General features: G+C 34.9%; 9 protein-coding genes and 1 non-coding gene across 17 annotated transcripts in view; 4 read left to right on the forward strand and 6 right to left on the reverse strand.

Annotated features, from left to right (window-relative positions):
* Positions 1-390, forward strand: part of LOC9316586 (reticulon-like protein B13) — a 1542-nt gene extending 1152 nt beyond the window's left edge. The window contains exon 4 of the mRNA XM_002878646.2: positions 122-390. Coding sequence (XP_002878692.1) covers positions 122-303 — 182 coding nt within the window. The 3' untranslated portion in view covers positions 304-390. The remainder of the gene's footprint in view (positions 1-121) is intronic.
* Positions 391-567: 177 nt separating this feature from the next.
* TRNAM-CAU lies at positions 568-639 on the reverse strand. Its single transcript has one exon. It is a non-coding gene; the product is annotated as a tRNA-Met (tRNA).
* Positions 640-1499: 860 nt separating this feature from the next.
* On the reverse strand, positions 1500-3300 carry LOC9314760 (LOB domain-containing protein 10). Of its 2 annotated transcripts, none has more exons than XM_002880473.2 (3): positions 3113-3300; positions 2908-2960; positions 1500-2569 (listed from the first exon to the last, which is right to left on the reverse strand). In XM_002880473.2, exon 3 carries the CDS (start codon positions 2548-2550, stop codon positions 1615-1617), a length of 936 nt encoding a protein of 311 aa, XP_002880519.1. In that variant the 5' UTR covers positions 2551-2569; positions 2908-2960; positions 3113-3300; the 3' UTR covers positions 1500-1614. The 2 variants fall into 2 exon arrangements, with proteins under 2 accessions (XP_002880519.1, XP_020883060.1); XM_021027401.1 differs by having other exon boundaries at positions 3045-3300.
* Positions 3301-16145: 12845 nt separating this feature from the next.
* On the reverse strand, positions 16146-16963 carry LOC9314761. The gene has a single exon (XM_021029291.1). The coding sequence runs from the start codon at positions 16787-16789 to the stop codon at positions 16286-16288; it is 504 nt and encodes a 167-aa protein (XP_020884950.1). The 5' UTR covers positions 16790-16963; the 3' UTR covers positions 16146-16285.
* A 718-nt stretch (positions 16964-17681) lies between these two features.
* LOC9316588 (cold-regulated 413 plasma membrane protein 3) lies at positions 17682-19266 on the forward strand. The gene is made up of 4 exons (XM_002878648.2): positions 17682-17917; positions 18017-18130; positions 18223-18293; positions 18888-19266. Exons 1-4 carry the CDS (start codon positions 17799-17801, stop codon positions 19151-19153), a joined length of 570 nt encoding a protein of 189 aa, XP_002878694.1. The 5' UTR covers positions 17682-17798; the 3' UTR covers positions 19154-19266.
* A 5162-nt stretch (positions 19267-24428) lies between these two features.
* LOC110229345 lies at positions 24429-26464 on the reverse strand. 5 transcript variants are annotated; one of them, XR_002332745.1, is made up of 6 exons: positions 25849-26464; positions 25521-25751; positions 25334-25405; positions 25044-25121; positions 24737-24856; positions 24429-24664 (listed from the first exon to the last, which is right to left on the reverse strand). XR_002332745.1 is itself a non-coding variant. In XM_021029258.1 (6 exons), the coding sequence occupies exons 3-6, from the start codon at positions 25426-25428 to the stop codon at positions 24514-24516; spliced, it is 408 nt and encodes a 135-aa protein (XP_020884917.1). In that variant the 5' UTR covers positions 25429-25585; positions 25739-25751; positions 25849-26463; the 3' UTR covers positions 24429-24513. The 5 variants fall into 5 exon arrangements, 4 of the variants coding, with proteins under 4 accessions (XP_020884917.1, XP_020884914.1, XP_020884918.1 ...); XM_021029258.1 differs by having other exon boundaries at positions 24429-24628; positions 25334-25585; positions 25739-25751; positions 25849-26463; XM_021029255.1 differs by having other exon boundaries at positions 24429-24628; positions 25334-25751; positions 25849-26463.
* Positions 26465-32488: 6024 nt separating this feature from the next.
* On the forward strand, positions 32489-33611 carry LOC9314762. Its single transcript, XM_002878649.2, has one exon. It carries the CDS (start codon positions 32906-32908, stop codon positions 33395-33397), a length of 492 nt encoding a protein of 163 aa, XP_002878695.1. The 5' UTR covers positions 32489-32905; the 3' UTR covers positions 33398-33611.
* Positions 33612-36600: 2989 nt separating this feature from the next.
* Positions 36601-40488, reverse strand: LOC9314763. Its single transcript, XM_021029741.1, has 11 exons — positions 40012-40488; positions 39627-39708; positions 39455-39541; positions 39262-39375; positions 38439-39182; positions 37982-38352; positions 37791-37890; positions 37641-37700; positions 37459-37545; positions 37254-37379; positions 36601-37176 (listed from the first exon to the last, which is right to left on the reverse strand). The coding sequence occupies exons 1-11, from the start codon at positions 40062-40064 to the stop codon at positions 36871-36873; spliced, it is 2130 nt and encodes a 709-aa protein (XP_020885400.1). The 5' UTR covers positions 40065-40488; the 3' UTR covers positions 36601-36870.
* Positions 40489-57274: 16786 nt separating this feature from the next.
* On the forward strand, positions 57275-63475 carry LOC9314766 (histone-lysine N-methyltransferase SUVR5). 3 transcript variants are annotated; one of them, XM_021027604.1, is made up of 12 exons: positions 57275-57522; positions 58204-58493; positions 58594-58896; positions 58972-59082; positions 59172-59282; positions 59366-62041; positions 62134-62295; positions 62432-62548; positions 62626-62729; positions 62801-62938; positions 63013-63100; positions 63189-63474. In XM_021027604.1, the coding sequence occupies exons 2-12, from the start codon at positions 58266-58268 to the stop codon at positions 63303-63305; spliced, it is 4155 nt and encodes a 1384-aa protein (XP_020883263.1). In that variant the 5' UTR covers positions 57275-57522; positions 58204-58265; the 3' UTR covers positions 63306-63474. The 3 variants fall into 3 exon arrangements, with proteins under 3 accessions (XP_020883263.1, XP_020883262.1, XP_020883261.1); XM_021027603.1 differs by having other exon boundaries at positions 57275-57485; XM_021027602.1 differs by having other exon boundaries at positions 57499-57837; positions 63189-63475.
* On the reverse strand, positions 62865-64287 carry LOC9314767. The gene is made up of 3 exons (XM_002880476.2): positions 63978-64287; positions 63615-63902; positions 62865-63535 (listed from the first exon to the last, which is right to left on the reverse strand). Exons 1-3 carry the CDS (start codon positions 64066-64068, stop codon positions 63456-63458), a joined length of 459 nt encoding a protein of 152 aa, XP_002880522.1. The 5' UTR covers positions 64069-64287; the 3' UTR covers positions 62865-63455.
* Positions 64288-70575: the final 6288 nt, after the last annotated feature.

Here is a 70575-nt window from a genome sequence, read left to right on the forward strand (position 1 = left end):
TCATACTGTATAAGTCTAAAATCTTTGAAAAAGTACATTAAGACAACACTAAACTAGGTTTTTGTCAAGATGGTATCAAATAGATATGATTCATGTTTCGTGATTATCTGATCTAGTACAGGTTTGGTGATGGGCTTGACAGTTCCAAAGTTGTGGGACAAGTACGGAGATCAAATACAGAAGCAATTGGGTAGTCTTAAAGATAAATCGAAGGGAGCGTATAATACAACTCATGAGAAGATTTTACTGATGAAGAACAAGTTACAACATGGTAGAGAAGAGAAAGAGAAAAAATCAGAGTAGATTTACCTGTTTTTTTTAATGTAAAATATATGTGTGCTACAACATGTGTAGATACGAAAACAAAATTTAGTCGGATTTTACCTGTCTTTTGCTGTTTCCACCAAAAAAACAAATAATATGAGACACGGAAAATTGCATAAAAGATTACATGCAGCGTAGAGACATTAAATAGGGTCTGTCTCCTAATTAAAGACCCAGTATATTAACTTACTGGGCCGTGTCTGGCCCAAAATTTAAAAATCCCAAAAATTTCGAAAGCAACTCTATCAGAGCCAGGTTTCGATCCTGGGACCTGTGGGTTATGGGCCCACCACGCTTCCGCTGCGCCACTCTGATTTTTTACTAATAGTGATACCAAAACTCTATATATACGAAAATAACTGTTATTCTTGGTTTCATCCTTATAAACCCTATATTTACTATGCGCTTCCGTTCGTAACTTCACAAAACCGTTTCTTTCGATTCGAAGATTTATAAACGTTTTCGAGAGACAGAATTATAAGTGGTGGAAGAAAATGGAAAATTTGATGAGGGTGGAAGGACAAAAGATAAAGAAGACATGGATAATCTCTCTGCTCAGCTAATGGATCTCGAGTTCAATCGGTAATTCATGATCATTAACTCTTTTGATCTTAATATTGTTGGAAACTTGGAAATATTTTGGAACAAGAAGAATAATTAACAAGTAGAAGTTTGCTCGTGGCAACTATGATGGGACTCCAGCTCCTTAGAGTTGTCAAAATCACGCATCTTTGTGAGTTTGGTTTCTCAGAATTAGTGTTTCTTCTTTCGTTTCCGCTCTGAACATACGTTATCCTCTTTTGTTGTTCTGTTATTGTCTGTTTTTCTGTAGAATTTTTTTTTTTTTTCTGCTTCTTTGTAATTTCTAATGGAAAAATAGTATAAATATTTCACATTTTACCAAAAAAAAAAAAGAGAATAATTAACAAGTATAAGAAGAAGAGTAAAATATGAGAGGCATTACTGTCATTACATATCCCTCATGACTACAAGTAAAACCTCTATCACAATCAGGTTTCATGTTGAGATTGTATGATCACTTTCTTGCTTTGGTTGGCTTCATAAATTATCTGAAAAAGCTGGACAGCTCGAAATCCGAGTCATCCGCGGATCAAATTCTATGTCGATGTTGAGAAGGGATGCATATTCAGAATGCTGAATTTGTAAGTGCAAAAGGTGATAAATGAATAATGCCATTTGATTAAAAAAAGAAATTAGATCCTCAAGAGTAAGTACGTAAACTATCCAAGAAAAGGAAAATGTATGTTGTCTTCTTATTGCATTTAGGTCTTAATAACTAGCTTCCTTGCTCTCAGACTTCCTCCATTTAATCGGTGGCTCAAGCTCTTCCTCTTCCTCTTCTTCATGGAGATTCTCTTGTCCCATTGGTTGCATCAGAAACTGTCCTTCCTCTGTTTGCTCTTGACCTTCTTGTAGTGGAGGCTGAAGCATAAGCTGTGTCTGAAGCTGATCATGGTTGATATGACCATGTTCTGTCTCTTGACCCATTTGAAAAGCATCACCAAAGCTTCCTAAAGCAAGAGATGGTCCAGACAACCACCCACTAGCGCCATGATCATTCACATCCATTTGGTTGAAACCCGTGGCTGTAACCGAACCATTGTTGTCTATTCCGTAACCATTGAACATCCCTTGTTGATCTCCTCTATCCAACATCATTGCAGCCATTCTCTGTGCATCAGAAGCTATGAATTGCAACTGCTCGTCTTGCGGTTGATGTTGATGATGTTGCTGAGACAAGTTTGGTTCACGTATCATCAACGGTTCTCCTTGAGGGATCACTCCAGGTGGCATTCCTTCCATAGACATCATGAAATTTGGTGGAGGATTGTTACCAAGAGCAGGAAGATAAGGCGGCGGAATCACAGCATCAGGTCCCATGTAACCGGCGAGCTCTTCTTTAGCAGTGACAAGATCTTGTTGGATTTTCTTGAGGTATTGTTGTAAAAAAGAGATGAGACCAACACATCCATAGATTGGGTCACGGATACGCGCTTCGGCTTCATAAAAGAGGGAATTAACAGTGTCTTCGCGTTGATCAGGTGGGAGATCGTTAAGGATCTTGGTTACATTGCTTGCTCCAAAGACTCGGTGAACAAAGATAAACTTTTGAGGATTAGTTGGTGGAAAATACGGCGCAAACACACATTCTTGAGTGCATTTACGCCTCAAGAGCTTGCATGCTGCACAAGGCGTTGAAGCCATTCTTTTTCAAGACAGAACACTATAAAAAAATGAATAATGGTAATTAAGACATAGAGAACAAGGAAAAGGACATGTAAGATATATCTTGAAGCACAAGAAACACACAATCATATACGTTTTAGCTTTAAACAAAAGAAACCAAGAACAAGGCAAATGACCATTTAGATCATCCTTTGAATCAACCAGATTATATCAACTTTCTCAACAACAAAAAAGAAACATAATGAACATTTAATTATTTTGATGAGAAAAAAGAAAACATAATTAGGAAATTATATCAGTTTTGAGCCAAATCAATCTACACATATGAGAGAATTAAGAAATGTTCAAATTAAATTAAAAATCAAGAAATCGCACCCGATCGTTCGAGAACACCAATCCTGTTCTCATATGACCTTGGATGATGATACCTGAAATTACATTACTATTTAGAAAAATCCAACCAAAAAAATTGAAATCAAAATTAAAGATAACCTAAAATAATATAGAAGTACTGGATTTTTGGGAGAGAGTGAGAGAAAATGAAGGAGAAAAAATGACAGAGATTTGCCAAGTACAGTGCCTGAGGAATCGTGAAGATTGATTACAAAACTAAGGAACAAATGACGGAGATGTTTCTGAGAAAATTTTAAGGAGACACAAAAAATGAGATTTAGAAACCTTAAACACATCAACAAAGAAGAGAGAGATAGAGAGACATCGTGTTACAAAGTTATATACACGTGTGGTCAAATTTAAATCTTAACCGCTCATGCAATTTTTTTTATTTTCTTGTGATTGATAAAAAAAATTGAAGTGTTATTTGATAAGTTAGCTCTGATATTTTAATTTGCATAATTAGTAGAAGACTAATTCAATCTTGAGAGGAGAAGAAAATCAAATTCATTTGCATTGGAGTAAAAGTTGGTTATTTTTAGATATTGCTTTTCTGTTTTTAACTGATTACTCTTGAAAGTCTTGAATTTAACTTTCATATTTAGAATATAAAAAATAATATACTACATTCTTTAGCATTTTACATTAACTGTTCAAATAAATAGTGAGAAACTAGATCATGACCGTACTACAACACATATTGAATTTTATTTAATACAAAATTTATAGATTATATATTTTAGAATAAAGTTTTGATATATAATAGTAGTAAGTGAAAAAATAATAATTTTTTTGGTCAATTCTTATATATAATATTTGAATGAATGTATTTTATTTTTTATATAATACTCAATTATGGATAATTTTTTTAAGATATGAAAATGGAAAGTAATATTATTTTTAAAACAATTAATATTGTTTGAACAATGAGTTAATTTATGTTAAAAACAGCAAAATGAGATTGCATATAATTCAGTTAGATCAAAAATTAAAATATCATAAATGATTCGCATCTAAAAAGTAGATTATTTTGAGTTAATTAAGGAAGTTAGCTATTATTTTAAATTAATTTAGAAATTTCATTTTTCAATTTTTAATTCATTGGTTATTGAAATAAAGATTTGTTTGAGGTAATTACAGAATTTAACAATTATTCGCATAACTTAATTCAATCCGTCCATGAAGTCTATATTTTTATTTTAGAATCGCAATAAAAATATTGCCAGCAAAATCTATCATTCATTATTTTTAAAATTGCTTGCAGAATCAAATTTTCAATATTTAGATGTGTCAAATCTTACTTAATATATCTCATCATATAATCTTAACATGCATTATGTTGTTAAGATCATAACTCTTCCTATCATATAATATAATATATTTCACCTGCCATCTGCTAAAATATTTTAAATATATCTGTTTTAAGAAATAAAATTAGAGGGGGATGTGCTTTTAGTCAAGTGGTTAAGTCCATTTGACTCCGCCTTCCCCACCGGAGTTCGACTCCACTAAATCGCGTTACCCCGCGTAGTAGGGATTAGCTATGGATCGGGCCTTGTCGATCCAAAGATGTCAAAATAAAAAGAAAAAAAGAAATCAAATTAGAGTGGGGATGTGCCTTTAGTCAAGTGGTTAAGTACACTTGACTCCGCCTTCTCCACCGGAGTTCGACTCCACTAAGTCACGTTACTCCGCGTAGTAGGGATTGGCTATGGATCGGGCTTTGTCGATCCAAAGATGTCAAAAAAAAAAAAGAAATCAAATTAGAGTATTTATAATTTTTATCTTTTTAATATATTAAATATTTATGATATTATTTAAAACATTATATAAAACTAATTTTAAATGTTCCAAACTAAAATATTTAAATTTTTACTGTAGTATATAGAATTATGAATTTTAAAAAAAGAATACTAAATAAAATATTCAAATAGTTCTAAGGATCATAACTCATTACATCATATAATTCATTATATTTAACCACAACGTATTATAAATATTTTAAATATATTTGTTTTAAGAAAATCAATTTAAAGTATTTATAATTTTTAACTTTTTCATCTATTAAGTATTAATGATATTTGTTGGGGTCGGATTTCACCCATCCTTTGAGACCGAGCCAAACTTCAACACCTCGGGTTATCCTGCTAATCAGCTCGGAGTACCCTGCCAGTCAACTCGGGTACCCTGCCAGTCAATCTGCCAGTCAGCTCGGGTACCCTGCCAGTCAGCTCGGATACCCTGCCAGTCAGTCTGCCAGTCAGCTCGGAAACCCTGCCAGTCAGTCTGCCAGTCAGCTCGGGTACCCTGCCAGTCAGTCTGCCAGTCAGCTCGGGTACCCTGCCAGTCAATCTGCCAGTCAGCTCGGGTACCCTGCCAGTCAATCTGCCAATCAGCTCGGGTACCCTGCCAGTCAATCTGCCAGTCAGCTCGGGTACCCTGCCAGTCAGTCTACCAGTCAGCTCGGGTACCCTGCCAGTCAGTCTGCCAGTCAGCTCGGGTACCCTGCCAGTCAGTCTGCCAGCCAGCTCGGGTACCCTGCCAGTCAGTCTGCCAGTCAGCTCGGGTATCCTGCCAGTCAGTCTGCCAGTCAGCTCGGATACCCTGTCAGTCAGCTCGGATACCCTGTCAGTCAGCTCGGATACCCTGCCAGTCAGCTCGGGTACCGTGCCAGTCAGTCTGCCAGTCAGCTCGGGTACCGTGCCAGTCAGTCTACTAGTCAGCTCGGGTACCCTGCCAGTCAGTCTGCCAGTCAGCTCGGGTAACCTGCCAGTCAGTCTGCCAGTCAGCTCGGGTAACCTGCCAGTCAGTCTGCCAGTCAGCTCGGGTAACCTGCCAGTCAGTCTGCCAGTCAGCTCGGGGTACACAGTCAGCTCGGGGTACACTGCCGAGCCTTATACTGCAGTTACCCCGAGGCAAAGTCTCAGTGCTACCCGAGGCTCAGTGCTACCCGAGGTAAAGTCTCAGTGCTACCCGAGGTGAAATGTGTATTGTTCCCGAGGCGAAGTCTGCAAAGTCACCCGAGGCGAAGTCTTTAGTTTCACCCGAGGCAAAGTCTTCAGAGTGACCCGAGGCGAAATCTGCAAAGTCACCCGAGGCGAAGTCTTCAGTTTCACCCGAGGTGAAGTCATCAGAGTCACCTGAGGTGAAGTCTTCAGAGTCACCCGAGGCAAAGACTTGGTTAAAAATTCACTTCCATAGTATCACATCCGAAAAGAACGGCATTATTTTCGAAAAAGAGGGATCATTTCTGAAATGCCCGGAAATGATAAGGGAGAATCTCGAAGGATCAACTCAAATCAGGAAAACTTCCGGAAACCCCGAAGAATTAGGAAACTATCCTAATCCGCGATATTCTAAGCGGACTTCAAGATAAATGGAAATCTTCCGAGAATATCGCTGGAGAGGCGGTTTACCATTCCTATATAAGACTCAAGGCTCTCACAGAAGGGGACAAGCAATATCGCTCTAGAATTTACACTACGCAAAGCTCTCATAGCACAAACATCTTTTCTTTTACGATCAAACTCTTGTACGATCAAAACTACTTTTTCATCAATAAGATCAAGAAAACCATCTTTGGTTACAATTGTTTCTGTTGTTCTTTGAGAATTCACATTTATCGTATCCCTAAATTAAAACCCTAGACAAATCTCGATTGTGTTAGTTTCGACTTCCACAGTTTGGCGCCGTCTGTGGGGATACTTTAGAATTCTCTTACCCTAAGACGCAAAACTCGATTACCGAAAAGGACGATGAACGAAGATGGTCGTCAGACACCACCAGCTGGAGGAGGGAACCCGAACCCTCCGAACCCTCAGAATCCTCAAGCCGATCCGACGATCATAGCGACTCTAGCCGAACTGAAAGACCTGATGGTTAAATTCCAGAAGAAAGCTGACGACCAAGAGAAAGCTAACAAAACCTTGGCGCAGCGAGTCGACGAAATCGCAACACGTGGGCAACAAAAAACCACGCGTTTCCAGACTCGGCCGCCACGAGCTCGGAGGGACTTGCCTGGCATCAACCCAACAAGACTCACGTTCGCGACACCAACCGACAACACCTGAGTCGCAACCCGACCCGACCCTGCCAGACGCGAGAACCAAGATGATCCCACCGAGCCAGACGCAGCGGACGTGACGGACGAGCCAGATGATTTGCAAGACGAGCGCACCCGAGCCGGAGCTAACTCCGCCGAGCGAACGGACCTTACTGATGACGAAGAAACTGAGGAAAACATAAGGTGGGCCAAAGAATCCGAAAGAGAAGACGAGCTAAGCAAGATCCGAGCCTCCCTAGCAAAGGCGGAAGCTGATATGAAGCTCGTCAAAACCCAGATACATAGCGTTTCATCCTCCGCACCGAACATCGACCGAATTTTGGAAGAATCTCGGAATACGCCTTTCACCAAAAGAATTTCCGAAACGACGATGTCCAATCTGGGAAAGTTCAAAATCGACTCTTACAACGGATCAACCGACCCGAAGTGCCACATTAAATCGTTCGTGATATATGTGGCCCGAGCCAGGTTCAAGCCCGGGGAAAAGGATGCAGGTCTATGCTTACTGTTCGTGGAACACCTCAAAGGACCCGCATTAGAGTGGTTTTCAAGATTGGAACGAAACTCGATTGACACTTTCGACGAGCTGTCGACACTTTTCCTCAAGCAATACTCCGTGCTCATCGACCCCGGAACCTCCGACGCAGATCTGTGGTCTCTGTCTCAACAACCCACCGAGCCGTTAAGAGATTTCCTCACAACTTTCAAATCGACGCTAGCCAAGGTCGAAGGAATCACAGATGTAGCCGCCCTTTCGGCTTTGAAGAAAGCTCTCTGGTACAAGTCAGAATTTAGAAAAGAGTTGAACCTGTCTAAACCGACAACAATTCGCGACGCGCTGCATCGAGCCTCGGATTTCGTCGCCCACGAAGAAGAGATGGAGCTACTAACGAAGAGACACGAGCCGACAAAGCAAGCAGCCCAAACAGGACCGCTGAGCCAGAAGAAGCCGGATCAGAGTGAAACGTACACGCACCACGAGGGGCACGTTTTCTCAGGAGCCCACAACTATCAAGTCGACGTAGGCCGTGGGCGAGGAAGAGATTCATTCACTTGGACAAGATGTCAACCCCCAGGTGACGAAAAAGAATACTGCGAGCATCACAAGACCATCGGGCATCACACTTCCAGATGCAGGAGCCTCGGAGCAATATTAGCGGCCAAATTTCTAGCCGGAGAGCTTGGGACGAACATAACCCTCAAAGACCTACAGCCATAACAAGTTCAGCCCGAACAGGTGGACACAACAAGGGGTCCCGAGCCAAGGGAGCCAGAGGCTCCGAAGAGAATCCGGGGAACACCCGACGAGGAGCGTGACGGAACACGACAAAGAATCCACACGATAATGGAAGGATCAGCGTTTTGCCCCGACACCGTAGCCGCGATCAAAGCCTATCAGAGCCAAGCCAAAGCACCCAGCAACTGGTTAAGGCCATTCGACCAACCTAACGATGTAATCATGTTCGAAGAAAGTGAGACAAATGGGCTCGACATGCCTCATAACGACCCTCTGGTCATCACGCTTGCCATCGGAGATCACGACGTATCAAGGGTGTTGATCGACACCAGCAGCACTATTGACGTAATTTTCCGCGAGACGCTTCGGCAAATGAACATCAGCATGTCGCAAGTAAACCAAACTCCGAGGCCAGTACTTGGATTCTCTGGAGAAACCCTAATGACACTCGGAACTATTCAGATGCCAGTCCAGGCCAGTGGAATAACGAAGATAGTTGATTTCTCTGTCACAGATCAGCCGACCATCTACAACGACATTATGGGCACCCCATGGTTAAACCTAATGCGAGCTGTCTCCTCGACATACCAGCTCTGCTTGAAATTCCCGACGCCTAACGGTGTGAAAACGATATGGGGAAGCCAAAAGAATTCCAGGATGTGCTTCATGGCAGCACATAAACTTCGAAACATCGTCGCCGAATCTAAAGTCGAGGTCAATCATAAAAAGGCGAAGATTGGCCGAAGCAAGGAGAAGTACCTTGCAGAAAAGAAGGCAGCCGTAGAGAAGAAAGCTCTGGAGGCCGTTCTCGGAACTCTTGCTCCTCCCAAAGCGACCGATGAGCCTGAGGTGGAGATGATGAATCCTAACCCCATTGCCGTCACAACTGGTCCCGAGGAGGCCGAGACTATCCCAGTTGTGGAAACACCTCAGGAAATACTACCGCTAAAAACCTAAGGTACGCATAAACTTGAACTACGGGGTGGCTTGATCCCCGAAAAGGGTACGTAGGCAGCTCGTCCTCGGACGAGTTCAGCTACCTCCCCTTATCAAAAAGGGGGGGGAGAGTGGGGTCCGTATATCCATACTCCCACTCAAACTCTATCAATTATACGTTTCCTATACTCCTATTCAAATTTTATCAAACTATATTTCTAAGTATACACTTCGGGTTTTTATCCGATCAAATCCACCTCGGTCTTTACCCCGAAACTCGCCTCGGGAAATCAACACGGTCTAAACTCCGTTCGGTTCGTTTGGGCGATGGCCACGCCCGCGAACTAAATTCATCTACACCTCCACGGTTACAGCGCGCTATATAAGCATTCGAGACAATCTGGTCGAAGATATCCGACCAAAGATGAAATTGTCTTCAGAAACCCCAGTAAAATCTTAACACTGGTGCCCCAGTTTGCTTCTAAGCACTAGTTATCGATTGAATCGAATCGGGTCGCGACCGTGAACGTTCAAATCTTTCTGCCAAAACCCAGTTTATCTTAACACTGGTACCTATCTTTCGCTCCGGCTGCTAAAACCCAGTTTATCTTAACACTGGTACCTATCTTTCGCTCCGGCTACTAAACCTAGTTTATCTTAACACTGATATCTATCTTTCGCTCCGGCTACATAATTCTTTTTTACTAAAGACAAAAAGATGTTTCGATACGGAAACTATTCAAAATCATTGTATTCTCTTCGAAGACAAGGATCTTTGAAAATAGCGTTTGTATTTACTTTGCAAAAATACAACGACAAAGTCATCCATGCACAATCTTACACTACAACCAAAAAAGAAGAAAAAGGACGGTTCTAAGAGTGCCGCCTCAGGTTCACTGGCGACTCGAAGTAGAAGCTAACAGCTCGGTCTGCTCGTTCATGAAGCTCGTTACACTTGATCCCTAAGTCGGTGACACCTACTTCAACTGCGTTTTCTTTAATCGATCTATTTCCGAGGTTTTCGTGGACAGAGTCCGGAGACCCTGGGAAAACCTTCAGATCCTCCTGCAACTCAAGAACCAAGTCTGATGTATTCAGCCTCAGCATCGGCGTACTCCGCTTTTCCACTTCAGCACTTCTTCTTCCCATTCTCAATCTTCTTGCTGTTCTCCAGCTCGGCGATCAACTCACCATTGGCTTTCTCCTGCATAAAGTACATGTATCGGTCGCACACTTGGTCGAATAGAGCGACTTTCGCCATGGACGCCATGACTTCCTCGGTAAATTCGGCGGCGACCTCCCTCTTGGCGGCCTTCTTCGCATGAGCCACCTCATTATCCCGAAGAGATGTGAACCGTCAGGGATGAAGCACCGGGAATGGTAAACGGCTCGGTCAGCCTGTTCATGAAGCTCGTCACACTTGCTCCCCAAGTCAACGAGCTGGGGGGCTAACTGTTGGGGTCGGATTTCACCCATCCTTTGAGACCGAGCCAAACTTCAACACCTCGGGTTATCCTGCTAATCAGCTCGGGGTACCCTGCCAGTCAACTCGGGTACCCTGCCAGTCAATCTGCTAGTCAGCTCGGATACCCTGCCAGTCAGCTCGGATACCCTGCCAGTCAGTCTGCCAGTCAGCTCGGGTACCCTGCCAGTCAGTCTGCCAGTGAGCTCGGGTACCCTGCCAGTCAATCTGCCAGTCAGCTCGGGTACCCTGCCAGTCAATCTGCCAGTCAGCTCGGGTACCCTGCCAGTCAGTCTACCAGTCAGCTCGGATACCCTGCCAGTCAGTCTGCCAGTCAGCTCGGGTACCCTGCCAGTCAGTCTGCCAGCCAGCTCGGGTACCCTGCCAGTCAGTCTGCCAGTCAGCTCGTATCCTGCCAGTCAGTCTGCCAGTCAGCTCGGATACCCTGTCAGTCAGCTCGGATACCCTGCCAGTCAGCTCGGGTACCGTGCCAGTCAGTCTGCCAGTCAGCTCGGGTACCGTGCCAGTCAGTCTGCCAGTCAGCTCGGGTACCCTGCCTGTCAGTCTGCCAGTCAGCTCGGGTAACCTGCCAGTCAGTCTGCCAGTCAGCTCGGGGTACACAGTCAGCTCGGGGTACACTGCCGAGCCTTATACTGCAGTTACCCCGAGGCAAAGTCTCAGTGCTACCCGAGGCTCAGTGCTACCCGAGGCTCAGTGCTACCTGAGGCAAAGTCTCAGTGCTACCCGAGGTGAAATGTGTATTGTTCCCGAGGCGAAGTCTGCAAAGTCACCCGAGGCGAAGTCTTTAGTGTCACCCGAGGCAAAGTCTTCAGAGTGACCCGAGGCGAAATCTGCAAAGTCACCCGAGGCGAAGTCTTCAGTTTCACCCGAGGTGAAGTCATCAGAGTCACCTGAGGTGAAGTCTTCAGAGTCACCCGAGGCAAAGACTTGGTTAAAAAATCACTTCCATAGTATCACTTCCGAAAAGAACGGCATCATTTCCGAAAAAGAGGGATCATTTCTGAAATGCCCGGAAATGATAAGGGAGAATCTCGAAGGATCAACTCAAATCAGGAAAACTTCCGAAAACCCCGAAGAATAAGGAAACTATCCTAATCCGCGATATTCTAAGCGGACTTCAAGATAAATGGAAATCTTCCGAGAATATCGCTGGAGAGGCGGTTTACCATCCCTATATAAGAAGACTCAAGGCTCTCACAGAAGGGGACAAGCAATATCGCTCTAGAATTTACACTACGCAAAGCTCTCATAGCACAAACATCTTTTCTTTTACGATCAAACTCTTGTACGATCAAAACTACTTTTTCATCAATAAGATCAAGAACACCATCTTTGGTTACAATTGTTTCTGTTGTTCTTTGAGAATTCACATTTATCGTATCCCTAAATTAAAACCCTAGACAAATCTCGATTGTGTTAGTTTCGACTTCCACAATATTCTTTAAAAAATCAAGTAAAACTATTTTTAAAGGTTACATATTAAAATATTTAAAATGTCTATTGTAGTATATAAAATTATACATTTTTAAAAAATGTATGATATTGAAATTTTTTTTTTGTCATCTGAAATTAAATAGAGCTCAGAAGAGTCATTTCTGGGAAATGTTGTTTACATAAGTGGCATGAAGCGGTTCTGTACAAACAGACGAACAAGATATCCCAAAAATGTAGCCGAAAAAAAAAACGAAGTCCCAACAAAACGGGAAAATTAGTTTAGATCAACTATAAGAAAACAAACAAAGAAACAAAAAAACTAAAGAGGATAAACACGAAGAAAAAATGAAACCTAAGCTCTATAATTGAACAAAGGAATGAAAATCAAATTTGAAGTGTTATCTGATAAGTTAGCTCTGATATTTTAATTTGCATAATTAGTAGAAGACTAATTCAATTTTGAGAGGAGAAGAAAATCAAATTCATTTGCATTGGAGTAAAAGTTAGTTATTTTTAGATATTGATTTTCTGTATTTAACTGATTATTCTTGATCATTTACTAGGTCTTGAATTTAACTTTCATATTCAGAATCAAAATAATATACTATATTCTTTAGCATTATACATTAACTGTTCAAATAAATAATGAAAAACTAGATCATGACCCGTACTATAGCACGGGTTGAATTTTATCTATTACAAATTTTAGAATAAAGTTTTGATATATTACAGTAGTAAGTGTAAAAAATATTTTTTTTTTGTCTGTTCCTATATATAATATTAGAATGAATATATTTTCCTTTTTTATATAATAATTAATTATGGATAATTTTTCTTAAGATATAAGAAAATGGAAAGTACTATTACTTTTAAAAAATTAATATTGTTTGAACAATGAGTTAGAAAATTAAAATTTGAATAAATTATAATTCAATTAGATCAAAAATTAAAATATCATAAATGAGTTGCATCTAAAAACGTAGATTATTTTAAGTCAATTAAGGAAGTTAGCTATTATTTTAAATTAATTTAGGACGTTCCTTTTTCAATTTGTAATTTTTTGGTTATTGAAATAGAGATTTGTTTGAGCTATTTACTGAATTTAGCAATTATTCGCATAACTAAATATGTTATGAACATATTTTTGGTATATAATAATACTAAATTCAACTCGTGCATGGAGTCTATGTTTTCATTTTAGAATCTCAATGAACACATTACGTACACAATCCATCATTTATTATTTAAAGTTGCTTCCATAATCAAATTATCAAATTATGTCAAACCTTATTTTACCCATCTCAACATATAATCTTAACATGTTTGTTATAAAGATCATAACTATTTTTATAATATAATACATTACATTTAACATGTCGCTTGCTGTAAATATTCTAAATATATCTATATATACGCTTCAAGAGCTTGCATGCTGTACAAGGTGTTGAAGCCATTCTCTTTCAAAACACAACACTATTTAAAAAAAATGGAATTCAGACATAGAGGCCAAGGAAAAGGACATGTAAGATATATCTTGAAGCACAAAAAACACACAATCATATACGTTTTAGCTTTAAACACAAGAAACCAAGAACAAGAAAAGGACATTTTGATCATCCTTCGAATGTTTTGATCAATTTTCTCAAACAAAAAAAAACACAATTATGAACATTTAATTAATTATTTTTATAAAAAAGACATGATTATGTTACATCAATTTTCAGCCAAATTAATCTATATATACGAGAGATAAGCTAGCTCTGATATTTTAATTTGCATAATTAGTAGAAGACTAATTCAATTTTGAGAGGAGAAGAAAATCAAATTCATTTGCATTGGAGTAAAAGTTAGTTATTTTTAAATATTGCTTTTCTGTTTTTAACTGATTATTCTTGAAATTTACTAGGCCTTGAATTTAACTTTCAAATTCAGAATCTAAAAAATAATATACTACATTCTTTAGCATTTTACATTAACTGTTCAAATAAATAATGAGAAACTAGATTAGGGCTGGGCAAAAAAAACTAGAATCGAGTAACAAAACCGGAACCAACCCAAAAAATTCGACCCGAATCAGAATCAAAAATTTTAGAATTACCCTATTGAGTCCTAAACTCATATATCCAAAAACCCGAACCTAAATCTGACCCGAATCCGAACTCGAAAATACCCGAATTTTTTTTTGAAAACCCAAAATTTGAATTTTTGTCCGAAAACCCAAATATTTACCCGAAAACCCGGGTATTTACCCCAAAACCCGGGTATTTACCTGAAAACCCGAACATTTATATAGCGGATATTTAGCGGTTCTGAAAATCTATACCCGAACCCGAAAGGACCCGAACCGAAACCGAACCGATTTTTTTCATTTACCCAATTGGGTCCTAAGCTCCTCTACCCGAAACACCCGTACCCGATCAGGTTTTACCCGAATCCGACCCGTATATCAAGATGAGAAGTGAAGTATAATGATTAATAACAAATTAATTTGCTAAGTTATATATCAAATCTTATATGTTCATTTTGATTTGTCATTTTTTTAATTAATAATGTAGTTTTGTTTTTATAATTTGATTAAATTACATAAATTAGTATTTGACTTGTTTATTATTAATGAGATAAATTAGTTTACTCTTTTAAATTTTATCTCCAATGCTATTCTTATGTAATATCTTGCAAAGGGCATTTTTCTTTAATGTACTTCCATAACAATAGTATAGGATTTTAGATATATTATAGTAGTAAGTTAAAAAATATTAATTTTTTTCAGTCTCTATATATAATAAAATAAGTTTGGTACCGTCCAACTGCGGTACATGTAGAAAAATATTTTTTTTCATCTGAATTGTATTAAAAATCTAATAAAAGATACAAGTTGAAATTATCTTAGCCGACAGACGAACAAGATATCTCCAAAAATTTAGCAAAAAAAAAAAGAAACAAAGTCCCAACAAAACGGGAAAATTGGTTTAGATTAACTATAAAAAAATAAAGAAAGAAACAAAAATCTAAAGAAGATAAACACACACAAAAAAAATGAAACCTAAAGTCTATAATTGAACAAAGGAACTAGACTCTCACCAAGCTTTCTCATAGAATTTGTGAACACCGGAAGCACCAGTAAAACCGAAAAAAAAACCTCACACCGAAATCAAACCATGAGCAAAACATGCAGTTTTGGTGGGGAAGAAAATGGGAAGAAAATTTTCTCTCTCTCGAAAGTTCTTCTTTTTTTCCCAGATCTAGGTTCTTGTTAGGCATTGATCTTCAGTAAAGGACCTGAGAAGTTCAAATGCTTAGTAGGAGTGAGGCAGACACTTCTATCCGTTAGCGGCATGGGTGGAGGTCCATTAGACGATGCAGCGGTGGTTCTTTCCCGGTGGAGGAGAGAGTTCCTGATCTGATTCCTCGGTTTGAGGACGCCAGAAGGAATTGCGGTAGAGCCTCTCACGGCTCAACCGATGGGATGGATGTTATTGCCGCGGCGGAAGTCGTTTTGTGGACAGGTGGGGTTTTGTTGCTTATTTCGATGGTTAACAGCAGGTTCTTCTTGGATCTGAAAAGGCTTTCGTGGATTCCGGCTGTTGCGAGGTTGACTGAGCCATCACCTCTGTATAGCTGCCGTGGGTTGCTTCCATCGTTCCGGGTTTGAAATTGTTGTGTCTCGGAGAAGGATCTCGGTTCTCGGCACCGGAGGTTGGGGGCTTAGATCTGTGTGTCGTTTTGCTTGGTGAGGACTCGACAAATTGGGTGGCGGAGTGTCAGAAAGTTAATCTATGTCGTAAGGATTGTTGCGGGTTCGTCTTGAAGTCGGTTTTGAATCGGAGCAGGGATTCGAAAACTCCAAGCAATAGTTCGATCTGACGACAATGTCTCAAAGCAGTGGCCCTTGTTTTCGACAACGCTAGTAGATCGGATTCTTCGCCTTTGTCCACCGCCCAGATTTAAACTCGATCTCTGTGTCGATCTTATGTGGTCAATTTTTTTTTTTCTCCATTAACAGCCTAAAGCTATACTAAGAGCCACACAGTTTAGTTACTTCCGACAAAAATAAAACTAAAAAAAACTGAAACAAAATAGACCACATAATTCTGATCTTTTTCATGTATAGAGTTTATGATATTACAAAACTTAATTAACACAAAAATTTAGACAGCTTTTTCTTTAATTCCAACATAAAAAGTACACATATAGCATTAGATTTATCCTAAGATTTCTGGGCTTCTGGTCCTAAAATCCCATTCACCACTGACGTAGCGACAAGAACCCCGACGAACTCAGCCGCCACAACGGCTCCGGCTTGTGTCAATCCATTAAAGCTAACCGCCGTCACGATTTCCTTCTCCGCCGACTCTACACCTCTCTCCGCCGCTTCTAATCCTCTCTCCGCCGCATCAACACCTTTCTCCGCCGTCTCAAAGCCTTCCTTCACGATCTCCACCGCTTCTTCTTCTGCCTTATTCAGCTTCTTTCTTATACCAAAAAAAGGAATATTCTCCGCCATTGATGCCGACTGAAGTCCTGTCATCACCGTCGCTGCCGTCAGGGAAAAGAGGAGATTCCTGCGAGATGCGCCGGTTAGTGAGAACGATGGAGGCGCGGGTTTGTTAGAATGCGCCGCTCGTGGGCTAACATGCACATTTCTTGTGCAACGCGCCTGAAGAGCTCCACCACCGCCGCTGAGTAAAGAAAGCGAAACAGTGGAAGCCATTTTTTAGATAACACAAGAAAAAAAGACTCTCAGATGTGAAATAGAAAATTCGAAAAAATTTGATAATATACAAGATAACAAAATAATTTCATTGTCAAATGACGTGACACGTCATCTCCATTGAGATTCTTTGATAAAAATGGGTAACAAAAAAGATTTTAATTAAAGAATAATGGAACGTAACGTACGTCAAATCCACTTTCAGCCTCAAAATTTTCTATTTCAAATCTATTTCACAAAAAGACCCAAGATTCCACTAAAAAATATCTCTCAGGAAACAATGAAAACGCAGATCATAGCGAAGGAAGCTCCAGACAGAGCCTATGGACCAGGTAGGATAACCAGGCCCATTTAGATTCAAATTACAAAGATTACCCGTAATCATACAACAACAAAATAAATATCGAAACTAAAAAAATATAACAAAAGACAATACCAAAATAAACAAAATCATATATTTAAAATTAAAGTGAATAACAAAATTCACATTTTAAAATTATAACAATGATTTTTTAGTTTTTAAACCACAACATTTCTTTGGCAAGACAACAACCATTTATATCACTCCAAGTCTCCATGGGCAGAAAACCCCAAACCAGTAAAAAAAGTTATCACTACATGTGGAAGACCAAATTTTACACCGAAATGTAGAAATTTCAGAAATTTATCACTTATTTTTAAGATATTTAAATATCTTAGCATTTTTATTTTGCTAAAGAATATCTTAGCATTTTGCAATGTAGTTTTGGAAATATCTTCTCAAGACTTTTTCAACTACGGATGGCTTAAAAATAATTATAGCAGTCCGTGACAAATGACAATGACATAATCATATGCACAAGGTCATCTTTGAATATTAAGAAAGTAGCCACAAAGACGAAGACTTCAGTTTTGGGTCTTCTTTGTTAAAGTTTTGGGTCTTCTTAGCTTGTTCCTTTTTATAACTTGAGTTCTGCTCTGCTTCTGTTTTTTTTTTTGTATTTTGGTTTCTTTTATTTTATATTGAAAAATGGAAAAGATTGAGTTTCTGAATGAGGTCCAAGCCGCTGCAGGGAAGCTAATCCACAGCTATGGAGTCCCAGATATGGTCATGTTGTTCCTAAGATGGGTCACGTCCTTCGTTGCAGTGTCAGTCATATCTTTCATGTTTAAAACATTTGGATTTATGTTTTCTCCTTTTTTTTTTTGTGGTTTGTGTTTATTACTTTAATTATTTTTTGGGTGAAGTTTTCTGATGATATTGGATCGAACCAAATGGAAGTACTCAAACAACATAATGACTTCACTATTAGCTCCTTACCTCTTCTCTAGCCTTCCTATTGTTATTTTCCAGTTCTTGAGGTAACAATCAATACACACAAAGTAACCTTTAATTTGTTGTTGTTGTTGTTGTTGAGCATGTAACGGATTGAATATTCAATGTGTGTTCGCAGGACCGGGTTTGGGAAATGGATCGCTCTGCTCACCGTTGTTCTCAGGCTTTTTTTACCAAACAATTTTCCTGGTACGCAATCTTATAACGTTGAGAACAATATTAATTACGACGTTATTAATCTTCAAATGAAGTTTCTAATATATATATATAGTAAAGCAAGAGAACAGTTTGGGATATCCTATAAATAATCATTCGATCAAACTGTAGAGGTGGACAATCCAGTATACGGTTTGGTTCGGGATTTGGTTTTTTGTTCTGACATAAAGTGAACCATATAAAACCATTTGTAATTCACTATGGTTTGATGTAGTTACCGTTCAATTTTGTTTAAAAGTAACTTTAAAATTGCAAGAAATAATAAGTTGTTTTAGAAAATTATTAATTTGATTGTATCTATTTTTGGTAAAATTTTCATTTTAAAGTGTTAAAGGTTTAATAATTTTGGTTTCTTTACATTTGTTTGGTTTGGGTCAGTTATACAAAACGATGGTTTCAGTTCGGTTTCTGTTGTCCAGATCTTACAATAATGAAACAGAACGATTTATAAACAGCTTGGTTCAGTTTCGGTTTGGTGCTTACGCTAATGGTGTTTTTTCTCAACCCTAAGAATTGGTTCAAGTCTTTTTGTGTATTGTTTAACTATAAGTTAATAACAACTTGCAGAATCGCTAGATATCCCAAGTGCAGCGATTCTTCTTATTGTGGCTACACCAAATGAACTTGTGGAAGCATTCAGAGACGACCTGAGATATACCGGAGGTAGTGTGTGCCTTCTCACGAGCTTTTACCTTCTCGATAAACACACTAAAGCTTGTGGTGGTTTCAAAAAGTCATTCACTGAAAAGGACAAAATCACTTACACCATTTGTCTTTTTATTCTCTCTGTCTACCCTATTTTGTCCGCATTTGATTTCCTCTTCTACTTATAAGAACCCAACGATCTTGCTGATATTGTGATTGGTGGTAAGGTGGCGAGACCGATCTTGTGTCTTGTTTTTGTTCGGTCGTGAATAAAATATCAAATTTTTGAATCTTTTCTTAAGATTATTGTTTAATTAGATTAAGACTCGCGTGATACTCAGGTTAACAGTTAAATGCTTATTTAAAAAAAAAAAATTTTTTGCAATTTTGTGTAAATATTATATTTACTTTCAGTTGAATTAACTATGAATCTGATTATCTGTTTGACTTTAATATATTTTAAAAGATTAATTTATAATAAGAGTGTTTTACTTTAACACTTAAAATTATACAAGTTAGTATTAAAGCTTTCAGAATCGAAAATTCAAATTTTTATTTAGTTTCATAAATTAATTAAAGAAAATTTGAAATATATTTTTGAGGCTAATTTAATAACAAAAATATATTGCTACTAAGTGTTAAAAAAATATATTGCTACTAATATCACATACAACTTATTTATCTTAAAATATCCATGAAATTTAGTTACAATTTTGCTAAAATGATTACCATGGTTTCACAGTTCTTTTAGATATCAAGCTTAGAATAATAAAAATTAAAAATAATGAAATTATATTTTAATTAATATATGAGAAAGATTGAACTTGAATACAACCACCACCACCATTTAATTTGTTTAATGTTATAACCCTTATCTTAATTTATATAATCCATTTATCTTAAAATGGAATATTTCTATATAAATCATAATACAATTTTCATATTAAAGTTATATAATCGTAATATAAGTTACAACTTACAACAACAAAATCAATATCAAAACTAAATAAAATAAAATAACAAAAGATAATACCAAAATACACAAAATCATATATTTAAACTTAAAGTGAATAACAAAGTTCACATTTTAGTTGGTTTGGTTAATTTGGTTAAAATACCTTCCCCCAATGTTTCGGTCAATATATTTTCTTCCTTAAAATATCCGTCAAAATAAAAAATTTAATACGTTTCTATTTAAAAAAAATAATTGGTCAACTTTTTTACCACAAACATGTATAGTCAATAAAAAAACATATTACGTTAATAATAATACCAAATAAGTTGGTAGGACTCAGATGGCAGATCCATGAATAATTTTTATCGAGGACATAAATTATTATTATATATATATATATATATATATATATATGTATGTATTTATTCGTTCAATTCCAAGTATTACCCTCAAATGGGTAAATGAAAAGGTTGGGAATGAAATAGGGAATCCCAAATTATCCATTGGATTTTTTTTGTAGTCAGCTAGCAACATTCTCGTCGTTTTACTTATATTTTTCTATGTATGCATTTTAGTTCTCAAAACTAAATATTTTTTTTCTACAAGATGAAACTAAGGGCATGACGTTAAGGTCTTAGCTGCTAGGAAACTATTAAGGTAGCGAGAAAAAAGTTATTGTTAATTTGAGTTGATTGAATTGGTTCATCGTATTCGCCCTCTACCCCAAAATCCAAGTACGCTTCTTTTATGATCATATTCATTCTTTTATAAATTTGTGATGTCAAGAGAATGAATGTGATCATAAAAAAAGTAAACTCGATTTTGTAGTAGAGGATAAATATGATGAACCAAGTCAATAACCCGTATAACCGGTTAAATTATTCTGGTTATCTTAGCGGTCTTCAAGCAGCTAAGACCTTAACGGTTTGTCCTTAAATCCTCTAGTTATATTTAAGTATTTTCATCTTTACATTACATTTTTATAGAAAGTTATAAATTAATTTAAACGTTTTTGGAATATTTCAACCAAAATAATTTGTAAATCATTAATTTTTCGGCTTGATATTTTTCAATTTTATTTTAATTTTTTCTTTATCTTTATGTTTTTTTTTTATCTCTTGTTGACTTCTAAAGTGTATGTTAACTTTTCTTATAATTATTGAATTAGTACAAAAATTGATTGAAAATTATTGACTACATTTATTTATAATAAAATATTTAGCAAAATTAAATATTGAATAAATATGGCAAGAAAGTTTTGAAAAATAGGTAACTTGATATATATATTTTTTTAGTTTTCCTATTTGATTAGAAAAATATTTAATTTTTGGACACGTGTCGCAATCTAATTTACATAAAAAGGAGATTTATATAATAAGATGTTTAGGTTTGACTATTTGTGTTCATTAACAATTACAATCTTTCCAATTTGCAGAAGATAATTTATAGAATATTTTATCAAAAAAGAAAGAAATATAGAAAACTTTAAATGTTTTGTTTAAGGGTGGGCGCAAAATGCTAATCAACTCCAAATTTATCGATTCAAATCCAAACCGATTTTTTTATACCAAAATGCCAAACCAAATTAAATAAATTGATTAAAATCTATTTAATATATAAATAACAGAATATTCTCTCTACCTCTGTTTTAAAATATAAATTGTTTAAGGTAAAAACATGCATATTTATACAGTTTTTTGTTTGTTTTAACAAGTATTAGTATCATTTATTTAGTTAAAAAAAAAAGTCAGCTAAACATGAAGAATTCTGGTGAATATAAATAGTCACAAGTTCTTAAATACACTTAAATTTGCATCAAAATCTCCAAAACATCTTATACTATAAAAACAAATGTCAAAAACATTTTATATTTTAAAACAGAGTGAATATTTTATAAATATGACCTTCTAGTTTTAGTTTTTTTTTTTTAGTCTTTTACAAATGCTCTTCTAACATAACAAAAAACACAACTCTGATGAATATGCATGTATATATATCATTTGATAATAATAATATATGTATAACTGAAAGAATGGCCTTAAGTATGAGAAAACAAAAACTATTTTTTTTTATTCTTGTCGATTATCTTGTATGTCACTGATTAGTTTAACAATTTTTTAAGGACATTAAAGAACTTAGTCACCTGGATTTTTCAAGTACATGCACATTGAAACTCATGTTCTTCCGTACGCAAAGTCGCTTACATATTTTCGTGGATGCCACTTTTCTTTCTTGGGGCCATAATTACTTATAATCTTTTGCTAAAGAGAGATGGAACCGAATATTGATGCCGGTGAAGAAGACCCTAACGGCCATATACCATTAGTCTATCAATCTAAAAAGCTAATTATGTATATGATAATGCATGCATGGAGCGATAATTTTCATTTGTAGCGATATTATATAGAAGTAACTTTGACAAGCCATTTTTTCGCTCTCAATCCATATGATACAAATATGTTAAACCTACATTACATATATATAATACATATCGCTTTCAGTTCACACAATATTCTTTTCCGAGTATTAAAAGAAAATTATGAACTTTTTATAACCTGAACTAATAATTGATGATTTTCTTATACAACCAATAATTAGGAAGATCTTGATTGATTATGAAAAAGATATATATATATATATATGGGCCAAGACAACCTTACATCATTGATGATTGAAAAATGTTGATCCTAAAGCTATAATGGGAAGTTTCATGGCAATGTCAAGTACAAGCTTTTTTCATTGAATCTTAGCAACAAAACAACAATTGAATCCGACAAAATGGGATTATTACGGATTTTGCCCTTTTTTATAATGGCATTTATGGATTTTGCCCTTTTTGAATAGTTTATGGATTTTGCCCTTTTTTAACACTTAAAAATATACGTATTTATGATTTTTTTTTGCAAAAATACGTACATTATACCAAATACTAAACCCTAAGAACAAATGGAACCGACTAAACCCAAACATAACGAATGAAACGCATGTTAAATCATATTTTTGGAGTCTAAAAAAGGGCAAAATCCACAAACTATTCAAAAAAAGGCAAAATCCATAAATGCCATTATAAAAAAGGGCAAAATCCGTAATTAATTCCGACAAAATAAAAAGGGAATCCCACTCCTTGAGAACCACAAATAAACAAACATATAGATACAAAACAATAAAAATTAACTATCATATAGTATGGAGTTTTTAAATGAATATCTCCTTTTTGTAAAATTTTAAGTAAAATAGTTGTTGTAGAATGTTTGCGCTAATTAATCCAAATGGGGAAATAAGTTCCACTAATTGATCATTTAAACACTCATACAAATACAATACAACTACTACGCTTACAAAGTAATCTTTCTTTATTACCATGGCAGTTCATTTGTTAAAAAAAAAATGTTTGTATTTAGGAGAGTAATCTTTCTTTATTACCATGGCAGTTCATTTGTTAAAAAAAGGACCTATTTGGACGGTTCCGTTTCCTACCCACACAACGAGTTGGTGTTTATTTCAACAGTTTTCGTAACAAATTTCAAATTAACTACCCATACTCTGTGTTTATAGTTGAATTCAACATTGACTCAAACGGACGTTAGTCAACCGTTAAAATAGTAGAGTCGGATGATACGGTGGCAATTTAAAAGAGGGAAAAAGTCTTATTTCCATCCTTACTATTTGAACAGTTCCTTTTTCTACCCACACAACGAATTGGTGCCCATTTCAACAGTTTTTGGAACAAATTTCAAATTAACCATTTGAAATTTGTGATGACAAGATTATTTTAAGAGGATTTAGCATTAACTACAAAACAGTAGTTGGCTTTATATCCATGATTTAGATATAAAATAAATTTAGTCACCTATATAGTTGTGAAAGTAATTTTGAAAAAAAAGTAGCTCATTCAAAAATGTAAAGCTACATGCCTACATAGATTTTCATCTAAAATATCAGTTGACAGTGAGTGAATTAATTCATATCTCGGTCCGATATGAAATAACAAAAAATAATAATTAGTCTGCTATGTTTTTTAATGGTAAAGTTGAAAATTTCCTTTAAATATATACAGATCTGTTTTTGATCTGCTATGTTTTTTAATTATCTTGAATAATTGACATTAGCCATGAACTATATAAGTTATATGAGATCTAATTACCAATTTACCAAGATCCACTACAAGAAATATCGACATTATTAGCAAGAGAGAAAAGCTATTATATGTCATCAATAGCGTTTTCATAAACGCTGTCTTATGCCCCTGTTATGGTAGACCCCCCATGTACGATAGCGTTTTTTCCGTATGTTATGATAGAGTATTCTACCATAGCGTTAGTTAAACGCTTTGATATAACGACTTTAAATTTTGTTTTTTTTATGTAATAAATCATTTTTCGTGCTATTATAGATGCTTTCTACCATAGCATTATTAAAATGCTTTAATTTGTTTTATGTCGCCTTTTATGCGGTAATATATTATATTCAATTAAAATATTTGAAATCCAATTAATTACCAATTTATTAAAAGCATGTTTCTTTCCATAGATCATCAAAAGATACATAGTTTATAACTCAACACCATTTGTTAAAACAAGGTCTTAAACAACATCATAAGTACTGCAATTCAGATGGACTTAATAACGAAGAACTCCATTGGTTTGCTCTTTCTCTCCCTCCAAGAACGTAGGTTGATGTCCACACTTCGCTGCCTTCTCCATATCCTCTGCAGTTTGGTTCTTTTCTTTGTTATTGGTTGTCTCTGTATAAGTAAAGCAAGTGAGACTACATAGAAGAAATCAAAGACTAACTACATAAAAGAAATCAAATCAACCTTTGGTCTTCGTTTAGTCTCCAAAGAACACAATAATCCCAAGCTCTTGAACCCACAAGAGGTTTCAATTTCTCAAACAAGTTTTGCATATTACTCTCCAGTAGTCTCTCAAAATGATTACTGCATATATTAAACAAAACCTTTTACTGACAAAAGAACAAAAACTATTGCCCCAATATTTAATGGATTTTTGTTAGTAACAAAGAAAAGATTAGACATGGCATAAAGAATTAGAGAGACACAATGTATCATTTCTCATGAGATAGAGCTAAAATATCATGAAAAGTTTATGCCAACAAGAACTTACCCAAGATTTTCGGAAGGAAGAAAGCTCCTCAAAAATCTTGTGACTTGTGAAAACTTGACAGGAGAAAGCCAAGAAGAGCTAGCAGCAAAAGAAAAAAAGAAGAAGAAGAAAAAAATCAATAATAGGTAGCATCTATCTTTTACTGTATGCAATCTGGATAAACAAAAGAACAAGAAACAAACACACACATTTCAGATTTTATCAAATAAACAGACCAAAACTGAAGAAAGATGAAGTGTATTTGCAGCATTAACCTGTTTTCCATCTTTGCGAAAGGAATTTATACTTACCAGAGCAAAGAGACAATGTGAAACACAATTTTACGAGAAGGACCATGCTTCCTTTTGTCTCTTCTTTCATTCCTACAATCAACGTTAACACCCATGTTGTTAAAAACAGATCAAAGATGAAATAGGTTCTTGAATTATGATTTACGTAATAATAAATGTTGATGATAAGAATGGAGATTTTACTTACTTTTCTCTATTGCTAATCCATTGTTCCTCAAAATATCTTAGAGATTGTTACCACAGATGTGATTGCTAAATACACAGATGATTAGATTATACATATATATCACGTAAAAGACGAGAAACCAATCTAAACAAGATTAAGTTGTGTTGTTGGTAAGAAATGAGAAATCGAGAGATGGGAATAAGCATGAATGACATCCATTTGGTCTTCTTTACTCTTACCTCTTTCTATACCCTACAACAACAATGAGAAAACCTAATTAAAAACTTCAATTACAGAAACCACAACACAAACCACAAAATCACATAGGATCGTAATACTCTACACTCACTCTATCCGTCTCCTTTGAAACTTCTGATTCATCTCCTTCTCGTTTGAAGAATTTCAAAAATCTTATCAATAAGAAGCTCAAGAATCTCGTCATCGTCGGCTTCACCACTCGCCTTCTCATCAATTGATTTTGTTTCAGAATTCGGCTTGTAATAGCTCAAGATCCTCCTCCTCCGCCACGATTCCTCCATTTTCAACACTCTGAAACATCATATTGTGAGCCAAATCTAATCCCATAAGCTCCACCTATAGCAAAATCGTGAGGTAGCCATGGATTCTGAAATCGAAGTTGAGGAGTTCTCTCTTTTGTTTGAATTCGTCTTAAACTTCTCCATAACTCGAACCACAAGGGAATCTAGATCTATAGATGGAGAAACCAACAGACCCAACTCAGGATGAAGGAGATTTGACCTCGAATCAGACCAAATCGGAGAAGACGATGAGGAGAAGATGGATTTCAAATTTTGGACTCGTCATCGACGAAGACAAGAGGAAGATTAGAGAGTGTGAAATTGTTTTTGAAGATAGAGAAAAGAGGGATTTAGGGTTGAAGGTGAGACGTGAGAGGGCCTTAATTTTTTTCTTTATAAAGAAAGAAAATAATTAGAATTCTTCTGGTGTTCAAAAAAAAAAATTGAAATTCTTTAAAAACTGGGTTGCTAAGTGTAATATTTTTGACTAAGTTTTGCCGCTAATAGTGATTTTAGGTTTGTCCGCTGAAATTTAGTTTCCCTCTTACTCATTTTCGTGGTTAGCATTTTTGAAGTGCTATCATATGATAACCTCATTCAATATTTCATCTTTAATAACAGTTACGGAAAATGAGCTATTACAATGTGCTATCAATGCTCATATTTCTTGTAGTGATCTAAATTATGCTTTAAATATATATCATTAATTCAGTGTCACTATATATTAAATCTGAATATAGAGTAGATCTTTGCGAATTATATATAAGACTTTTTTTTTTGATAAAGGATTAATAGATGAATATCTAAAGACTTGATGGTGTTGATATTTTTATTGGTGTTTCATTCTAGTAGAATGTGTTTAATGTTTAGTGCTGCTAGATTTATCTTCTATCACCGAAATCTAAATAAAATCCTGAATATAAAGTTGTCAGAATTACACAAAACGATGCTGAAAAATCTGTGTTATTGATATAAGACGGCTACATACATATATATACTAGTTAGGGAATACTAACCCTAAATACATAAATATTAAACCTAATAAAGCCCATAATCAAAGGCCTGATCCGATTCTAATCATAGGCCTGATATCAAGGGTTTGATCCGGCTCTATTACCCCCCCCCCTCAAGTTGGAAGTGTGTAGATTAAGAACACCCAACTTGCTGAGAAAATCTTTGAACTCTTTCTGTCCCAAAGCTTTGGTGAAGATATCAGCCAGCTGTGCATGAGTCGAAACATGTTGCGTTGAAATAGTACCCTTAACAATCTCATCCCGCACAATATGACAATCAACCTCAACATGTTTAGTCCTCTCATGGAATACCGGATTAGCACTAATATGGATCGCAGCTTGACTATCACAAAACACGCTCATTAGACGTGTCATCACAACTCCAAGATCCGTCAACAAACCTTTGATCCACAAGAGCTCAGCAGTGAGCATTCCCATAGCTCGATATTCTGCTTAATTTGAAATTTGTTCCAAAAACTGTTGAAATGGGCACCAATTCGTTGTGTGGGTAAGAAAAGGAACCGTTCAAATAGTAAGGGTGGAAATAGGACATTTTCCCTCTTTTGAATTGCCACCGTGTCATCCGACTCTACTATTTTAACGGTTGACTAACGTCCGTTTGAGTCAATGTTGAATTCAACTATAAACACAGAGTATGGGTAGTTAATTTGAAATTTGTTACGAAAACTGTTGTGTGGGTAGGAAACGGAACCGTCCAAATAGTAGGGATGGAAATAGGCCCTTTTCCCAAAATTTGTATCAAAAGCATCCAAAAATTAAATTGAAGGTTTTACTCATAATCCCAAATTTTATAAGTGAAAACAAACTTATACCAAATACCAATTTATCTTTCTTTTTGCAGTCCATGATTTGCCGGTTGGTGTCTTCCTACTAATTTCTTAGACAACTTTGCTTGTTTCTTATATATACAGCAAAAAATTCATAATAATATTTACACTTTAGATCCCAAGTTAAGAGCTTTGACCAATATTCCGGATCTCATTCCTTGCGCACACGTGATGTAACCAAAAATTTACGATGGAAAATAAAGTTTTAATCTATTTTTTCTGTCATTTGTATTAAAAAATCAGATAAAAATGAAGATTTACTCAGTAACATCTTCCTTTGTCTTTAGCAAAAAAAAAAGAAAGAACATCTTCCTTTGTTTTGGTTTCCTTCAATCAAAATCTTTGGTTTTAAAATGTATCAAAAATAAAAGAAAAGTGTAACTTAATATTATAACAAAACACTTTTTTTTTTTTGAATTTAATGTTAAATTATATTCAAAAGAAAAAAATATACGTTTTTACATCAAGTGCAACGATTGGTAGAAATGTTTGAAAGAAAAAACCAAAAAAAAAAAAACAAGAAAAGTTTTTGAACAATTTCTATTGTCTTGATTGAAACCAGAGTTGGAGACTCTCGTCGTATCTCCTGTCGCCGTGAAGCCGAATGGAAGATATTTAATTTCTGATTTGTTTGTCGATCCACACCGTTTGCTGAGTAGCTGTGTTTGGAGTTGCCTCGTGCATGCGACCATTCCTTTCTTTCCAGATTGAGTAGACCACAACTTGTAAGACATATCTTGCGAGAAAACTTTCAGTGGGATTTTTCTGGATATTAGAGACATATATTAGAGAAAACAAAACACATTTAATTAGTTAAACACACAAATAAAATGTATACCATCAGATGTTTTGGGCTAGTGGTTAAGCGCACAGCTGTAGTTGGTTATTTTATGTTCCTAATAGTTCAAACTCAGGTACAAAAGTTGGTTTCGGGTTGTGAGGAGAGGGAGTGGAAGGATTAGAGCCTTGATCCAAACCCATCTAGTTAAAAAAATGCATGTAAATTCAGATTTTATCATATGGATAATAAAATATCTGAGTAAAAAAAAAAATCTAGAAATGGAAAAATTTAGAAGGAAAAGAAAAAAAAGTAACAACGTTAATCTTCAACAGACAAAAAAAAAAGGGAAAAAAAAAGCAAAGCATCTACTTTATCGCTTGGTTTGTGTTTTGCATTTTCATATATACCAAACATACTCAAACTGAATTTTTTTTAATAAAATATGAGACATCGCCTTGGAATTTTATTTTTAAAACAATATTTTAATACTCAAATGTGTTAGTATTTACGTTAAAATGTTTTTTAGAGCCAACGTCTTAAGATTTTTAAATTACAAAAATAATAACTTTATCAGAAAAGTTATTTTTAACTTTTGGGGGTGAGAGATCAATGTATATAGTCCATGAAGCATCTTACAAAAGCGTAGTGCATGTGATGTTCTTTTTCTTCCATTTCATGCAAAACATTTTTTTTATTGGTTAAAGCTTTCATGCAAAACTTTACAAGTTTTTTTTGTTAAAGCAAAACTTTACAAGTTAAAAGATAAGTTACTGAAAATTTGCAAACAAATGTTTTTTTTTTAACTCAATGCAAACAAAAAAAACTACGCCTAACTAAAACCAATTCACAAATAAATTACTAAACTACGCACACGTATGCACGACACAAGTGTATTTATAAAAGAGACCAAATGATTCTCTAAGAAAAACAAAAAAAAAAACACAACGTACAAGTGGAATATTAATTAGACATTCCAAAGCTACAACTAAAATATTTAACTTCCAAATCAACAACATGCCTATCTGTTTCTGCTTCCATTGCACGAGAAAACTCAGAAAACTTAAAATCATGTATATATTTTTAAATCTAAAATTTGTAATCCACCTTTCCTTAAGTAATGACCAAACATGTCTTAATGTGGGTTGAATTTTTGGAGTAGTATTCATGAAGTGTTTAAAAATACAATAAATAGAAGTTTAATAGGGAACACAAGTCACTTGTGGTTGGCATCAATGTGCTTAGTTGACAATTAAAACCATTGACCCATCATATCATCATCATCATTTAAACTCCTTAACAGCTAAACAGCCATCAATTCTTAATAACTACACTTCATACATAAATTATATTCCCTCCGTTTCGTTTTAGTTGTCGTTTAAGATTTTTTCACACAATTAAGAAAAACATTAAATTTTTTGTTTTACCCTTTATTAATATATTTTATAAAAAATTTCATTGGCCAAAACATTAAAACAGTATGTATAAAACTAGAATTTTCACCAAACATTTGCATTGAAAATCTAAAACGACAACTATTATGAAACAAAATTTAAATCTTAAAACGACAACTAAACTGAAACGGAGGGAGTAAGTACATATAAAGCGGAAAACATTATCCCTTAAAACTATATGGTAATAAAAATCATGAAAAGAAATGTCACCGGTAATAAGGGACTTGACAAGCTTCTTATTACCTCTTTTCTACAACAACTAGTCGATTTCAGGTAGGACACGCTTATTAACGTAAAACGTCATTGCGTTCATATTATTATAACGTGGCAGATTTAGCCATGTCATATATCCCAATCACTCAGATTGTTTTGCCACCGTCCCGTGAAGGCCACCAATTCTAGTTTTACTTTATTTTCAACTTATTTTCTTAAAGATTTTCTTTTTTTCTAACGCCTTGTTAAGTTATAGGGATTATTGTTAAAAATGTTACTTTCTCACACGATCGACCTAAACCCATACGAACAACGACTTATTTGGACATGAAATTTTCTGTTTTTAGAAAATTAAATATATGTCTTTTGATAAATATTAACGTAGAAATTTGTCGGTATTCAATTAATTTTGCTATCACACTTATATTCTATTATTTGTAAAAATAAATTTTTAAAGATATTCCTCTACTTTTTAAAGAACTAACCAATATTAAAGTAAAATATAAAAAATACCAGTAAGACTATCCACAAAAACCATAATCATATATAAGATTGGATGGATAAGAGTTATTAAGAAAAAAAGAAAAGTATATCGAAACTAATCTAACGAATAATTTGCCAAGTCTTGTGTCATCCCTACATGCTCGACAATGAAATTAAATAACATTCAATGGTTAAATCTCGTAGCTTCTTGGCCATCAAAATCATAGGGCTTAGTGTATGTCAAAGCTAATCATCTCTTCATGTACGAAAATGAAAGTAATACTAATAAATGAGAACCATATATGAAATGCATGGTCCTTCTTTTTTATGATTTAAAAATTATTATTATACGTTATTATCAGATAATAAATTTCAGATCATGCAACTTATACACATCCCCACATCGATCACCATCAGACAACGCTTTGGCTAAAAATTAAATGCATCACGAACATAACATATGTGGTTGATGTAAATAGAATAGAATTACAAAAATAACAAATATACTCGAACAAAAGTTGAACGGTAATATAACAAAATATACAATTACTATTCAATATTTTCAACAAACCTTATCTAACACTTCCAACTACCATACCTTACGTTGATTTTTTTTTTTTTTTGGTCAAACCATACCTTTCGTTGATAAAATTTATTTGTTTATAGTCAATTTGCGCCTCTCTATTAAAAACCATAAGAGAGAAAACTTTAGGGTTTAAACACTTTAAAAACTGTTTTGCTCAAAAAAAAAAAAAACACTTTAAAAACTGAAAAAAATCTAGATAGAGAACAGAAAATCTAGAAACAAAAAAGGCTTCAAAAAATCAACCGGAAAAACATTTAAACATATATACGATCTGAAAATTTAAACCAGAACTATATTGCATGGAAACTCTCTCCGAGGTCCGTTTTCCGTTTCGAAAACGGAAACTCTTTAGAAACATAAAAAAAGTCACGGAAACGCGTTTCCTAAAAATCTATGTTTAGAAACACGATGAAAACTCACGTCTCCAAAATGAAATCGCAACAAATCCTTTTTATTGACTTTGGAAACTTAATAAATAATAATTAGAAATATTAATATTTATAATACATATAACTAATTTTGGAAGACTCTGAGTGTTAAGATCTTTCTCTCGATAAACCAGATGGAGGCACCTCTATATGATCTATGATGAAACTAATGAAAATGAGAATGAAAATGTTGGTCTAAATTAAATATTTGAACTTGAATCTTTTAAGTTATCTTTTAGAATTTTAATTAACCTATTTAATATCTTATGTTTAAGACTTGTATTATTTAACTATTTTTAATATAGTTTTATGTTAATGTTATATATATATATATATATATGCATGCGTTTCCAAAACGTTTCCAATCCCTAATTTTAGAAAAAAATCGTTTGCCGTTTTTGAAACGTTTCGCTTCCGCGCATCCGTTTTCGTTTCCATGCAACATTGAACCAGAATAACATTTAAACATATATAATTATCAAAGAAAACATTTAAACATTTATACGATCTTTTTGCAATCTCTAATCCGACTTTCGACTGTTTCCAACCAATTATCATTAAAGCGGATCAAGATACATTTTCTAGTTTAACGCTTCCGCCTAAATATCTTACATCTTACTATACAATATTTTTTCAACTTTTTATCGAATGCGACATACATACTTACATTCTTATATCAACTGGTCCATTTATCTATATCCTTAATAAACTGTCTATTAACCCAATAAAGAGACGTCATTAGTCAAATAGAACAAACCAATTCAATTCCTAAAACACAGTCCCTAAACTCGTAATTATACACCAAAATCGATGGCAAAGAAATCACAACACAAAGCTGTCATCCTCCCAACTTACTTACACAGCCTGTCATTGCCCCCACTGGTCGTTCAAACTTCAAAATAAATATTGAAAACACACAATCATAAAAAGACAAATCAAATCCTACGTGGCACACCTTTCTATATATATAAATACACACAAAAACACCTTACACTTCTCATCTCCTTTCTACTATTCCCGTTTCGCCGGAAACCGAGTTGACTCATTGAGTCAAACCAAAACCAATGGGTATATGTAGCTCGTACGACTCGACACAAGTCGCGACGGCGAAGCTGATCTTACACGACGGAAGGATGATGGAGTTCACGAGTCCGGTCAAAGTTGGTTACGTGTTACAGAAGAATCCGATGTGTTTCATTTGTAACTCCGATGATATGGACTTTGACAACGTTGTATCCGCCATTAGCGCCGACGAGGAGTTTCAGCTTGGTCAGCTTTACTTTGCTCTTCCTCTAAGCTCGCTTCATCAGTCTCTTAAAGCCGAGGAAATGGCTGCATTGGCTGTTAAAGCTAGCTCTGCTCTAATGAGAAGTGGTGGTTCTTGTGGCCGAGATAAATGTCGGTGTCGCCGGAAATGTGTAGCTCCGGTGATCTTTTCTGCTCGGAGAGTATCGGCGGTGGGATCTAATGGAGAGACGAGGAATGGGAAAAGACGCGGTGTTGGTGGTAGCGGGAGGAGGAAGTATGCGGCGAAGTTGAGTATGATTGAAGAGTGAAGGGTAGTTTGGTGATTTAGTTATTATTGTAGGGTTAAGTTTGTAAATATGTAGTTATTATTGTAGGGTTAAGTTTGTAAATATGTAGTTATTATTGGAGGACCATTACATATTTTTGTGCCTAATGCAAATTGCATTTTGTAACGTGGGAAAAGTGATTGTACTTGGTTTACCAAAAAAATCTCATATTATGGATTAAAATTCAATTTTGTTACCATTCATCTAAAAGATATAGTTTAAATGCGGTGATCTAAATACAATATGGTTCTAATTTGATGCCAAATTATTATTAGCTGCATTTAAAACCGCATTCCAACCATCCAAAAAGTGTTAGTGTATTTTTTATTAGAAAGCTACTTATACTTGTTATTTTTTAATCATGTGGATTGATTTTAATGTATAAATATAGTTGTACAAAAAAAATCTATTCATATTTTGAAATTCAATAATTTTATATTTGTATCGCATTTCCCATATAGTTTTCATTCAATATTTATTTTATTTGTTCTACACCACATAAAGAGTTTACTCTATTTATTTTTGACCTTATTTATTCTGTCTGATATGCTTGTTTAGTAGTATTAGTTGTTTTGATGTCAGTTTCCATCATTTAAACCCCAAATTTAATTGATTTATCCCTATTATTATGATTAATATGGACATGGTTTAATCCAATCACACTATACTTTATGGATAAGAAAGGACCATGTGTCTCATTCTTATAAGTTATAACTTATAATTAACTAGTATTTTGATTGGCCAAACAAAAAATAACAACAATTTTCTTATACCATAATAAATTATGGAGTAAACGCCATATTAATTATGTGACTTGTAAAGAGTGTTCGTTTTTTTTTTGTTAAACATTTACAGTAAACAATTGAGAATTGTCATTTCACATGGTCAATAATTTTAGTCCGTAGTTGAAAATTTGTGAAGAGTATAACTGTTAATGTATGTTAGAGTAAAAATTCAGCTGAAATAATGTTTTGGTTTTCTTTATTATTTTAGTCAATCAGATTTAAAATAGAAAAAAGATTATTCACCTCACTTTAATTGAAAAGAAGAAGAAAAAAGAGTACAGGTTTTTTTTCAAGTTTTTGTAAAATAAACATGTTTCCGCTGATTTTTCATTTCTTTCATTTTACTCCAAAACTTATCAATGACACCTTTAGATATACAATTTAGGCAAGAATAAGAAGTTAATATAAAAAATTAGATCTATGCAACATTTATTGGATTTTGATTGGTAATGGATAAATAGTGACACAATATGAATCAACCAAATATGACTAACTGCAATGAAACATCACATAGACTCAAGTAATTTGACTTTAAGAGACCCTACACACGCTAGGGGTTAGGTTTGAGACGCATCACCCGATTTGGTCCCATGCATTATGACGAAGTCAATTTCTTGGGATTACAGGCTTACAGCTATTGATTGATAAACTATTTGATCGAACCACATCACGTACTTGATTTCTGATTCGATGTGAGATCTCTATGGCGTATGCATGTATGTATATATTTATGGGTGATCCGGTTTGGTTTTGAGTTCGTTTATATCTCGGTTTGATTGGTTCTACAGAAACTGAACCAATGAAAACCAATTTATAATTGGGTTTGATTATAGTCGGTTGATGTAGTTTTGATTTCGTTCGGATTGGTTTACAGTTTGGATCTTGTTTGATTTTAGCTTTCTATGACACTAAAATTGTTTCAATGCGGTTTGGTTATTTTGCTTCCGAATTAGTTATAATAATCGGTTTATACACAAGATTCGGAACGATATTAATCTAAATATGGTTTGGTTCGGTTCGGTTGGTGGTTTCGTTGTCGTTATATACAAAAAAAAATTTGGAAAGATATTAAAATCTAAATAATTTGATTCGGTTGGGTTCAGTTTTTTTGTTTGTTTTTTTTGTTACCTTTTATTTTGGTCCACCTATGTGTGTATGCATGCAACTACACTAGCAAATGGTGGAAAGCAAATAATGAATGGGAAACAAGAGAATGGGAGTAATAAGTTTGGACATGACTTTAATTTTTTTTTTTTGCTAAACTGTTAATATCATTAGAAGAAATGAAACTGTTTGGCTGCTTACAAAGTAGAGCCTTTGTGCGGTGCCAAACCATCATGGCCTACTTTTAAAAGCCCACTTCTTCTTCTTCTTTTTTGTATATGATGGAATAAAAAAGGCTAAAACCAGACATAAATATGCGAAACTTAAAGAGTAAACACTCTTTTTATATATATGAGCACTTTAAAGTGTACTTATATATATGAACAAGAAAGTAAATTCCAAACAACATGAAAAGAAAGAAAAGAAAAAAAGACAAAGAGAAGTTTGACAAAAGAAAAAAAAAAGGTTACGTTATAAAGCTATCCAACAAATTTTATTGAAAGTGTGTATATAATATATCCCACAAATAAAAAGCTTTTGAGTTTGTTTATGTCTTTGATCTTTCAAAACCACTCATCGATTTTCTTTAGACTTTGGTATGATAAGAATGGTTAATTGTTTTCCAATGTACATTAGATTCATATGGGGCGTGACTAAAAGATATTAGTTCGATTCGGTTCAAAGTTTTTGGTTTTTAGATATTATTATTGAAACCATGGATTGATATTTTTACTATCTAATTGTTGGGTGATTAAACTTGGAATTTAGTAGTTTACATTAATTTTGTCGTTGTGATTATCATATGAATTTAAATTCGATAAAACATATGTGGCGAATTATTGATAAACAAAAGTATATGATCTTTTAACTTAAAACAATTTAAGAGTAAGAGAAATAAACCGTTAGGTAAGATCATTTATTACTTTCAACTTATGATTCATAATGGTAATCCACAAACCGATAAGCTTATTAATTGGGTTTACTAGATGAATCGAAAATTTGGTTCTAATTTGGTTACAAATGGTCTAAGAAGATCTTTAACGGAGAAGTCTTAGCGAGTTTCTTAAGATTAAAATAATAAAAGTAATCAAAAATGAGAAAGAATGAGTATCCTCTTTAGAACCTATATGCCACTTATTTCAATATAATTGGTTCAATTTTATTTATTATTTATAATTAAATATTAAAAATATATTATAATATTGATGAGATACTACTAACGAGTATGTAATCATTGGAGATGAATCGATAGCTTAACGACTACACTAAACTTGCTGAAAAATAAGACATTATCAGTTACTATAACAAATAAATTTAAAAAATAAGGGAATTGATTTTTTATGTACAGTACAACTTATTCTTCTAAAGCAAAGATAACACAAGCCAAAACATCATCCCGGATTGGTAACCGAAAAACGGCATGCAGTTTCTCTTCTATTTCTATTTCTACTCTCTAGTCTCTACACTCCCAATACATTCTCCTATATACTTACTTCACCAATAACATTACAAGAAACAGAGTCCTGCAAATAAAAAAAACCTTACCAAAAGGACCATATAAATCTCTCATCTAACAAGTTCTCTGGCTATCAAATACCGAAACACGAAACTATGAGGCGTCCATTCAACAATGCTCTTTCGGGATCTCCCCGAGTTAAGTTTCTTTATGGTTTTCTTCATTGTCTCCGGGAGACATTCTTGAATCATCTCCATCAATGCTGCTTGACTCAAACCTGAGTCTTTGCTAAAAGACTCAATGATCTTTGGTAAGACTAGTTTCTGGTCCTTTTTAACCCCAAACGTTGCGCGAATGTACTCTTCCTTTGCGGTTTCTAGCTCTTGGTATATTCCCTTGGGCGTATAAACATGAATCTACAGCCAAAGAAAACAAATTCAAGATCTCTTAATCTTCAAAGAAGGTAACAAAAGTGTAAGCTTTCCCTACTTACCGCAGGGTCAGAATGGTTGCCTGAACATAGGGCAAAGTATAAGAGAGGCTCCGAATGTTCGAGGGAATATTCTTGATTTACGTCTCCGGTTCTTAACTTTTTCGGAATGAGTAATAACTTCAGCCACTACAAATAAAAAAGAGAAAGCTTTAGACAGTCACATAGACAATTTGTATTTTTGAGATACATGAGAAGTCAGCCCTACCTGGCCAGGACGAGGCATCTTGATGCGAAGAATATAATTTTCTATCGCTTCTACGCTTACCATGCGACCTCCTATCTTGTAAGCTGGCTGGAAAATGTTAAGCAGAGACTAAAAACTTTTAGTATTCATTCAAAACCGCTTGTCTTTTTGAAGCAAACCAAGAAAAGTGTTGATTTTATTACCTTGGAGAGTAGTAAAAACCGCTTCCCATTGCTCTGTGGAATCCCACTTGCCAGAAATGTCTGCAATGGTGAAAACCAAGTATAAGTTAAGATATTGTCGTAACAAGAAGACAAATGTTAGATCAAAGAAACAGAGAGAAAACTGCGTACATGCATCACAAGCGCGTTATGTACGTTAATCCAGAACGCCAGTTTCTCTTGATGAGTCAGCTTTCTTGGATCAACACTTTCCAGTTGCTTAATAAGCAAGCTGTATAAATATAAACCAATGACTACAATCAGTATACGGATTGAATGAAAGAACAATGGAAACTTTGGATAGCTGCTATTTAAAGGCTGACCTGAAGTTTCGATTCATCAGGTCAAGGTCGCGTCCTTTCCTATGGTTTCGATGAATGTGTGACACTTCAATCATTGAGCTGTAAGGTCCACTGAATTCAAATTGGTCATCGAAAGACGAGTTTTTTCTGAAGCTTGGACTCCACATATCATACTGTTCTTGAGGCGAAAACTCGCTTGTTGATGATGGAGATGAACTTGGGGATGAGAAACCGTGGTTTATCGATGGTGGATCAGCTAGCTTGGAGTATATAGCCGATACACATTTTATCATCTCCTCTGATAACTTGTTAGGAGTCATAAATATGTGATCGGATATTCGAGTTCCCATGTGTTCTGCAAGGCTTGCAGCATTTGATCCATTTTGTATGTACTGTTGCATCAAAAGTGAGTAAAGATACAGACTTTATAAAGTTTAATGTAAATACAAGAAAATAGAACCATTGCATTGAGACTTACTTTCTGTATAGACAATGGTTGGGAGTGGCACGTGAATACCGAGTCTTCTGGTGTAAATATTCGGTTATTGAAGGTGGAACGTTGATTAAGAGAGGACTGGCAACGACGAACACAAGAATCGATGTCCTCCTTCTCCATAAAACATTGATCTTTCAGTCTATTGTCAAAAGAGAAACACCTAGAGTCAATTGTTGAGTTTTCTTGAATGAATCGCCGAGCAGCAGCAGAACCGGGTTCCTTCAGTCTATTGTCAACGGAGAAACTCTGAGAATCAAATAATGAGCTTTCTTGATTGAATTGTCGAGCAGCAGAAACGGGTTCTTTCACTCTATTGTCAAAGGAGAAACACTGAGAATCGATTCTTGCGTCTTCTTGATTGAATTGTCGACCAGCAGAACCAGGTTCCTTCAGTCTATTGTCAAATGAGAAACATCGAGGTTGCGTGGCTAAGCTTTCTTGTCTGCATCTAAGGTTAGGAGACTCTAGCTCCTTCTCCACCAAACGTGGACTCTTCAGTCTGTTGTCAAATGAGAAACACCGAGTTTCAGGTGTTTTTGAAAAGTCTAGACGTTTTCCTCTGAGAGTAGATTTAGGTGAACTCGAGCTCTGTTGTTTCGATGTTGGTGGCGATACAGAAGATGTTTGTTGATCAAATGCTTTACGATACAAAGATAGAAGGTACTGTTCCAAATGTGAAACTTCCAACTCTAACACCGCGATTTCCTTGATCAATTCTGTTGGAGGCTGCAAGAAAATATAAAAACTCATTCATGAGCTGCAACAACATCAACATTGTGTCGCCTATAAGAAACCGATTATTTACCTTTGGAGTATAGTCGGCTTTGATGTCTCGAGAAGGCGTTTTATAGCCTAATGCCTTCTCTAACGCACCACGGACATCGAACTGGTTCTGTAATCTTTTCTCAAGCTCTTGAATCTAAATATAACCAAAGATCATAAAGAAATCAATTACAATGTGAATGAAAACAAATAATCTTGGACTACAATATACAAACCTCTTGCTTCAGAGAGCTCTTGAATTTTACATCAGGGGACAGATCCTTCTTTGTTTCAACAGATTTATCGCAACAACGAGGTAAGTCCTGACATAAAAACAAGTTAAGAGAAACTAAGAATCAGTTGTTCTAAATAAGCTTTTAAAAAGTCATAAATCAAAAGGACACTCACGAGCTTGAGGCGTTGAGAAGCATCCAGAGAAGAATCAATGCTATTCTCATCTTCAAGCTTTTTCTTTTCAAACACAGTACAACTAAAACAAGTGAATCAAGATTCAAAGAATCAATCAAAAACAGTTGAAACCCACAAGAGAGAAACAAAGATTCTGTTCAACAAAACCACATTTCTATAACAAGTACATAAAGCTTCAATCTTTAACTCCTAAAACCTAAATTCTTCAACAAAGATTCAAACTTTAACTCATCTAGCATTGCATCTGGGTAAATATTAACCACCCAAGTTGTCGAATTTGAGAAATCTCTCATTTTACCCAGAAACAAGTAACATTGAAGCTAAAACAGAGCTAAAGAAGAAGAAAGTCTCAAAATTGACAAACCTCTTTGAACGCTTATGTCTCTGTCTCTGCATTTTCTTGTCTTCAAATCCCATCTCTAAGAACTTAGAACTTAGAAACAAAGCTCAAATTGTAACTGATCTCAAACAGAGAACCAGAAGAAGAAGAAGAGGAATCTCTTAGTTGGGTTTTGACTTCAGAGAAAGAGAAAGAAACAGATTTGAGAAATTTCCTCAGATTTATGAATGAATCATAAGAAGAAACTAAACTCCAAGAAAACTAAAAAAAAAACATGACTTGTCTTCTTCCACCATTGAAAAAACAAATCTTGAGTTTATGAAAGCGATTATTTTTTTTTTCTTTCTGCTATAATAAGAAGAAGAAGAACATATATACGGATACGACCAAAGACATGTAGCAAAGATTTGATGTTCTGTCTCACGCGCCAGTACACAGAGAAATACAGCAGAAGAGCAAAAAGAGTGTGGGTTTTACTTTTTGACCCTAGAGAGAAGAATCTCACATCATCACCTCTCTTAGCCTTTAGCAATCTTTAAGCTTTTTGTTTTTTTTTTTTTAATTTTTAGGGACTTTCTCTTTTGCATTAAAAGCATAACATTTTACGTGGGTTATCGATATACGTAAAATTATTTGTTCAACCAAAATAAATTACAAATAAAATTTAAAATTATATTTGAGCTCCATATTTCAATTTATGGTTTATATTTTCACTATTTAAAAGATATTTTTTCGTTTTAATATTGAATTTGTGGTATTATTGGAATAAAAAAACTTATGATGATATTTTTGGAACAAAAACTTAAAAATGTAATATTTTAGAGAATTAATGTATTTATATCTAATTATCTATCTTATAAATGACTATCTTATAAATGATGCTACTAATAAGAATATAAAATTATATGGGTAAGTTTAGAAGCTATGAAATATCATATATATAAGTTTACTTCTACGATAGAAAATAAATGTCAAAACATTTTATAAAATGAAACAAAAATACTGCATTAGTTCTATTTCCACAGGGTTTGTGGTATAGATTGGTGAACTACATAGATATAACTGGAATGTAAGAATCTTTCGAATTACACACTTTTCAATACGACTTATTACACATCATCAAACCCAAATATTTCTTTATATGAAACTCACTTAGTAAACTTTACAGCTTAAGATCACTTATGATCTCGTATGTAACACAGAATTTGACACAGCTTTGACTACCCGTAGAGACTTTGCATGTCAAGTAAAAAAGACCGTCCGTTACAAAAAAGTATCAATCTCCAAGAAACAAAGAGTCTTTGATAATTGATATATAGAAAAGACTGAAAAGTAAAAAGTCAAAAATGATATGTACAACGACAAGCCAGAGTTTAAAACAATCTTCCGTTACTATTTTTGTGGTGAAACGAGAAAAACGAAAACAAAAGGAGACAAAACTGTATATTATATATTTCTACTATTTTGTCAACATTTGAACGACTTCCAAATATCAAATTATAATATATATTGCTGATGACCTATCAAAGAAAAGTTACTCAAAAAGTGAAAAAAAACTATTGTATTGTATGGGCTTGTTGGAATGTAAGTGGGAGTTGTTGAACCATCGCATTGCACATTGTCTCGTTCTGTTTCTTCTACACTCATAGGATTATTAGGATCCTACGTTTTGTTTTTGTTTCTTTTCTTGTTACATTCTCTTAACTTCTGTACTTATTCCTATTGTTTGATTACTTCTACACATTCATATTCTACTTAGGTTTATTTTATTTTATATTATATTATATTAATCTTATATTTTATTAAAAAAAAAATCAAAGTTTTACTGTCTTTACACCTAAATGGTCGATCTAGAGTATCATGTAACTATAGTCATTTCAAAATACATATGTTTTTTTATATATCAGAACTTGCTAATTATATTTCAACTTCTAAATAGATTATGTAAATCGTTTTTACAAATGATAATTAATTATATTTTCGTTTTTTACGTAGCCACTAAATAGTTTATAAGACTGTAATGCAAGTAGTAAATGAATATGAGTTTGGTACCAACTATATAAGTGACTAAGTGAGTCAAATTTAGAAAAACAGGCAATAAATAACGAAAATAAATTATTTGGATTGCTTAAAACATAATGAAATAAGAATTATATATGTTTGCAGCTCACTCGAGTTGTTGGTGCATTAGGCCAACTAATTAAGATGAGATCAGTTACTAATTAAAACAACTTATCAGTACATCAAATAAAACTACTATCCAAACAACTACAATTATACTTTTGTCTAAATGATTTGACGTTTTAATGTTCCCTGGTCTCAATTTAATTAACTTTGTATATACAAAAACAATTGACAAATGCATAGCCGATCCACTTAGTTTGACAATATTTTCTCACTATTTTGTAACCATTAGATACTTTATTGTCGTCAACTATTGTACTATAAGGTCTTTAACAAAAATTATTGTACTATAAGATTGAATATAATGGTGACATCAAATTGGGTAATGTTAATTCAGTAGATCAAGTAGAACAGAATGTGACTATACAAAGTAAACGTATCAAACAGAATCAGTCTTAACCAAGTAAATTTTGTTAATTCTTTTAATTTCTAACAATTAGGATAATCAAAAGATTTATAAATATGTTTCTAACGTGTAGTTGATCAAAAGATTTATTTTAATTTATTGTTAAAATTAATTAATTTAATTAAAAAATGAGCGTTAAAGAACAAGATAAATTAACCTTCGATAAAACAGGAAAAAATATATTTGCATTTCATTTAAACAACACTATATCATTCCATCGCACCACAAATAAAACAAAATTCGCAATTGGTCACAAAGTGAAAATTGTGTGATTGAGTCGCTTAGCATTGTACTTTTTTCATGCCACATTCATAGTCTAAAATTATGTTGTTATTTTACGAGTTATCAACGAACTAAATATTTGACAACATTTAAGAATTATTTTTGTTAACCAAGTTTTTTGGGGTAAAATTCAATTAAATTGTTTAATATAACCATATAGTGTTGAAATAAATAAATATACTTAAAAACATTAAGAGTTTCAAGCATGATGCAAAACTGTTTTTATTATAATTGTTTTCGACTCAATATCTATTTAACAACGAAACTAGGGGGTTGATTGGCAAGAGACTGTGCCGACTGTACTTTCACATATAGCCCTTACAGTTTTGCATTTCACCAGTCAGACTCTAGTGACTTTTTCTTATTCTTAAAGTCCTCACAGTGCAACTGCCCTCAACTTCCTATTTTCTTTTTTTTTTTCCTTTTTTTTTATAAAGTCACAAAAACGGGACTTTTGGTTGCTGTACAAAAAAAAAGAAGAGAAAATTTACTTCTTTAATAAATGACACCTATCTTTTGTTAGCAATAACATTATTTAGCTAAATATAAATATTTTAAAGAGACTAATAAAATACATAAATTTATTTGATAATATAAAAACAAATTGTAAATACGTAAATTTAATTAATAATATGTTTGAAGACATACAAAAACATTACTTTAATTCAACGTAACTACATAAGTAATTCTATAAAAGTGTTTTTTCCATATTATTGATTATTTTTAACGATTAAACATTATATATTTATTGACTAATTAAAACTGTGCAATTAATAAAAATAAATGATTACTATTATTAGCCCATATTAGTATATCAAGAAACATTTGTGAAATGATAAAAAAATGAGTTTTTTAGTGTTGTAATTTCTTTTTGTGTTTGAATATTTATTTTTTGATATAATTATCAAAAAAAATTTTGGTCAATGTGATTTTAAATTTACTAATTATGCTAAAATAAATATTTCTATCACAAATCGATTTTTGAAAATAATAGTCGTAGTCTCAACAGCCAATCAGACTTTTATCAAAACTGAAAGTAACAGTTACAGTCTTTACAGCCGAAATCTCTACAGCCAAAATTTTACAGTAAAAGTCTATAGTAACAGTCGTTACCAATCGGCCCCTAAATTAAAATTTTGGAAAAACTATTCCCATGTACTACTTTTTTTTTTTTTTTCACTGGAATTTTGATTTTCATTGATGGAATACAAGATGAAATACAAGGAGCCGACGATCGAAAACATGATCCCGGAAACTAAGCCGACGGATGACAAGATATCCTCGGAAACTACGCCCAAAAGGATGGGAAACAGACAACAACACTACAATTGAACAACAAAGCCAAAACAAAGAAGGCAATGAGGCACAAGGAACATGAAATATCACTCTAACTCAGAATCTAGTACTAAACACCTTGCCTACCATCAAACCAACAAAGAGAAAAGCTTGAAGTAGTGGCTAACCAATGGAGACGAGAAAATCCACGACATCGAACAGCGGCTCTTCCTTTAACAATGAAGACTACCTCACAAATTTAAGAGAACTAAAGCATCTTTACCAGCAAGTAGAGAACAATGTCGAAAGACATCAAGAACTCAAACACAACTCCTGGAAAAGGCAAATTCGAAGCAAACGAAATAACCACAAAATGTCCACGCCTAGAAAAATACCTATGCAATAAAAGACCTCGATCAGGTCTAGACCGTAGAGACAAGGACCGAGCCCAACAATCTGCAAAAAAACCTAAACTGGAGACGGCAAGAGAGCAAACCGGATCGAAAATCAAGCAAACTCGGCATGGCATAGAGAAGGCAAGAGAACAAAGATACTAGACCACAAAAGACTGAATATAGAGCCAATTCCAAAACCGCACCCAACGAACCAACAATGAAGGCACAAAGACAAGGACCCAAAAGAGAATTGAAGAGAACAAGGCTAACGAAGACATAAAGTGGCACAAACCAGACCACAAACCCTAATCCACCAGATACCGTTGCCACCACCAAGAAAGGGAAGATGGCCAGACCATGAGCGAACCAAAACCGCGGCCAACACTACCACAAGACGCCTTCGTCGGAGCCCAAATCTGAACCGACAAAGGAGAGAGACATAAACTCCGACACAAACCACAACCCCTCAAACTGCAAGCTGCTGATCCACACCGCAAGACAAGACCGAGAACGGTCGCTCCAACCCCACAAACGGCCAACGGCTCCGACGAATCGAACCTTTGACCAAAAGCCCTTTCAGATCTGAGAACCCAAAAGATATTTTCACCTCGCCAATAACGTCCATAGATCCAAACAAACTAAGGAAACTAAGCTAGAGACGAAAACATAAAGAAACGGACAGGAGGGACCGACGCCGGCGCTATCTATGCCGCCATGCGCCGGCCACGCGCTTGAAAAGGACGGTTTGGACTGTCGCTGATATTTCGTCTCACACCAGAGAGAGAAGAAGGAAAAAGTAAACATCTTTGATTCCCATGTACTACATTATATTCAAAAAAATAATTAAATAGTATATATATATATATGTTTATTAATTCTTTTAGTAATGGACAATTTTCCCTCCAAAAATTGTTTTCTCCAAGACATAAAGGAAAGATACATAGGATGCTGTAAAGGAAAAACTTCACAATGTGGCTAAGTTACTTTTCTTTTCGTCTTCTTTTATTCCACTTTATATGTAAATTATTTAATTAATTAACCATAAATAGTCGGATACCAGAATTGTCTACTAGTATCAAGAAGACTATCGTTGGTCAAAGAATCCCAGGGGAAAAAAATTATTTAACAAATAACCAAAAGTGACATCTCTAAAAATAGGCTTTTAATTTTATATTATTGAAACCCTATATTATTAGTGTTGTGTTATTGTTAATATAATTAAACAGACAGCTCTTGCTACTCTTTTAATCTTATTTTTCACCTGCTCTTGAAAATGATACAATCCCCTAGTTTTAAAACATTTAGCCGAAATCAAACGCAAATACTTTGATTTAGTTTACTGCAGTACTACAATAACTGAATCATACTCAAGTTTAAAATGTAAGTAACTGAACTCAATTTTTTTGGGTATATTATTTGTAATATATATGAATTTGAAAAATCGAGTTTCTTAAATATAGTGATTTTGAAGATTGAAACTAAATAATCATATTTGAAGTCGAATTCCATTAACCACTACAATTAGCACGGTAGATCATCTACCATAAAGAAATTAATTTTTTTTCTTTCCTTCTACCATAAAGAAATTGATTTTCATGTTAAAAAAGTTACAGAAAAAAAAAAAATTGTATATTTATAACTGTGTTTATTGATTTAGCTTATATATAGAGTATCAAATGATTTTAAATGCATTTCGAGATCAAATGGTTTCGTTGGGTTTAATAATTAGGACAGAAATACACTTCCGATAAGGTTTTAAATTACAGCAAGTGATTCACTTAACAAACACTAATTTTAGTGGAAAGATCCAAAACTTTCTCACATTGAGATTGAGGAAAAGGCCAAAAAGCTAGCTTGTCGTTATATATTTAAAACTAATTGGACGTTAGTGAATTCAGAAATGATCGTAAGATTGACCCAATTTAAATTTGATTGTTAGTATAATATTACTAAATAAAATTTGTGATAATCTATGCAAGTTGAGCTCGGTAACAGTGTTACAACTTCTTATTTGCACGGTGTCGGGGACACAAATTACGGTAAAAATTCAAGTGTCACCACTAATGACTGTTCCTTTAATTAAAATTGGGGTTCAGGAAAGTTAAATAAATAAAATAATATTTACATTGATTTATTTTTGTAAGGAGTTTGAAAATGTGACATTGGTGAATTTAGACTTGGTGGCATGTGGAGAGCAAAGTGTGAAGAGATTAGATCAAGATTTGCCAGCTGAGAGAGACAAACATGCTTTAATGAATCTTATTAAAGATGCATTTGAGTTATGAAATAGTATTTATTACAAAGTTGTTACTTATTTATTACAAAATGTCTCAAAGAAATTAATGATGCACATGAAGTAGTATTATTGGATTCCGGTTTTAAATTCCATCGTGCCGTAAAAGATCAGTTTCTTGACTTTCTTCAAAAGAACTAAACATTTCTTTAATATTTTTTTGTTTTTTTTTTGGTAAGGTTTAATATATATATTTTTTTAAAAATTAATATAGTTGGAGTCTTGGAAATTTTGGGGGTTAAAAAATAGTACTCTAGAAAACAAAAAAAGTTGGGGCAGTTTAGGATTAAAAAATAAAAAGGAGGTTGAAAATGGAATCATACAAATAAGACAGGAAAAAGCTGAAGTTTACAAAGGCATTTGGACAAGAGAGTCAATGCCAATCATAACTAGCAAAAATATAAAGAAAAAGGTATCTCTACTTTAAATTCACTTTTTGATCACATGTTATGTAACACACGCGCTTCCACCGTTTCGTTATATCCACAATGTGATTAAAAAAAAAAAATTGGACAAACAATGTGATTAGATTTTGGAAATACATTTTTCTAGGAATTTAATATATGTATTCATTTCTAGCGTGACCCATAATGCAATAATGAAGTTTCCAATTATTAAATTTTGCTATTTCATGCATACATTCATGTTGCTTTACTAATGTTTTGTACCTATATGTTTATGAAACGATTTATATATATTGGAGAAGTAAATTAACTATTTTATTAAGATGAGTAATTACTTAAGGGTCTGCCTAGTAGAAGGAGAGAAGAAATATTTCCCCTCTAATAATCTCTGGACCCATTATTTTAATTTTTTATTCTCAAAGAATTTTTTTTTGTTTTCAGCAGAAAACTTCTTTTACGTAATATTAGAAGCACAAAATTCTTCCTGCTTCCTCTAATTTTTTCTTTTCTACTTACATTAGTCAGATTCTTTTGTGTTTCAGACGATTCTTCTAGAAATGATCGGGGCGTAAATAAAATTTAGTTCCACTTTTTATATAGTATATATATATATATATTTAAGAGATTTATAGTTATATTTTCTGTTTATTAAAAAATACATACATTCTGAAGTCAAAATGATTACAAGTCAACAATTTAGAGTCAACGTCTTCATTGTCGTCAAATATATATATACATATAACATATCAATTTTCAATGATTGGTTTCTGCCCGATATAAAAAGAAACGATAATTTTATATAATGGAGTATTATATTTTACTAAAGGAATAAAACTCATACCTCAATGAAACGAAAAACATAAAATGCTAAAACAAATGTTTGCCAGTGCTCTCGTAAATAGACAAGAAAAAAAAAAAGAAATTGGGATATTAATCTTGTTTTTTCCGCAATTTTCTATGGGAAAAATGTCAAAAAAATCATGAACTTTCGAATTTGGGATGATTTAATCATGAACTACGAAAAAGACATATAAATCGTAAAGTTTTTGTTGACTTTAAAATTAATTAACAAAGTTTGGCTGACTAGCCATTTTAGACATAGCGTTAAGTAGGCTAACAGAAAATAATTACGGTGTTACACTTCCGTTTGCCTTCTCTGTTATGTCAAAACGATATTGTTTACTGCAGCGACAAAACGACGTCGTTTCGACGATTTGGGGAAACTTAAACCTAAATTCCCAAATCGATTTTATTTCTTAAACCTAGAACTTCTTCTTCGAGACCACCTCCATCGTTTGCTTCTTCCTCCAAAACACCTCGATCGTTTACTTCTGCCTCGACACCACCCCCATCATTTACTTCTGCCTCGACACCACCTACGTCGTTTTCTTCTGCCTCGACACCACCTCCTTCATTTTCTTGTGGAACACATACCATGTCCCATTGTCCCTCTTCACCAACTTCTTCGTTGTTCAACAAAGGGAGCGAGAGAGAAATTCTAGAGTTAATGAATGAAATCGATTCGGTAATTTAGTTTTCTGTTAGCTTACTTGACGCTATGACTAAAATGGCTAGTCAACCAAACTTTGTTAAATAATTTTAAAGTCAACAAAAACTTTACGATTTATATGTTTTCTTCGTAGTTCATGATTAAATCGTCCCAAGTTTGAAAGTTCATGATTTTTTTTTTGACAATTTTCCCAATTTTCTAACCACTCTTAAGAAAATATTAGAATCATGAAAAGTAAAGTGAACATGCATGGTTGATGGCCTGATGTTGATGGGTCCATTAAATTGTTTTACACATTATTACTTGTTTGGTAAACTATCCAACAAGAGTTGTGATTTTTTGTTCCTATTTCCCCTTAATGTTTTCAGTTTTCATCCTTAAAAGCATATAATCTTCAAAATTGAGGTAGATTAGAATGCTATCACTAAAAGCTCAAGCCCATCAGGCCATCAGAATTATATTTGTGATTAACTTAACCTCTTTATTGTATATCTATGTCGATATTAATCAGTTAAAAGCAAAGAAAGTTTTCTCTCAAACTTTAAGATGTTATCAAGGTCTGAATTTAATCAAAGTAGTAGGATGGAGAGCGCTTCATATTGTTGTCTAGATAACCTATCCTAAAGAAACTGATTTCTGCAACTATGACATTGAAATATCCCAAAATTTTGAAGACCTCTCGATTTCGTAAAATCTCACTACAAGATATATGGATATTGATAGCATATTACGATAGCACGATTTCTGTAACTGCTATTAAAAAGGGTATACTCCCTCCGTTTCGTTTTAGTTGTCGTTTAAGGTTTTTTCACACAAATTAAGAAAAACATTTAATTTTCTGTTTTACCCTTTATTAATATATTTTATAAAAAATTTCATTGGCTAAAATATTAAAACAGTAACGATAAAACTGGAATTTTCACCAAACATTTGCATTGAAAACCTAAACGACAACTATTATGAAACAAAATTTAAATCCTAAAACGACAACTAAACTGAAACGGAGGGAGTACTAGATTAGAGTATTCTATTATAGCTTATAAAAAACGCTAAACCAAAATTTTACTAAACGAAAACTTTTAGAACCTAAATTTTGTCATGAGCGCCGACACTTACGCAAAAAATTAACATAATTACTGCCATTGTGACTTTTGCCTTTATATTGTTTGGAGACAAAAGAAATAAAAAAGGCATTTTAGGAGAAAAAAATTGAACATCTCTTTCGAGAAAACCCTCTTCTCCTCCTCTTTTGTTTGTACCTAGGTTGCAACAATAATAATATACGAGATTTTGGGGGTGAACGGAGCTAGTCCTTTTATTAACGATATAAGCGATCAAGAGATTACAGAATGTAAGTTTCGCCGCGGCGGTTATAGACTATCCGCCGAGCCGAACACTTAACGTACGAAGCAGAGAGACAGAATACGAAAACGAGCGAAGCGGCGAAACTCGGGCTAGGCGACGATGTCGGGCTAGGAAACGATTTCGGGCTAGGCAACGATTCTTCTTGTCTGCTAGTTAATAATCTATGGATCGGATCCTGTTCCCAATAATGCTTCTGGCTATTTATAGGGAACAAGAACTCTAAAATTCTTTCTGTCTCCTCTGTAAATGACGGTTTTGTCCTTCCAGACCTAATGGACTCTTTATAATAATCGGGCCCCCTTGTAAGCTTGTGGACATCTGTTTTGGGCCTCCTAACATATAGGGGGCAGGGCCCATGTCCAACATCTATCTATCCTCACCCTCTCCGATCTATTCCTCCACCGTCTCCACTGTCTCCACCGTTATGTCTAAACCATCTCTCCCCACCCTCATCCCCTTAGCCTCCTCCACTACCTCCCATTCCCCCAACCCAGCTCACCCAAACCCTAACTCCGCCGCCGCGACCACTATAAACCTCAAAGGGAATGCTAGGTCTCGGCCTTCTGCATCAGGGAGACAACCTCTCCTTGGAGTTGATGTTTTGGGTTTCAAGGAGCAAGGACAAGGGCTTAAGAACTTTGTTTCTTTTGTTCTTTATCTCATAGGACTTGTTTAATATCTCAGCAAGGACAAGGATGATATGTAAGACTTGTTTTGGTTTATGTTATGTAAGACTTCTTTTGGCTAATGTAATATTAATGTTATGAATGTTGATGATTTATGATATTTGAAAATTATTTATTAATCTAATTAAAGAATTTCTGTAAAATACGGTTCAAATATAATCGTTATAGCCAATTAAAAAACCTACAAAGCAATAGATTAATAGCCCATAAAAAGAGCTATAAATAAATTATTATAATATCAAAATTGTGCTACAACAACAATTAGTGCACACATTTAACGTTATGATATATGAACATATAATAGCAAAGGTATAAAACGCTATCGTATGTGACCACCCTAAGATGGCTCCGACAAACACAACGTTTATAAAATCACTATGTAAACGATATTATAGTGTTTTCTGTGTGTTAAGAACGCCCATATTTCTTGTAGTGATCTATAACTATGAGCTTATTTAGAGGAGTCTAACAATTATACCAAAATGAATCGTTTTGGCCATTGTGAATGTGAATCTCAATACGAGTCAAGTTGATTACTTTGTCTCCAGTTTCAAAACTCTACGACATATTTAATAACATTTTTTTCAGTACATCTTATCAAAATGTGTGGTTAGCTAATAAAGTAAACCCATTATTTTACCAAAAAAAGAAACAAAAAAAGAAAAGTAAACCCATTGTTTTAGTTTACAGATCTGATATGACTACACTGGTAGAGTATAGATGATGATTCAGCTTTTGTATACAAAAGAGAAATGTATACATGGAAGTGAAGTGCATAAGTCTATCTCTACTCTCTAATGCATGCATGCATGCATTAAGAAAAAGTGTGGAATCATAACAAAAATACGAATTGTGCACGTTTATGTTTGGTGGATAATGGACCATATATGGGCCTCAAGATGTCATTTTAGGGATTGTTAATGGGCTTTCTACAAAGAGCAAACCAAACCCTCTGATTTGATGGCTTTCTGGATCTGGACTATGCTGGGAGGTCGTTGGAGGTTATGAATAATGGAAAACGGTCGATATCAACCTAACTATTTCCATGCGTTTTCTTTTTACATCAACCTAACTATTTCCATGCGTTTTCTTTTTACTCAAACTCTGATCTCTGCATTTATCAACCTAAATCCACAAAAATTTTAAATAACAAACCTGAACTATATAACCGTTAGCCAATTTTAGTATATACCCATTAATTAATTATGTAATAAACTTGAATTATGTAACTTTTAGCTAGTTGAATAAAATAAATGATTGAGATACAAAAGAACAAATAATTACGATTTAATAATTCTAAGCAACATTAACAAATACAAAAAAAACTATGTTGAAATTGGTTAACAGTTACATAGTTCAAGTTTGTTATTTAAAAATGGTATGAGTTCGCGTTGATAAGTGTAAGAGGTAAATTTGCATAAGTGCAGTACATTTGCATAATTTCATATCAAATTTAACAAATATATTTTAAAAAGACAAATGTAAATTTTTGGTACCATACAAAATATCATGTCCTAAGCGGAACAAGAACAAACGAAATAGAATATTAACTATACACTTCTTCCAAACTATATACGAATAACTGACGTAATTAATTTTTAATAGGACTTTAAGTAATTAACTAATTATTAGACTGCCACTTTTACATTTCTTTAATTGATTTCATTTTTAATTTATATACAAATTTAAAATTTTAAGTCTTACTTAAAGATAATTTTAAATAGATCGTTCTAGTTTTATATTAAAACTTATTATACAACTGAAAATTATGAAATTTTTGATATGAAGCATTGAATTTTGTTTAGTAATTTTTTTTGATATAAAGCATTTCTTTAATTGATTCCATTTTCCTTTAAGTTAACAAAATATCTTGCTAATGAGTTTTGTTTAGTAAATTTTGGCTATGCCCGTAGGTTTTTAATGATGTCGACACGTCTAAATGATAAAACGTATAATTTTCTATTGAAACTATTTAAGGAATATGATCACAATGCAAGTAAAATTCTATATATAACATGGAAGGTTATTTAGTTTATCTTTAGTTTATCAAAACATGGAAGGTTATTTATAAACGCGGTTTTACACTCATTTTGTTCTATTTTTTCTCTCATTTTTTAGGAAAAATAGTTTGTTTATATGCTATTTATTTTTGTAACAATGTTAAGTATTTATACCATTTTCATATTTGCGAAATCGATTACAAAAAATACAAAGAAGACAAAAAACCAAAATATACAACAGAAACCTACAATTACATGTATTTCCACTTGACATGCACTTTACATGTATTTTCACTTTAGTTATGAGATTTTACGTTTTATTTTGGGATATGAAGTATTCAAAGATGGAACACACAATGTATCTTTCCAATGAACTTTTTTTTTTTGGTTATGCTGCTGACATTGTTGGAATGGAGGTTGTGCAAAGGCTACATTCAGAGGTGCTGGAACTCGGACTTGGGAACAATGACCGACACGCTGGCATGGTGATGAGTTGTACAACCGAGTTGCCAACCGCCCTGAACTTGCATGTGAGTTCTTCTCAAGCCTTAGATCCCCAGGCTACACTGCATGGAGGAACCTGATCTGGGCGTATGCGGCATACGATCCAATGAAGGCGATAGCTGCATTTGGGAAGATGGAGAAAACCCATATCAAGCCCAATCTTGACTCATTCCGAGCCCTAATGTATGCTTATGCTCAGGCTGAAACCAAGAATGAAGATGCTCTCAAGGTGTTGGTAAAGATGAAGGAGGAGTACAACTTGCAGCCTAAAATCGAACACATTGGGTGTTACATCGACAAACTAGGCAAGATAGGATTCATAGCAGAGGCCATCAAAGTGGCTGCAGAGATCGAATGGCCTTTGTCAAACCACATATGCGGCATGATCTTTGGGGAATGCGCCAAGTCCTTACCTGTCGACAAAGGTTCCGCCAACAAGATGTGCCAAGTCCTTACGCGCACGATGCTTGTACACTTTTTTTTATGGTTAATCTCCGTCCAAGTCAGTGACCGCCAAACTACAAGATCACCTACAATTAGCTTACCCACGACTGTCATGTATTCCTTTTTGTCCAATTTTCCTATTTTATTTTTTCGCGATCAAAAATGGAAACATGCCTCTTAAATATACAAGAAGGTTTCTAAACTCCATTCATCCCTTCTTACATCATAAAAATTCATGAAAAAGAGAGAGAACTAACTTCAAACTTGATACGAATATAAAACATATTAGTTTTATGTGAGATACCAAACGTGATTTATGAATGATACACATCAATATTTCTTCTCTGGACTAGATTGTAAGGTTGAACATCTAATAATATATACTCAAGTTGACAAAAAAATCACAACAGTGTTAAGTATTGACGTAACATAACATAATAATCATATAGACAAAAACATTGGGGTTTCCATCGAACATTTTTTTTTTTCTTGGTTTCCATCGAACATTTCTGACGACAATATTCATCGGAAAAGTTTCGACAATATTCCGATGACTTTCCTACAATATTTTTAATACATAATATTCTTCGATATAATATAATATTTCTAATTATAAAAAAAAATTATGTTGTGTTTTCTTATAAGATATAACACATTATTCTTGCGCTCTAACCATGTCGTTTTTTCCGCTGTAAATTTGTCATTTTGCATTAGCGTTTTCCGACTACAATATTTCTTTCTTTTAAAAGCTCAATAAAGATAATATTAAACTAGAATTGCCATTTAACTATGACTTGTAATCACTTTATAAATTTTCTCATTTTTTGACTCCTTTGAACACTTGTTGTATAAATTAAGTGAGTTAAACGTTAAATGTTTTTCATTTTTTAACCAATGTTTCAAAAACTTTCAATCATTTACTATATTGTGTAACTTTTAAAAAAGCTCAATAAATATTATATCAAACTAAAATTTCCATATAATTAATAAGAAATTTGTACTATATTGTTTTCTCGACTCTCGACTCATTTGAACCCTTGTTGCATGTATAAACTAAGTGACTGAAACGTCTAATTATTTTTCGGAAGGTCATCAAACCGCTGTTTCAAAACTACTTTCAAACATTTACGATTTGTGTAATTTACGATTGATGATCTCTTTGAGTAAGTACTTTAGGTGTTTATGAAGTTTTCTCAGGTTGTTTTATGCTTAGATGTTTTGTATACGACTGTGGTAAAAGAAAACAAACCATTGTTGTTATTCAGTAATATCCAAGTCATAGTTTATAGTATGAGCTTAATATAGAACAAAATTTGTCATAATTATTGGTTTGTTAATACTATTAAAATATTTACTGGCCCATTTTCAGAAATTGAAATTACATTTATCTTTAAGGGTAATTTAACTTTTTTGTCATTGACAGCTAACATAATCATTAGCGAAACCAAACAATTTACATACATACATAGATAATTGAAACGTATAGATTTTTGCCTTTCCTATATTTTCTTTCTATCTTATTACTTAATTTTTAACCACACAATACAGTTATCCCTAGCATAGAATCTATCTGCCCTTTTTTGACATTGTGGTCATGCCCTAGTCCCTAGAGGACGGGGTAGCCCCGACTTCCATAGGTCCTTGGTTCGACCTCCTAATGAGAATTGAGGTCCTTGCGCGGGCGTCTCATCCCTAAGACTTGCTTGCTCTGTATGGAGTGCCCTGTGGTTCCTCGAGTGCCAGCCGCAGAGAGGAATGCCATCAACTAGGGCACTATTGGCCACTAACCACTCGCTCGCCAGCCGCTCGGGCTCCGCGTTTCAAGTTCGTTATCCTAACCGTCCCCTCTGCTCCACCGGGTGCCTGGCCCTTTCTTCTATCTTATCTACTGCCTTGCTCCTCGGCTCCCTACAGCGAGCGGCTTAGAGCTTCTATTCCTTTTGCATTGCCCATCATTCTACTCAAAAGAGGACGAAGGCTACTTTCGGGACATTGGTTGCAGCGATTTGTAGACCAATAGCAAAAGCAGCAACGATTCGATGCTCTCTTCCTCCAAGAGCGCATTCAAGGTCTAATGAAATTCCCGAATTGAGCATTCTTGGCTAAGTATTCACTGATTCAAGATTTCCGGTCCACGGTAACCGATACCCCTATTAAGCAGCATACACATTGAGTCAACTCTGTTCACTCCGAGGCCATTCAATCAAGGAGATAAGCGCTGATATTCCGATCTGCCTAATTCAGTCTTCCGTCGGCGAAGTTTTTCATTTCAAAATAAAGTGGAAACTGAGGACTGGGCTAAGTCTTTAATTTCCTCTATCACAATCCAAAAGAGAAGAATCATATCCAAAAAAAAACAAAAAACAAAACAAAAGTATAGATCTGAAATTCGTAGATTCAACCTCTAATTTGCATCCATCGCATATTATGACCTTCCATGCCCACACTCCAATCTTTAGGGTAAAATCATTTGCTTTTGCTTCGATCTCTTATGTCACATACATGATAAATGTGTTCCTTGTTATATTTCTTCTATCTAATTGTTCCAATATCATTTGGTTCCTCTTTGGTCACCTGCCTAGCTAGCCTTTGATTTGGACATTCCTGTTACCACTTACCATGTGTGTCCTAACAAGTTATTGTGTTACATTACATGAACTTTCGAAGATCTCTATGCGAAAGCCGAAATATTGTTTGTGCATAACATTTTTTTGTGTAACTTTTCCAAATATTAGTTTAGTCCTTTAAGTCTATTCATAAAGCACCAAAGTCTTTAAGTTTTCTTTGCTCAGTTATTCATAAATTGTCAGCTACTTTAAAACTTTGAACACAAATTCCAAGTTACTAAAGCTTTATTTAGATCTCAAAACTCTTATATTTTTAGTTTAATTTTGATGTTGATTGATAATTCATAATATTATTTGGTCAACAAATTCAAAAGATAATAATCCTACATCTTCGATGTGTATTCTAATTTTTTTTTACTTCAATTTGCTTGATTCAAATATTTAATTTTTCTTATCTTGATAAAAAAAATTACTCTCTCCGTTTTAAATTAGTTGTCGTTTAAGGTTTTTCACGCCTATTAACAACTATATAATTTCAATTTTTTGAAAACAAGAGTTACTCTGTTAAACCTTGAATTTGCTTTCGAAAGAAACCAAAACAGTGTTCAAAAAAGCTTCTGATCCTTAACTATGTTAAGTAACTTCTTTTCTTCCTAATACATTACCACTAACATTTATAAACTACTTTTCTTTTCTCATAATTATTGTTTTATTAATAAAAATGTATTTTATTTTGAACAAAAAAAAGTATAATACTGCCAAACTGACTCATTATAAAAATCCAAATTTACATTTATCCTTCAAGTTTTTTTTTTTTTTTGGGAAATAGACAGCTACCAAAACCACCCCCATTTTAACTTTTGTCTTCTTTACTAATAAGCTCATATATACATACATACATATTTTCCTTTCGAATATATACATATTTTTTATCATATAATTCAATTTATAAACCACTCATAAAAATAATTATCCCTAGCAATAGCATAGACAAATTATCTTCCATTTTCGACATTTCTGGCCATGGTACATGCCCAAATACCGATGCCATCGACCAATAAAATCTTCATTCATAATCCAGAAGATAAGAATCATACCATAATTCTTTTTTCTTTTTTTTAATACAAATCTCAAATTCATAGATTCAAAACCCAATTCTCTCACCACAGATCAAATCACCAAGGTGTGTTACCTTCCATGCCCAAAATCCAAATCTTTAGGTTATAAAAAAAAACATTTGCTTGCTTCTATTATATGTCACATACATGATGTGTTTTGGTGTTCCCACTTTTATAATTCTTTTTTTTTTTTTTTTTTTTTTTGTTGGTTCTTCTTCCGTGACCTAGCCTTTGATTCCGCCATGTCTGTTTCCATGTGTATCCTAACAAGTTATTGTGTTACCTGACCTTATTAAAACCCAATTACCCAAATGTTAAAAATACCAAATCTTTCTTTGTTTTGTGGCAGCATTTTAACATTTTTTGGTCACCTCCACCTGGGTTTGTTGATTGGTCATGTTATTGATCTTCAATTTGGTATTCCTTTCTTTTGATCTCTCTATCTATGGACCAACCTTTTTTTATTATTATATAACACTTTTGGGTTCTTTCTAATGATAGGGTTTAGATCAATTCTTGATTTCTTTGTGTGGTTTTAGCTAATTGTTCTTCCCCAATTAGGATTTTTACTTCATAAGATCTAACAGTTCTGATTAGTACTACCAACAATGGTTATGTAATACTTGACTTCGTTTGTCTGAAAATTTCTTGCCTTATTAGAAATTTCTTATGGTGAATGTTGAAAATTTGATTAGGAAAGCAATTTCTTATGTGTTGATTTTTATATCTCTACTATTGACTATTGTTTTTTTTTTTTTTTTAATTCACCTGTTCTTATTGTAGAATTGTGTGATTTTATCAAATCCTGGGTTTAAAGAAGTGAAGTATCTTCTAAGTGGTGATTTATGGAAGTTGAAATGGATGAATTGGTTCTTGACGTGGATGTTGAGGAGGCAACTGGTAGTGAATTGTTGGTGAAACCTGAGCCTGGGGATGATTTAAATGAGGTGAACCGTAGTACCGATTTAGTTACGGTAATTACCGGACCTATTGGTAATAATGGCAAAGGCGAGTCGTCTCCTTCTGAGCCCAAATGGCTGCAACAAGATGAACCTATAGCTTTGTGGGTGAAGGTAATAATACGAGTTATCGCTATACGAATACGGAATCTTAAATTCGATTAGATGATATTTATGTATGGTTAATGTTTTGTGTCTTCTTGTGGTGTTATAGTGGAGAGGTAAATGGCAGGCTGGAATCAGATGTGCGAAAGCGGACTGGCCATTGACAACTTTGAGAGGCAAACCTACTCATGATAGGAAAAAGTATTGTGTGATTTTTTTCCCGCATACGAAAAACTACTCGTGGGCGGATATGCAGCTTGTTCGATCCATCAATGAGTTCCCTGATCCTATTGCATATAAGTCACATAAAATTGGAATTAAATTGGTTAAAGATTTAACTGCTGCTCGACGTTACATTATGAGGAAGCTTACTGTTGGGATTTTCAATATAGTTGACCAATTCCCCTCAGAGGTATAAGCTGGAACTAAGTATTCGACATACCGAAGAATTTGGATTGCATTTGGTTTAACGCTTTTGATGTTGCAGGTTGTTTCTGAAGCAGCTAGGGATATTATAATCTGGAGAGAATTTGCAATGGAGGCTACTAGAAGCACAAGTTATCATGATCTTGGGATAATGCTTGTGAAGCTTCACAGTGTAAGCTGCTCTCGTTGCGATTAAGTTTAGAGTATGTGTAGTTTGATTCTTCTGTAATCATATATCAGCTTTGTGTTCATGTTGTTCAGATGATTTTGCAACGATACATGGATCCGATCTGGCTTGAGAACTCGTTTCCTTTGTGGGTACAAAAATGTAACAATGCAGTGAATGCCGAGAGTATTGAATTACTGAATGAGGTAATGACTTCACCAGAGGCTGATAAGTGTCATTGATGCGTATTGTTTCCTTAACTAAAGCCACTTTATCTGGTTGTGTTTAGGAATTTGACAATTGTATCAAGTGGAGTGAAGTCAAATCACTTTCTGAGTCTCCAATGCAACCAATGTTGTTTTCAGAATGGAAAACGTGGAAGCATGACATTGCGAAATGGTTCTCGATATCTCGCCGTGGTGTTGGCGAAATAGCACAGCCGAATAGTAAAAGTGTGTTTAACTCAGATGTCCAGGCTAGCCGTAAAAGACCAAAACTTGAGATTCGACGAGCAGAGACGACAAATGCATCACAGATGGAGTCTGATACGTCACCACAAGGATTGACTGCAATTGACTCGGAATTCTTTAGTTCTCGAGGCAACACTAATACTCCTGAGGCGTTGAAAGATGAAAACCCGATAATGAATACACCGGAGAATGGTTTGGATCTATGGGATGGCATTGTTGTTGAAGCAGGTGGTTCACAGATCATGAAAACAAAAGAAACTAACGGATTGTCTCACCCACACATTAACGAATCAGTTTTGAAGAAACCATTTGGTTCGGGAAATAAGAGTCAGCAATGCATAGCTTTCATTGAATCGAAAGGAAGGCAATGTGTGAGGTGGGCGAATGAAGGTGATGTTTATTGTTGTGTGCATTTAGCTTCTCGTTTCACCACCAAATCTGCAAAGAACGAGGGCTCTCCTGCAGTTGAAGCACCAATGTGCGGAGGAGTTACTGTTCTTGGTACCAAATGCAAGCACCGATCTCTACCCGGGTTTTTGTACTGCAAGAAACACCGCCCTCATACAGAGATGGAGAAACCTGATGATTCTTCATCTCTTCTGGTGAAGAGAAAGGTAGCGGAAATTATGTCGACCTTAGAAACAAATCAATGTCAAGATTTGGTGCCGTTTGGAGAACCAGAAGGTCTATCTTTTGAGAAACAGGAGCCCCATGGAGCCACGAGCTTCACTGAGATGTTTGAACATTGTAGCCAAGAGGATAACTTGTGTATAGGTTCTTGCTCAGAAAACAGCTATATTCCTTGCAGTGAGTTCTCGACAAAGCACTCGTTATACTGTGAACAGCACCTTCCTAACTGGCTTAAGCGTGCGAGGAATGGTAAGAGTCGAATAATATCAAAGGAAGTCTTTGTAGATCTCTTGAGGGGTTGTTTATCGCGTGAGGAAAAATTAGCTCTACATCAAGCTTGTGATATTTTCTACAAGCTCTTCAAAAGTGTCTTATCTTTAAGAAACTCTGTCCCAATGGAGGTACAGATTGATTGGGCGAAAGCAGAAGCTTCAAGAAACGCGGACGTTGGAGTTGGGGAATTCTTGATGAAGTTGGTATCCAATGAAAGGGAGAGATTAACTAGGATATGGGGTTTCGCTACTGGTGCTGATGAAGAAGATGTATCATTATCAGAATATCCTAATCGACTGCTTGCCATCACCAATGCCTGGGCGAATGATGAGAAAGGAGAAGAAACCAAAGACAAAGAGAAATGGTCTTTTAGTGGATTTGCTTGTGCTATTTGCTTAGATTCTTTTGTGAAGAGAAAGCTTTTGGAAATTCATGTGGAGGAGAGACATCACGTGCAGTTTGCGGAAAAGTGTATGCTTCTTCAGTGTATTCCTTGTGGCAGTCATTTTGGAGATAAAGAACAGTTGCTGTTACATGTGCAAGCTGTGCATCCTTCTGAGTGCAAATCGATAACGGTTGCTCCTGAGTGCAATTTGACTAATGGTGAGTCTTCTCAGAAACCTGATGCAGGCAGTTCACAAATTGTTGTGAGCCAAAACAACGAGAATACAAGCGGCGTACATAAATTTGTTTGCAAGTTCTGTGGGCTGAAATTCAATTTATTACCTGACCTAGGCCGTCACCATCAAGCTGAACACATGGGACCGAGTCTAGTTGGCTCTCGTGGTCCGAAGAAAGGAATAAGGTTTAATACATACAGGATGAAATCTGGTAGGCTTAGTCGTCCGAATAAATTCAAGAAAAGTCTTGGAGCAGTCTCATATAGGATTAGAAACCGGGCTGGTGTAAATATGAAGAGGAGGATGCAAGGTTCTAAACCGCTCAGCACGGAAGGAAACACTGGAGTATCGCCGCCGCCTCCGGGTGATAGTAGAAACTTTGATGGTACAGATGCTCATTGCTCTGTGGTTTCGAATATATTGTTGTCAAAGGTTCAGAAAGCGAAGCATCGCCCTAATAACTTTGATATCCTGTCTGCTGCTCGATCGGCTTGCTGTAGGGTGAGCCTTGAGACCTCTTTGGAGGCTAAATTCGGGGATTTGCCTGACCGGATATATCTCAAGGCAGCAAAACTTTGTGGTGAGCAAGGTGTACAAGTGCAATGGCATCAGGAAGGATACATATGCTCTAACGGATGTAAGCCTGTTAAAGACCCAAATCTTCTACGTCCCTTGATCCCGCGACAAGAGAATGATCGATTCGGGATATCTATGGACCCTGTACAACATTCTAATATCGAGTTGGAAGTTGATGAGTGCCATTGTATCATGGAGGCTCATCATTTTAGTAAGAGACCGTTTGGAAACACCGCGGTTTTGTGCAAGGACATAAGCTTTGGTAAGGAATCAGTTCCAATTTGTGTCGTCGATGATGATCTTTTGAATTCTGGAAAGCCGTATGAGAGGCCTTGGGAAAGCTTTACTTATGTTACAAACTCCATACTTCATCCGTCAATGGAACTTGTAAAGGAGGTATTAAACTTGTTCTAGCTTGTCGTACCCTTGAAACAGAGTTGTGACTCCATGTTGTAACCTTGTTTTTTTGTCCGCTTTTAATGATGCAGAATCTGCAACTCAGATGTGGCTGTCGCAGTTCAGTGTGCTCGCCTGTAACTTGTGATCACGTATACCTTTTCGGTAACGATTTTGAGGACGCTAGAGACATATATGGAAAATCCATGAGGTTTAGATTCCCATATGATGGCAAACAACGGATCATCTTGGAGGTAAATTTTAGTTATACTTCTCTGTTGAAGTGATTTTGTGGTAATTTTAGATCTTGTTACTACTTGACAACATATTTGTGGATCCTCATTTTCTGGTTAACCGTGATTGTTGTCGTCGATTCTGAAAATGAAACAGGAGGGTTATCCTGTTTATGAATGCAATAAGTTCTGTGGATGCTCTAGAACATGTCAGAATCGGGTTTTGCAGAATGGAATTCGCGTGAAACTAGAAGTTTTTAGAACTGAAAGCAAGGTGTGGTCCTTTTTCAGTCATGGTCTTTTACCCATTTGTCTTGCTTCAGCTCCAATATCCAACTGATTGATCCACAGGGATGGGGATTGCGAGCTTGTGAACATATACTGCGTGGCACATTTGTTTGTGAATACATTGGGGAGGTTCTTGATCAGCAAGAAGCAAACAAGAGGCGAAACCAGTACGGATCTTTTCGCCTTTTTGTCTTTTAAGATTCGGAGCAGAACTTAAATCCTGCTACTGATTCCATAGGTATGGAAAAGAAGGTTGCAGCTACATACTGGACATCGATGCTAATATCAACGACATCGGTAGATTGATGGAAGAAGAACCCGATTATGCTATCGATGCTACTACTCATGGCAACATCTCTCGATTCATCAATCACAGGTGAGTTTATATTACAAATGTATCAAAAAACCTTTACGACAAGACTGATGATTTCAATCTACTTTCATCTCTAGCTGCTCACCAAATCTCGTTAATCACCAAGTTATAGTGGAAAGCATGGAGTCCCCGCTCGCTCATATCGGTCTATACGCCAGTATGGATGTAAGGCTCTTCTTCTCTCTTTTGCTTGAAAGAAGTATCAAAATATTGGACCGTAATCAATAATCTTTGTGTCATGTATGTAAAATAGATCGCTGCAGGAGAAGAGATCACCCGAGACTATGGATGCAGACCGGTACCATCTGGACAAGAAAATGAGCATCCATGCCATTGTAAAGCAACTAATTGCAGAGGTCTCTTAAGTTAGATTTTAGTTCCTAGGAACATTCTTTGCAGATTTGTTTTAATAATTTTCCTTCAGACTTTTTACCTTTTTTCCCTTGAATCTTTAGACAGCTTTGGAACTATTCATTTTCCTTCAAGCTTGTGACTTTTCTTTTTCCCAATTTTCAGATAATCAAATCTTGATTTCTCCTTTCTCAATTGTGAAAAACCAAAAGGGAAGTCCATAACCAAAGACTACAATTGCAACCATCCCTGAAAAAACATTAACAAACTAATCAAACTTTTGAAATTTGAAACTCTTTTAAAAGATTGAATCTTTCTTTCTTCTTACCAAAGTCAATGGTTTCTGAAGAAGATTGTAGTTGCAGAACCATTGAAGCTATAACTAAACCACTTCCAATCTTCTCTCTAACCACTCTATGAGTAAGATCTAAAGACAAGACTCCAACTTTCTCTGTTATTACATCTTCTACAACCACTTTAACCAACAAGAACAGACCTAAACTAAGAGCTGTTCCAATCATTTGTTTGATTCTTCTTGATTTAGATATTCTTCTTCTGCAGTTTATCAGATTAATTACACAAGAGAGTGTGTAGAGAGGAAACCAAAAGTACCAATCTGCAGAAACATATCAATGTTGAGATCTTTACATAATCTATAGAAAGAGAATAGAAGAAGAAGATTTTTGAATACCAGGATCATTAAGCTGGACAGATGCAGAGTAAGCAAACAAAAACGCCATTAGAAGAGAACAAACCCTAAAAAGATTTCTGGGTTTTGCCATATGTTCCTTCAAGTTTTCAAATTTGGAAGAAATTTAAGATCTTTAAACTCAGATCAAATCCAAAGATTGCTTGTGGAAATTAATTGACTCGCAGGGATGATGAAGAATTACGAGGACTCTGCTAAATCGTATCAAGAACCGACACAGAATCTAAAACCCGGTTCTTTGGCATTTTCCGGTTATCGTGTTAATATTGGTAGTGGATCGGTAATGACGCTCAGAGCTTGGAAGTAGTCCCAAAAGCCCATTTAGGGTTTTTTTTTGTTTCTTTTGTTTTCAAAATTAGGTTTTGTTATTGCAATTAGCAAATAAATATTGTTTTTTTTTACAATTATATATATGATGAAATGTTACTTTGTTTTATTTTTAACGACACAAAAGATTTATTTATATTCAAAGCTGTTCAAGTTAAATCTTAGAATAACAAAGCAAAACGAATCTACTTGCTGCCTTAATCTATGTTCTTCTTCTCCTCTTTAGCCTTTTTTTTCTTGTCCTTCTTCTTGTCCTTTTTCATCTTCCTCTTATGCTCGCTCTCAAGCTTCTTTTTCGCCAGATGCTCCACAAACCTTTTACGTTTCCTCCCAATAGAATTGAGGCCACCTGGCACATAAGAGTGGAAGTCCCTCCATTCCCAAAATAGATCTTTGAGCTGCATTATCTCAACAGAACAGTTTTCTTCTTTACCTTTAATGAAAGCCAGTAAAATTGTGTGCCCTACAGCTTTCAAACTCAAGATATTTTGTTCAAATAAAATAATAATAATAATAATAAATTATTGCAATTAACAAAGCCATATTTTTTTCATCTATTTTTTTTTTTTCTATTTTCTACTTTATTTATTGGCAAACACATTTATTTTAAAATATTAATTTAATGTATTTTGATTATTATAAGTCCAATTGTAATACATATTTAAAATATTTCTTAAACTTGCCAACTATTTCAAAAAAATTAATATTAAATCTGAATAGAAAATGGGATAGTTCTAGTTTTATGTTCATAGATTATTTTCCCATGTTACAAAAATTTGGACACCAAATTGTGTTAAGATCCCTAATTCACTTATTGTTAATTTGTTTTAAACTAGAAAGCTGTAAAAATTAACGTATATAATATTATAGTACAGTTTGTTGATGCAAATAAAGTTTATTGTAGGCTGCAAATGGATGACATATAGATGAATGGTTGAAAATTTTTGAGTTGAACAAAAAAAGTTGAACATCATTCAACTCATTCCTCTGCGAAATAGTAGTTGAAAGGGTTGAATAATTTTTCTTCACAATCTATTCATTTTTCCAACTTTTTGGGTTGAATGGGTTGAATCAATTTTCCAACTTATTCATCTCAAATGGTAAAAATTGAGATGAATGGTCATTCAACTCTTTCAACCTTTTATTTTAAGGCTACCATTTGCACCCCTAGTCTTAGAGTGAGATTTTTTCGAGATAAATCGATAAAAATCATCAGTTACAAAACGAATATTCAAAACATAAGATAAATAAATATACATATATATTTGATTTTAAAAAAATAATGCTAATATTTAATCTTAAATATGATGAAGAAAAATCACATGGTACGTACCTTTAATTCTTCAAAGCCATTTGATCGCTTTAACATACATTTGGCCGCCCTATCTTTTAGGACAAAAGTGGCACTTGAATCATCGCAGTTTGCTCATGTGACCAAAATTACGGTTGTGTAATAATATTGTGTAAACAAGATTTGTCGAATCAATTGTAAGGGATATATTTCAGTGTACAAAACTTGTAAATGTTGCAATTTGAAACTGTAAAATTGATTAGAAATTGAGGACTAAGAGGTTTCTCATTGTTCTTCTTATGTCATTGGGAACAAAAAAAAAAGTATTTCCCTCTCTTTGTACTCAATCATACATGAAAAAAAAAAATACATATATCAAATTTCTTGACATCTACAAGAAAAAAATAATAGAATAATTTTCTTACCTTAATATAGTATGTGGCTAGATCACATGCTCGACAGACCCAAACAAAGCAATCGGTGAACATATACGTAGTGATTCGAGCACACCATTCCCTAAACCAGAGATATAAGTCACACTTTATATGTTTTGTATCATTTTAATCTATAACACTTCATTGTCTCAATATATATGATGTTTTGAGTTTTTTTTATTTGTTTTATTTTGGGTCTAAATGGTAACCGAAGAATATGGCTGAATTGTTGAATCTAGCATAATTTATTTGTGATTTCTTGTGGAATCTGGCTGAATAATTTAAAATTTAAATAGTAACCGCTAAAATCAGGCTGATTTTTTTAAAATTAACTAATCAAATAAAAATCTAAAAATATTAATTAGAAAAAAAATTGACTTCAAATTTAGTTAAATTTACTAAATATTAGGTAATTAATGAAAACAATATATTATTAAAAATTGTAATTTTTAAATAATAATGTTGAATTCTGACAAAACTTGGTGTTGGTGTCGGATCCCGCACCAGAAGTACGAGACCAACCAAAGATTGCCACGTAGTCAAAATAATGGCCCATAAAGGATGAAGCCCATTGGACCCGTGAACCGAAGGGACGGTCGAAGTGGTTGTCACCACTTCGAGAATCCGAAGTGAATATACTGGGACACGAGTTCGGTGTAGAAGACACGGGTAAGTCGGTTCAAGGACGCTTGGGCCAGAAAAGGCGAGGCCCATGAAGATCAGAGTCAACTCAAATTCAAACGTTGAGCATTAAAGTCGAAGAATCAAAACGGACACATTTAAGAAGAAACAATTGTACTTAATTGCTCATTTTAATGACGTTTATCTATGTATAAATATAGAGGCCAATGGTCATGTAAAAGGGGACTTCCTCTCAAGAGAGAAATACTATAGCAATTTTCGTATCAATTTATAAGTTTTTACATATTCATTTTTGTCCCTCAAGAATAATCTTTCCCGCTTAACAAAATACTTGAGTGTGTGAATCCGACATCCACATTTTGGCGCCGTCTGTGGGGAACTTAAGTTCTTGAGTGGTCAGATTTTTTCTTTATCACACTTCCGAGATAAGCAACAATGTCCGGAGGAGACGCTGCTGAGACATCATTGGCCGAAACCCTCAAAGCTATGCAGCAAACCATGGCGGACATATCACAAAATTTCTCGGATGTAGAAAAGGCCGTTGATACGTTGCAAACATCCCAGGTATCTCTTAGTCAAAACGTCAATACTATACAAACTCGTGTTCGCTCTTTAAGTGCAGGAAACCCGGTGGGAATCCGAAGAGGGATATTCAACTCGCCAAGTTCCGCTGCACGAAATGAAACCAGCGGACAAACAACCCCCGGTGCTACTAATAACGTAGCTCAGACGTTGGAGGAAGAGACGCAGCTCGGGGATGAAGAACAACTTGCAGCTCAGTATGAGCAGGAGAACCTCGACCAGTTCGAGACCATGAGGAAGGTTAGCCAGGAATTAAAAGAAATGAAATCAAAATTTCATCAAGCTACAAGTTCAGAGCCAGACATCAATCGAGTCATTGAAGAAGCTAGGCGAACACCTTTCATCCCGCGAATCGCGAGTTTAAGGATCAAAGATTCCCGGAAGCTCAAGTTGGACCCTTACAGCGGATTGGAGGATCCAAAAAACTATCTCGCAGCTTTTCTGATCGCTGCTGGAAGAGTCGAATTGGATGAAGCTGATGAGGATGCAGGCTATTGCAAGCTGTTTTCGGAGAATCTATGTGGCCAAGCTCTAATGTGGTTCACCCAATTAGAGCCGGGTTCGATCAGCAATTTCGACGAACTGTCAGCCGTGTTCTTAAAGCAATACTCTATCCTTATGGATAAAAGCGTTTCGGATGCCGATCTTTGGAATTTGACGCAAGGATCTAATGAGTCACTTCGAGTTTTCATCACCAAATTCAAAGGAGTGCTATCAAAACTCCCAAGAATCTCACAGCAATCAGCTTTATCTGCCCTACGAAAAGGATTGCGACATGATTCAAGGTTTAAAGAAGACTTAATACTTCATAAACCAGACACAATTCAGGATGCACTCTTTCGCGCGAACAATTGGATGGAGGTAGAGGACGAAAAAGAAAGTTTTGCCAAAAGAAATAAGCAAGAAAAGCCAGCAATCACCGTCCCTGCCAGGAAGTTCGAGCCTAGGGAGAGCAAAGGACCAAAGAGGTTTGGGTCGCAACCCTTCAACAATACCGTCGGGAAGCAATTCCAAGGGAAAGGAAGATCAAACACTTGGGTCCGTGATGAAAGTCTATATTGCGACATTCATAAAGTAACCGGACATTTAACCAAGGATTGCAGCGTTCTTAAAAAGCACCTCGCAGAGCTTTGGGCTAGTGGCGATCTTTCTAAATTCGATATAAAAGATTTTGTGAGGGAGTACCACGAAGCAAAGGAAAACTCCAAAGATCAAGATTCCAAAAGACCAAGGTTTTCCAACGAGGAAGAACCAAGGAGTTCGAAGGGTAAAATCAATGTGATTCTAGGAGGTTCCAGATTTTGCGGAGATTCGATAAGTTCCATCAAGAAACATAGACGAAATATCCTACTCAAAGCAAGCTTAAGCGAGGAAGTCGATTTTCAAGGTGCATCGATATCATTTAATGAAGAAGAAACGCGGCATCTCGAAAGACCGCATGATGATGCTCTAGTTATTACTCTTGATGTTGCTAACTTCGAAGTATCAAGGATCCTTATAGATACAGGCAGTTCGGTCGATTTGATCTTTTTAAGTACTCTAGAAAGAATGGGAATCAGCCGAGGAGACATAGTAGGACCCCCATCTCCGTTAGTTGCGTTCACAAGCGAGTCAGCCATGTCTCTCGGAACAATCAAGCTACCGGTCCTTGCCAAGAAGGTATCGAAGATCGTGGACTTCGTTGTCTTCGATAAGCCCGCAGCTTACAACATCATCCTCGGGACTCCCTGGATTTATCGGATGAAAGCAGTCCCATCCGGTTGAGGTATTAACTAACCAACCACTCAGAACAATACTTCATAGTCCAAGTCAATCCGGACGTTTGGCGAAATGGGCGGTGGAATTAAGCGAGTACGACATAGAGTTTAAAAGCCGGATCAGTATGAAGGCTCAGGTCTTAGCAGACTTCCTGACCGAACTACCAATACCTGGGACGATAGATCAACCGGAGAACCAAACTTGGAAATTACACGTAGATGGGTCTTCAACAAAGCAAGGATCCGGAGTGGGAATTAGGTTGGAATCTCCGACATCAGAAATTCTAGAACAATCATTCCGATTGTTATTCAATGCCTCCAACAACGAGGCAGAATACGAAGCCCTTATTGCCGGACTTCGACTAGCACAAGGAGTTGGAGCTAAGGAAATATTGGCTTATTGCGATTCGCAATTAGTAGTTAACCAATTTAATGGAGACTATGAAGCCAAAGATTCAAGAATGGAAGCTTACCTCGAAGTGGTGAAGGATCTATCTAAAAATTTCTCGAAATTCGAGTTAATCCGCATACCTCGGGGAGAGAATACAACTGCAGATGCACTTGCCGCTTTGGCGTCAACATCAGATCCTGAGTTAAAGAGAGTTATTCCAGTAGAGTGCATCTCGGAACGAAGCATTCAAGACAGCAAGGAAACCCTCGTCGTTACAAGGTCTCGAGCAGCGGCACGCGACCGTGGCGAACCAGAGATCGAACCGCCACCCAACAAACGCAGGAAGTCAAAAGGATCAAATACATCTAACAAGGAACCCGTTGTCTTAGCCGAAGAAATGATTCCAGAAACGATGTCAGAAACCGAGCCATTAATCGAGGAGGATATTCTTGAACCAAACGAGCATCCCGAACCAGAGCCACGAATATTTCACAAAATTGACCAAATTCCGGCTAAAGACTGGGGGGCTGACTGGAGGGAGCCAATAAAGCACTACATCACGACAGGCGAGCTCCCAAAGAATAAATGGCAGGCCAGGAAAATGAAAGTCGTTAGCGCGAAATTTTGTCTATCAAAAGATGCGTTATATAGACGAGGTGTCAGTGACCCTTACCTATTATGCATTTTTGGGCCCGAAGTCGAAATCGTCATGAGCGAAGTGCATGAAGGATTATGTGGGAGTCATTCATCAGGAAGAGCTATGGCTTTTAAAGTTAAAAGAATGGGGTATTTTTGGCCCACTATGATCACAGATTGTGTTAAGTTCGCCCAAAGATGCAAGCGTTGCCAACTCCATGCACCATTGATCCATCAACCGTCAGAATTATTCTCCTCCATTTCCGCCCCATACCCGTTTATGAGGTGGTCAATGGACATCATTGGGCCATTACACAAATCAACTCGAGGTGTACAGTACCTTTTAGTCCTTACGGATTACTTTTCAAAATGGATTGAAGCTGAGGCGTATGTCGGTATCAAGGATTCGGCGGTGCAGACCTTTATTTGGAAAAACATTATATGTCGACATGGAGTTCCATACGAAATAGTCACTGATAATGGACCGCAATTCATTTCACACGAGTTTGATGCCTTTTGT

Source organism: Arabidopsis lyrata, assembly GCF_000004255.2.
Source record: "Arabidopsis lyrata subsp. lyrata unplaced genomic scaffold ARALYscaffold_4, whole genome shotgun sequence".
Lineage (NCBI taxonomy): Eukaryota > Viridiplantae > Streptophyta > Magnoliopsida > Brassicales > Brassicaceae > Arabidopsis > Arabidopsis lyrata.

Excerpts from the sequence above, each read along its gene's own strand:
- LOC9314760 (XM_002880473.2), bottom strand. The coding sequence starts at position 2,550 with ATGGCTTCAACGCCTTGTGCAGCATGCAAGCTCTTGAGGCGTAAATGC.
- LOC9314761 (XM_021029291.1), bottom strand. The coding sequence starts at position 16,789 with ATGGCTTCCACTGTTTCGCTTTCTTTACTCAGCGGCGGTGGTGGAGCT.
- LOC9316588 (XM_002878648.2), top strand. The coding sequence starts at position 17,799 with ATGGAAAAGATTGAGTTTCTGAATGAGGTCCAAGCCGCTGCAGGGAAG. Across the intron at positions 17,918-18,016 it reads GTCACGTCCTTCGTTGCAGT|TTTTCTGATGATATTGGATC; the intron begins GTCAGTCATATC and ends TTTTGGGTGAAG. Across the intron at positions 18,294-18,887 it reads TTTACCAAACAATTTTCCTG|AATCGCTAGATATCCCAAGT; the intron begins GTACGCAATCTT and ends AACAACTTGCAG.
- LOC110229345 (XM_021029256.1), bottom strand. The coding sequence starts at position 25,428 with ATGGGTGTTAACGTTGATTGTAGGAATGAAAGAAGAGACAAAAGGAAG. Across the intron at positions 25,122-25,333 it reads CACATTGTCTCTTTGCTCTG|CTCTTCTTGGCTTTCTCCTG; the intron begins GTAAGTATAAAT and ends TTTTGCTGCTAG. Across the intron at positions 24,629-24,736 it reads AGACTAAACGAAGACCAAAG|AGGATATGGAGAAGGCAGCG; the intron begins GTTGATTTGATT and ends ACCAAACTGCAG.
- LOC9314762 (XM_002878649.2), top strand. The coding sequence starts at position 32,906 with ATGGGTATATGTAGCTCGTACGACTCGACACAAGTCGCGACGGCGAAG.
- LOC9314763 (XM_021029741.1), bottom strand. The coding sequence starts at position 40,064 with ATGGGATTTGAAGACAAGAAAATGCAGAGACAGAGACATAAGCGTTCA. Across the intron at positions 37,546-37,640 it reads GGTTTTTACTACTCTCCAAG|CCAGCTTACAAGATAGGAGG; the intron begins GTAATAAAATCA and ends AACATTTTCCAG. Across the intron at positions 37,380-37,458 it reads AGATGCCTCGTCCTGGCCAG|TGGCTGAAGTTATTACTCAT; the intron begins GTAGGGCTGACT and ends TTTTATTTGTAG.
- LOC9314766 (XM_021027604.1), top strand. The coding sequence starts at position 58,266 with ATGGAAGTTGAAATGGATGAATTGGTTCTTGACGTGGATGTTGAGGAG. Across the intron at positions 59,083-59,171 it reads TGCTTGTGAAGCTTCACAGT|ATGATTTTGCAACGATACAT; the intron begins GTAAGCTGCTCT and ends CATGTTGTTCAG. Across the intron at positions 59,283-59,365 it reads GTATTGAATTACTGAATGAG|GAATTTGACAATTGTATCAA; the intron begins GTAATGACTTCA and ends GGTTGTGTTTAG.
- LOC9314767 (XM_002880476.2), bottom strand. The coding sequence starts at position 64,068 with ATGGCAAAACCCAGAAATCTTTTTAGGGTTTGTTCTCTTCTAATGGCG. Across the intron at positions 63,903-63,977 it reads TGTCCAGCTTAATGATCCTG|ATTGGTACTTTTGGTTTCCT; the intron begins GTATTCAAAAAT and ends ATGTTTCTGCAG. Across the intron at positions 63,536-63,614 it reads TTCAGAAACCATTGACTTTG|GGATGGTTGCAATTGTAGTC; the intron begins GTAAGAAGAAAG and ends ATGTTTTTTCAG.